This window comes from Arachis hypogaea, chromosome 11 (assembly GCF_003086295.3).
Source record: "Arachis hypogaea cultivar Tifrunner chromosome 11, arahy.Tifrunner.gnm2.J5K5, whole genome shotgun sequence".
Classification (NCBI taxonomy): domain Eukaryota; kingdom Viridiplantae; phylum Streptophyta; class Magnoliopsida; order Fabales; family Fabaceae; genus Arachis; species Arachis hypogaea.
In genome coordinates, this window is record NC_092046.1 from 118,319,403 (window position 1) to 118,384,937 (window position 65,535).

Here is a 65,535-nt window from a genome sequence, read left to right on the forward strand (position 1 = left end):
GAACTTGGAGTGATAAGGGTAAATTTTTGTGGTTAAAAATGTTCCTAAAGGATAATTACTAAAAATACTACTTATAGGTATGAACTAGCTATTTTACTAGCATAAATAACATTGGTATGATAAATTATTTCAGCTCTAAAATATCTCTAAAATATTTTGTTACAACTAAATTTACTAAAGAATACTAGTAAAAGATTTTTACCGACTGAATTTGAACGTGAAAATTATGTGGTTTAAAAAAATTTTTTTTACTATGCACTAATAAAATATTATTTTTATGAATAGTAATTCTATATATTTTTATTTTTATACGGATTCGTCTCATTAAATGAAGTCTTACACAATTTAATTTTTTCAAATTCTAATCATAGAAAATTTTAATTTTCACGAAAAATTAGATTGTTATAGTAGATACTCTTTAGTTCATACCTACACCACCATTTAAGTAGTAAGGCTATGCTTTTTAGAGTCACACATTTTCGAATTATAAAATATATATTGAAATATAAAATATATATTAATAATATATAGATGATGATTAATAATTTGATAATTATATTTTTTTATACTTACACATAATATTTTTTCCCAATATGTTATCCTAAAAGTGAGGTGTTTATTGACACTTAACAAATATATATATTAAAAAAGGGTAAGATTTGTTTGTCGAAGTAGAATAGGAGTCAAGTAGAAATATAAAATTAGTAAAAGAAATGAGTATAATTAACATGATATATAAAAAAGTATGTTTCAAAAATATTTTTCTAAATAATAATAATATACTTTAAATAATAAAAACATTTTTTTAGAGGAGTGCTAGGGGCCAGCAGATTTTGTGAATTATAGCCATCATTTAGCCATCAATAGTATATTTAATGGTGTGAGATTTCATCTAATAGTGGAGAATCACTCATTTTCCTTTTGCTGGTTAAGTACTGGCCAGATTTTAATAAATCTGCTGGCCCCGTAGACTTTCTCTTTTTTTATTTTATTTTTTATAGTTGAACTAGAAATTAGTGGTCAAATAGATAAAAGTAACGTTCTCAAAATCATACGAGATATTCAACTGGAAGATACTTATTTAAAAGTTTGTTGGTTCGTCTCTAGTTATAAAATACATAATCTAATACATATAGAGTTAAAATATGAAAGATTTAAGCTTAACTTTAATTCTAAAATTAGTTTATAAGAGGTTTAATCATTTATAATAATTGAGTTCTAACAGACAGATAGTAGAGATGCGAATATCGTAAATAATAGGTTGTATTCTAGGTTCACTACTAAAAAAAAAATATTTCATTTCATTTATCTATCACAACCCTAACTTCTCACCTTTCATCTGTCTCTTTTTACCGCAGCCGTTTGCCTCTCCCTTTCCTGTTGCATCATTACCAACGCACCTCACCGTTATTACCACCGTCTGAAAAAGTAACGCGCCACACCGCCGTTGTACCTTATTCTCCCATGCGTCGCGCCGCTGACGTGGCAAAAAATTGCCGATTAAGAAATTATAAATAGAACAGCGTTGCAAGTACAGTTCTTAACTGACAAAAATTCGCTTATCAATTTAGAAGGGTTGTCACAAAATTAGAATAAAAATACTGGGAGTAGAAATCCCAGGTCGTCTCTCAACGAGCTGACAAAGAAGTGCTATTTTATTAGTCAGGAATTTTCTGAGAAATTTTAAGGATAGGAGGACGGGAAATTAAAATAATAATTAACTAAAGCAATGAAAATTGACGAGAGAATTTATTTAATTAAATTAAAAGTCTTGACCGGGAGAAGATTAATTGGAAGTTCTATCCTTGTTGGATTCCTCCAAGTGTAATAGTAAGAGGTTATTGTTCTACTTAGTTATCCTTTACTGAATAAAGGAAAGTCAAGCAACTAACTAACCAACTCTGAATCCCAAGTCCTAATCCTCTCCTAAGGAAGGATTAGAGTCAGAGACTAGAGAGCCAACCAGCAACTTCCAATTAAAATTAACACTTGAGTATTCCAACTCAAGAGTTTCTTTTTAATTAACTCCCAAGTCAAGTAGGGAGTCTACTCCATTGACATGAATACAACGTTCACAGGCATATAAAGGGAATAAAAAGAAGACATAATAAATTAAATAATAACTGAAAATTAATTAAAGGTAAAAATAGTACTTTGTATTAATAAATCCCAAAATACAACATCCTTATCTGAAAAGGGTTAATGGAAATTAAAAGAAAAAGGGAATAAGGAAACAAACTAGAATAATGAAAACTTCAACGGAGGTAGTGACTCTTCTCAATATCCAAAGAAAAAAGCATAAACTCTAAAACTATGAATGTGAAAGAAACCTAGAGGAAGTAGTAATTTCTCTCTAAGATTAAAAACTAAAACTAAAACTATGCGAATGAGAATGTGTCTTGAGTCTCTGCTTGTCCCCTGGCTCTAGTCTGTGTTTCTGGGCCGAAAACTGGGTCCAAACTCGGCCCAAAATTGCCCCCAGCATTTTCTGCGATTTCTGCAGGTAGCGCATGTCACGCGTATGCTTCATTCATGCGTACGCGTTGCTGGTCATCTTCGCGTGTCACGCATACGCGTCAGGCATGCGCATGCGTCGTCGTGCGAATCTCCAAATGACGTGCACGCGTGAGCCATGCGTGCGCGTTGCTTCTCGCTAGTTGTCTCCTTTATTTATTGTGCTCCTTCTATTTTTCCAAGCTTCTTCTCCATCCTCTAAGCCATTCCTGCCCTATATAGCCTGAAAATACTTAACACACAGATCACGGTATCGAATGGTATAAAGGGGAATTAAAAATACACAATTTAAAGGCTTAGGAAGCAAGTTTTCAATCATAGAGTAAAATTGGGAAGGAATTGTAAAATCATGAAAACTGTATGAATAAGTGTGCAAAGACTTGATAAAACCACTCAATTAAGCACAAGATAAACCATAAAATAGTAGTTTATCAATCTCCCCACACTTAAACATTAGCATGTCCTCATGCTAAGCTCAAGGAGATAGAAGGAATGAATAGGGGAAAGTAAGACTCATGAGATGCAACCTATGAATGCAACTATATGCTAAGATATTTCTGTCTACTTGGTTAAAAGTAAATAAGTTTTCCAAGACAAACATAAGTCAGATTCCACTAATTCAAACCACACAATAAAAGACAAGTAAACTTGTAAGAAGACAGCTCATGAAAGCAGGGAACATAGAATCAAGCTTTGAACCCTCACTGGTAGTGTATATGCACTCTAATCTCTCAAGTGTCTAGGGTTAATTCACTCTACTCTTCTCTAGTCATGCTTTCTAGACTTTGTTCTTCATCTAACCAATCAACAGAAATTTAGTATACCAATGCAAACATCATGAGGTCTTTTCAAGGTTGTAATGGGGCTAAGGTAAAGGTGAGGATATATGTATGGTCAAGTGAGCTATAATATGAATCTTTGACTAACCTAAGCTCTCACTTAACACACACACACTCTATGTAACTCTAAATTCACGCCTAGCTACCTATAATTCTCACTTTTACATCACATACCCATGTACCAAATTATCTTTTATTTTATCACATATGCGTTGATCTTTTATTAGATTTAACATTGGGGTAATTTTGTCCCCTTATTTATTTATTTATTTATTTAAATATTTTTCGTTTGATTTTTTTTTTTTTGGAAAATATAAAAGTAAACATAACATATCAATGCACATGAATTTTTAATTTTTCTGGTCTCACATGAGTAGGTACCCGAATTCCCAATATTTTGTCAAAAAAATATTGTACACTTTCATCAACCCAAGTTCCCACAGTTTTCCACATTTAATTGACACACCACCTCTATCTTAAGCTAACCAAAGATTCAATTGGGATAATTAATTGTTTTTTCGCTTAAGGCTAGTTATGTGGTAAAATATTGAACAAAAGGGGATTAAAAGGCTCAAAGTGGCAAACAAAGGTAATTAAAAGGGTAGGCTAATTGGGATAATTAAGCTAAAATCAAATGATGGCCTCAATCATATGCAAGCATGTAAATATACTAAACAATGGACATATAGAATGGAACAAAATATAGAATACAATCATAGAAAAGAAACACACAAGAATAACATATTATGGTTAAATAGTGTAACCATGTAATCAAGCTCAAATCTCACAGGTTGTGTGTCCTCAGCTATAACCTATGTTTCAAATTACAATCTTCAAACAAGTTTAACACAAATTTTCAATTTAAATTAGTGAAATATTATAAAAAGGATCTTTGAAAAGAGACTCATTACTTCAACCAAGCAAAACATACATGCAAACAATTATTATCATGCAATCTATCCTATCTAACAAAGAAAAAAGTCAAATGTTGGTGTTAAGAGAGAGAGCTTACCTCCGAAAGTCAAGGACTGACCTCCCCACACTTAAGGCTTGGCATGGTCCTCCGTGCCATCAGTAAGGAGCAAGGGAGGGCTGTAAGCATTGCCTCCAGTGTCTGGTTCGCCTTGGCTCTCAGTACTACTGGATGAAGGGGAGTCTGGGGTGTCCTTCTGTTCTGGAGGTGGGTGTGTACCGACTATGAGGTCCTTCAAATAGTTGTATCGGCGCTTGTTACGGCGCTTCATTTACTCCATCCGCCGGTCTTGCCGATCGAACCTCTCAAGGATCTGAAGGAACATATGATGGATTGATGGTGCTTGTGGTGTGGATGATGGTGGAGTAGAAGTAGGAGGAGTATCCAAATATGGGTCTGCAGGCCGGCTCACAAAGGGAACTGGTGGCCTGATGTACTTTCCATTCGAGACATACTAGTCGGCCCTAGGGATCATGATCTTCGTGTCGCCTGCCCGAGAGGACACACCTGTTGCAGAGACTAAATCTGAAACCAAGGCGGGGAAAGACAGGTTACCTGCAATCTGTACATGTCCCATTGCTTGCCGGATGTGTCAGGGCAGGTTGAGGGGTTGGCCTGTCAGGATGCACCAGAGAAGGACAGCCATGTCTGCTGTGAAGGTCGACTCGTGAGTGCTTGGAAAGACATAGTGAGACATAATTTGGGCCCACACGCGAGCCTCTAGGGTGAGTGACTGGGCTGAGATGCTCTTGGATTTTGAACGATGCTGCCCGTAGATCCACTTGCTGCCAGGTTGGGCTATAACTCCAAGAATGCTATCCCAGTCGAACTGATACATCTGGTGCTTAAAAGAGGCTGCTTGATAAGCATCCCATCCCTCTGGACTAGGTGGAAGGTCCAGTGCTCTCTGTATGGCACTCTCGGAGATAGGGACTTGCTGCTGACGAACGTAGACAGTCTGTAGAGTAGGCGAGTAGAAGTTGGAGTAGAATTCAACTACCAATGATAAGTTGGCCTCTCGCGGCTACCTCCGCAAAAATCTCCATTGTCTCCTCTCTATTCGGGGCTTCACAAAATCAACAAAATATGTTGGGACAACGAGCAGATGCTTATTGTTGTAGTTCCTCTCGGCTAGGATGGGGAACATCTGTTCGCAATAACGGTTAGCAAATCGTGTGGAGTGGCGGGCGGGAAAAACTTTTTTTGATTTATCAACTTTAATAATCCTCTTCACCCGCTTTGTTGGTGGCTTGACACTGGTAGATGGAAGTGCCTTTTCCAGTGTTCTCTTGGTTCCTCGCCTTGCTGGTGTCTTGTCAGTGGCTTTCTCTTTTCCTTTCTTGGTACCCATGTCTAAAGAAGAAAGAAAAGGAAGAATATTAAATATAGATAACTAAAGAACTGGAAGGGAGAAATTCCAAGTGATAATAAATGCCAAAAGAAATATGCTAGCTCAAATACATGGTAGCTACAACATGTAGGTAAGACATCAATTAAGATCAAGTAGGCAATTCAGAATAATAAAATGCAAGAGGGTAAAAGCATGCAAGTAATAGGCATGAGAAGCATACTCAAGCATCAAGTGATAAATGTGCCAAATAAAAGAGCATTTATAATGATGACAATTATGAATGATAATCCCAAATACATGTGGGGTGCAAGTGTTGTGAAGAAGAGGCATTCAAGTAAAAGGGTAAAACAAAATAGAGTTCAAGATGCCATAGGTGCTTTTTCACAAATACTTTGTGAGCAAGTTAAAGTAGGAATGAAAATAATATAATCCAAATGTATATGAGAGCAAAATTAAAATATCAATTGTCAATCACTCCACATAATATCCACAAGCTTTAGGATAGTAAGGTAATACCCAAATAAAATTCCAATACCAACATAAGAATGCAAGAAAAAGAAAAGAAAAAAAACATAGATGATTATGCCAAAAGAAAAAGTAGAGAAGGAAGAAACATAAATAAATGCAATAAGGAGAGAGTAGATGGGAGAAAGAAGAGAAACCTGATGAAGAGGATGAAGAAGGAAAGAAGAAAGTAATATATATGAAGGAAGAATAAGGAAGAAGAAAGAAAGAAGAAAGAAAAAATAATTATGATTGAAAAGAGTTAGGATTGGGGGTGGATGATTTGAAATCAGGCGCTGATGTGGTTTAGTTGTGCGTCGCACGCGATGCGTACGCGTGGGTCGCGCGATTTCCAAGCAACGCGTAAGCGTCAGGGACGCGTACGAGTGATATGGGTTGTGCAATTGGCACGAAAGCATCAACGCGCGTGCACAACTCGCTGTTTGTTGTGCGCATGGGGCCTAAATCTCATACGACACGTGCGCGTCAGGCACGCGCACGCGTGGATGGCCGTTTTTGGGAAAACGAAACGCACGCGTCAGGGACGCGTACGCGTGATGGGAATTGTGCTCCCAGCACAGTTCCAGCCCCACACCTTCATAACTCTCTGGCCAAACACCATTTACGCCGATTTTTCATGGGCACGCCAGCGTGTCAGGGACGCTCACGTGTGATGTGCTGAAATCGCAGGCGACACGTACGCGTGAGGGACGCGTACGCATGGACTTGCTTGTGCACAAGGCACGTGTCTAGCACCACTCTTGCCCAACTCTCTGTTCACTTATCCTTATTCTCGCAAGCACATATGACGCGTACGCGTCAGCGACGCTTGTGCGTCATGTGCTCATTTTTTTATGCAATATGCAGAATGCAGATGAATATGCAGAAATTATGAATGACTACTGTGGAAAGCAAAAGAAAATAAAACTAAGAATGAAAAGGAACGATCATACCATGGTGGGTTGTCTCCCATCTAATACTTTGTTTTTACGTCCTTAAGTTGGACGGTCCACAAGCTCAGTCTGCTTCTGATGGTGGATCTTCCAAGAGGCACGTGTCTAACGCTTGTTGTTCTTCATCTTCTCACCATGGTACAGCTTTAAGCGATGTCCATTGACCTTGATGAATTTGGAACTTGAGGGATGACTCAGGTGGAAGACTCCGTATGGCTCTGCCTTCTCTACTCTAGAGGGGCCTTCCCACCTTGAACGCAGCTTGCCTGGCATGAGCCTCAGTATTGAGTTGTAAAGGAGAACTAGCTCCCCAGATCTAAACTCTCTTCTCTTGATATGCTTGTCATGCACAGCCTTCACCTTCTCTTTATATAGCCTGGAGTTGTCATATGCTTCCAGTCGAAGGGTCTCCAGTTCTGCTAGTTGCAGCTTCTTTTCAGCACCGGCCTTCTCAAATCCCATGTTGCATTCCCTTACAGCCCAGAAAGCCTTGTGTTCCACCTCCACTGGGAGGTGACAAGCCTTTCCATATACTAGGCAGAAGGGACTCATTCCTATGGGTTCTTGTATGCTGTCCGATAAGCCCAAAGCGCATCAACAAGTCTGGTGCTCCAGTCCTTCCTATGAGGCTTGACTATCTTCTCCAGAATGCACTTTATCTCTCTCTTAGACACCCCTGCTTGTCCATTGGTCTGGGGATGATAAGTTGTTGCTACCTTGTGGATGATGCCATGTTTCTTTAGTAGGCATGTTAATCTCCTGTTACAAAAGTGAGTGCCTTGATCACTCACGATTGCTCATATTGATCCAAAGCGACAGATAATATGATTTCTAAAAAAAGAGACAACAGGGTTAGCATCATCAGTATGGGCAGGAATTGCTTCCACCCATTTAGAAACATAATCTACAGCTAACAATATATATAAGAAACCACTAGAATTTGGAAATGGACCCATGAAGTCAATGCCCCAAACATCAAAAATTTCACAAAACAGCATAAGCTGTTGGGGCATCTCATCCTTCTTGGATATATTACCAAACCTCTGGCATGGAGAACAAGATTTACAGAAGGCAGTAGTATCTTTAAAAAGAGTGGGCCACCAGAATCCACAGTCTAAAATTTTTCTAGCTGTTCTTTGAGGACCAAAATGTCCACCACTCTCAGAGGAGTGGCAGGCCTCTAAAATGGACTGGAATTCTGATTGAGGCACACACCTTCTAATTATCTGGTTAGCACCATACCTCCATAAATATGGGTCATCCCATATATAATATTTGGACTCGCTTTTCAACTTTTCCCTTTGATGCTTAGTAAAATTGGGAGGGACGGTATGACTAACTAGATAATTAGCTATAGGCGCATACCAAGGAGCTACTTCAGATATTGCGTGCAAGCTATCTAATGGAAAAGCATCATTGATAGGAGTGGAGTCATCCTTAATGTGCTCAAGGCGACTCAAGTGGTCTGCCACTAAATTCTGGGAATCACTCCTATATTTGATTTCTAAATCAAATTCTTGCAGCAGCAATATCCAATGTATTAACCTTGGTTTGGACTCTTTTTTAGCTAATAAATATTTTAGAGCTGCATGGTCTGAGTACACTACCACTTTAGTACTAAGTAAATAGGCTCGAAATTTATCTAGAGCAAAAACAATAGCCAGAAGCTCTTTTTCAGTGGTAGTATAATTAGACTGAGCAGCGTCTAAGGTCTTAGAAGCATAAGCAATTACGAAAGGATCCTTACCTTCGCGCTGAGCCAACACCGCTTCTACTGCATGGTTGGAGGCATCACACATAATCTCAAAGGGCTGGCTCCAGTCTGGTCCTCTCACAATCGAAGCTTGAGTCAAGGCGATCTTCAGCTTATCAAATGCATTCATGCAGTCCTCACTCAGCTCGAACTCAACATCTTTCTGCAGCAGTCTGGATAAAGGCAATGCTACCTTACTAAAGTCCTTGATGAATCTCCGGTAGAAACCTGCATGACCAAGGAACGAATGGACTTTCCCAACGGATAAGGGGTAAGGTAAACTAGAAATGACATCTACCTTTGCTGGACCTATAGAAATACCAGTATTAGAAACAACATGTCCTAGTACAATGCCTTGTTTTACCATAAAGTGACATTTTTCAAAATTTAATACAAGTTTTGAACTAACACACCTGTCTAATACTCTAGCTAAACTATCCAAGCAAAGGCTAAATGAATCACCATAAACGCTAAAATCATCCATGAAAACTTGGTATGCGAAATTGTTACTCAAGTTGTAAAATTTATTGTTCGTTCTCTCCCTGGCAATGGCGCCAACAAACTGGTGCACAATACCATGGTCCAAACATAACTTCACAACTTCGCAGAACTAACCAGCAAGTGCACTGGGTCGTCCAAGTAATAAAACATTACGTGAGTAAGGGTCGATCCCACGGAGATTGTTGGTATGAAGCAAGCTATGGTCACCTTGTAAATCTCAGTCAGGCGGATATCAAATGGTTATGGAGTTTTCGAATAATAATAATAAATAAACAGAAAATAAAGATAAAAATACTTATGTAAATCATTGGTGAGAATTTCAGATAAGTGCATAGAGATGCTTTCGTTCCTCTGAATCTCTGCTTTCCCGCTGTCTTCATCCAATCAGTCTTACTCCTCTCCATGGCAAGCTTTCTGTAAGGGCATCACCGTTGTCAATGGCTACATCCCATCCTCTCTGTGAAAATGGTCCAAATGCTCTGTCACAGCATGGCTAATCATCTGGAGGTTCTCGATTGTGCTGGAATAGGATTCATCCTCCTTTTGCGTCTGTCACTACGCCCAGCACTCGCGAGTTTGAAGTTCGTCACAGCCATCCCTTCCCAGATCCTACTCGGAATACCACAGACAAGGTTTAGACTTTCTGGATCTCAGGAATGGCCATCCATGGGTTCTAACTTATACCACGAAGATACTAATAACTCGGACTCGGTCCCCTGTATTAGATATCTAAGAGATATTCATTCTAGCTTGTTTGCATGTAGAACAGAAGTGTTTGTCAGGCACGCGTTCATAAGTGAGAATGATGATGAGCGTCACATAATCATCACATTCATCATGTTCTTGGGAACGAATGGATATCTTAGAAGCGGAATAAGTTGAATTGAATAGAAAAATAGTAGTACTTTGCATTAAATCATGAGGAACAGCAGAGCTCCACACCTTAATCTATGGAGTGCAGAAACTCTACCGTTGAAAAATACATAAGTGAAAGGTTCAGGCATGGCCGAATGGCAAGCCCCCATGATCTAAGAACTAGACGTCCTAAGATGATCTGAAGATCATTCCATGTAAATACAATAGTAAAAAGTCTTATTTATACTAAACTAGCTACTAGGGTTTACAGAAGTAAGTAATTGATGCATAAATCCACTTCCGGGGCCCACTTGGTGTGTGCTTGGGCTGAGGTTGAATGTTACACATGCAGAGGCTTCTTCTGGAGTTGAACGCCAAGTTATAACGTGTTTTTGGCGTTCAACTCTGGTTCGTGACGTGTTTCTGGCGTTTAACTCCAGACTGCAGCATAGAACTGGCGTTCAATGCCCTTTTGCATCGTCTAAACTCGGCCAAAATATGAACTATTATATATTTCTGGAAAGCCCTGGATGTCTACTTTCCAACGCAATTGAAAGCGCGCCATTTTGAGTTCTGTAGCTCCAGAAAATCCACTTTGAGTGCAGGAAGTTCAGAATCCAACAGCATCAGCAGTCCTTCTTCAACCTCTGAATCTGATTTTTGCTCAAGTCCCTCAATTTCAGCCAGAAAATACTTGAAATCACAGAAAAACACACAAACTCATAGTAAAGTCCAGAAATGTGAATTTAACATAAAAACTAATAAAAACATCCCTAAAAGTAACTAGATCCTACTAAAAACAATGCCAAAAAGCGTATAAATTATTCGCTCATCAAAACTTCCATACAGTTCTCAATAAGATCTAAGAAGATACTCATCATGCACCTTTGGAAAGTAGCCGGTGCATTACACAACCCAAAAGGCATCCTCTTGTATGTATACGTTCTAAAGGGACATGTAAAAGTAGTCTTCTCCTAATCTTCAGGAGCTATATGAATTTGAAAATAGCCTGTATAACCATCTAAAAAGTAGTAATGTGATTTACCTTACAGGCGATCAAGCATCTGATCAATAAACGGCAAGGGGTAATGATCCTTGCGAGTAGCTTGGTTGAGGCGCCTGTAATCAATGCAAACTCTCCAAGAATTCTGCACTATAGTTGCTATGAGCTCTCCATGCTCATTCTTCACTGTTGTGACTCCAGTCTTCTGGGCACCACTTGTACTGTGCTAACCCATTCGCTATCTGAGATGGGGTAGATAATATCAGCTTCAAGCAGTCTGGTCACTTCTTTCTTGACAACTTCTAAGATGGTGGGGTTCAGTCTTCTTTGAGGTTGACGGACAGACCTTGCTCCCTCTTCTAAAAATATCCTGTGCTCACAAACTTGAGGGCTGATGCCTACTATATCCGCCAAGCTCCACCCAATTGCTTTCTTGTGTCTTCTCAGCACACTAAGCAACTGATCCTCCTATTGGGATGTGAGTTCCCTTGCAATGATAACTGGAAGCTTCTGATTATCCTCAAGGTAAGCATACTTAAGGTGGGGTAGAAGGGGCTTCAACTCTATTTTCTGCTCATGGCTAGGTACTGGATCATCTGGAGCTAGTGATGATGGCAAAACATCCTCATTGTGTTCAAAAGGTGTCCCCACACTTGGACCATGCTCCATGTGCATCTCTTCTATTTCTTCTTGGTGAACTGCAGCTACAGTCTTATCAATGATGTCGCACTGGAAGATGGAATGATCTTCTGGAGGGTGCTTCAAAGCTTCATCCAAATTGAAACTTACGGCTCTATCATCTATCTCAAAAGAGTAAGTTCCTGAGAAGGCATCCAATTTGAACTTTGAAGTCTTCAGGAATGGCCTTCCAAGCAGGATGGATGATGGTCTTCCTGAGTCATTAGGGGGCATCTCCAAAATATAGAAGTCAATAGGAAATGTGAGCCCCTTAATGCTCACCAGCACGTCCACAGCAATTCCAACCACTGTGATTATGCTTTTATCTGCTAAAAAAAATGAGCTGCCGACCTTTTTAAGGGAGGGAGCCTTAAAGCATAATATACAAACAATGGCATTATGCTAACACATGCTCCTAAATCACACATGCAGTTAGAAAATGTTACACCCTCAATGGCACATGTAACCATGCATGGACCCGGATCCCCACATTTTTCTGGTATGTCACCCATTAAAGCAAATATTGAGCTACATAAGGGAATGGTTTCTAAATCCTGTATTCTATCCTTATGCATGCATAAATCCTTTAGAAATTTCGCATATTTAGGTACCTGGCTAATGGCATCAAAAAGGGGAATGGTTACCTCAACCTTTTTGAAGATCTCTACCATTTTTGGGTCGAGCTCCATCTGCTTTCTGGACTTCCTAGCAAGGTGTGGAAAGGGAATAGGGATGGCGTCTCTTGTAGCTTGATGAGCGGATAATTTATACGCTTTTTGGCATTATTTTTAGTATGTTTTTAGTATATTTTAGTTAGTTTTTATTATGTTTTTATTATTTTTTAAATAAAAATCACATTTCTGGACTTTACTATGAGTTTGTGTATTTCTTCTGTGATTTCAGGTATTTTCTGGCTGAAATTGAGGGACCTGAGCAAAAATCTGATTCAGAGGCTGAAAAAGGACTGCAGATGCTGTTGGATTCTGACTTCCCTGCACTCGAAGTGGATTTTCTGGAGCTACAGAATCCCAATTGGCGCGCTCTCAATTGCGTTGGAAAGTAGACATCCTGGGCTTTTCAGAAATATATAATAGTCCATACTTTGCCCGAGATTTGATGGCCCAAACTGGCGTTCCAAGTCAGCATAAAAATTCTGGCGTCAAAACGCCAGAACTGGCATGAAAGCTGGAGTTAAACGCCCAAACTGGCACAAAAGCTGGCGTTTAACTCCAAGAAAAGTCTCTACACGTGAAAGTTTCAATGCTCAGCCCAAGCACACACCAAGTGGGCCCGGAAGAAGATCTCTGCATTAATTACCTATTTCTGTAACCCTAGGCTACTAATTTTCTATAAATAGGACATTTTGCTATTGTATTTTCAGACTTTTTCATCTTGGTTCTTCTGGTTCCCTCTCTGGGGCCGAAGCCAATGACCACCATTATCACTTTTGTATTTTCAACGGTGGAGTTTCTACACACCATAGATTAAGGTGCGGAGCTCTGCTGTTCTTCATGAATTAATGCAAAGTACTATTGCTTTTTCTATTCAATTCAAGCTTATTCTTATTTCAAGATATTCATTCGCACTTCAACTTGATGAATGTGATGATCCGTGACACTCATCACCATTCTCAACCTATGAACGCGTGCCTGACAACCACCTTCGTTCTACCTTAGATTGAGTGTGTATCTCTTAGCCTCCTGGTTCATGATGCATGGTTGCCTCGCCTGACAACCGAGCCTTCCATTCCATAAGATCAGAGTCTTCGTGGTATAGGCGAGATTTATTGGCGGCCATTCCTGAGATCCGAAAAGTCTAAACCTTGTCTGTGGTATTTCGAGTAGGATCTGGGAAGGGATGACTGTGACGAGCTTCAAACTCGCGAGTGCTGGGCGTAGTGACAGACGCAAAAGGATCAATGGATCCTATTCCAACATGATCGAGAACCGACAGATGATTAGCCGTGCGGTGACAGCGCATTTGGACCATTTTCACTGAGAGGATGGGAGGTAGCCATTGACAATGGTGAAACCCAACATAAAGCTTGCCATGGAAAGGAGTATGAATGATTGGATGAAGACAATAGGAAAGCAGAAGTTCAGGAGGGACAAAGCATCTTCATGCACTTATCTGAAATTCTCACCAATGAATTACATAAGTACCTCTATCTTATTTTATGTTTTATTTATCTTTTAACTCCATAACCATTTGAATCCACCTGACTGAGATTTACAAGATGACCATAGCTTGCTTCAAGCCGACAATCTCCGTGGGATCGACCCTTACTCAAGTAAGGTTTATTACTTGGACGACCCAGTGCACTTGCTTGTTAGTTGTGCGGAGTTGTAACAAAGATTTGAGATTACAATTGTGCGTACCAAGTTGTTGGCACCATTGATGATCACAATTTCGTGCACCAAGTTTTTGGCGCCATTGCCGGGGATTGTTCAAGTTTGGACTGCTGTTGGTTATTCTGAGGTGCTTGGGACTGCCTTAGGTGAGGTGCTTGGGACTGCCTTAGGTGAGGTGCTCTGTAAGGATAGTTTTGGTTCTGCTGTTGATAGGGAAGATTCTGTTGATACCGGTTTTGTTAATTGTTATTATTATTCCACCTCTGATTTCCCTGGTTGTCTCTGCCTCCTCTGTTATAGTTGTCCCTCCACCCTTGGTTGGATTTATCTTGCCAACCTTGGTTATAGTTGCCACCTTGGTTGTAATTGCTGCCTTGTTGATAGTATCCTTGATTCGGGCGGTCATAGAAATTGTGAGTAGCTGCCAAGGTGTTGTCTTCTTGTTGGAGCTGCAGACACTCATCAATGTAATGAGTATAACAAGCACATATCCTGCACACTCTTTGAGGAACCAACTGTTGATTTTGTTGTGGTGGGGGAGGCTGAAGTTATTGTTGATTCAGCTGTAGTTGCTTCAGTATGTTGGTCATCTCTCCCAGAGTCTGTGTGAGGGTAGCAGTCTCACTACTAGAGGAAACCTCCGCAACAGCCTTGTACTTCTTCAGGGTAGCAGTCTGTGGTTGTTCCTATGCCTAGCATTCTGGGTGGATTCAGCTAGATTGGCTATTAGCTGCCACGCTTCTGTTGCCGTCTTGTACTTCTTCAGAGAGCCATTACTTGCAGCATCCAATGTAGTTTTATCCTGAGGCTTCATGCCTTGTGTGAAGTAGCTGATCAATACCATCTGGTCAATCTTGTGGTGACGACATGAGTCAAGGAGATTTCTGAAGTGTTCCCAGTATTCATAGAGAGTCTCTGATTCACCTTAGATAATGCAGAAAATCTCCTTTCTCAGTCTATCTATAACTTCAGCTGGAAAGTATTTCTCCAGGAACTCCCTTCTGAGCAGATCCCAGTTGGTAACGACTGCTTCAGGTTGAGTGTAGAACCACTCCCTTGCCTTTCCCTCAAGGGAAAACGGGAAGGCATACAGCCAAATAGTAGTCTCTTCTGCACCATGACGCCTAGTAGTAGAGCAGGCTGTCTTGAAATCCCTAAAGTGCTTGATAGGCTCTTGAGCAGGTAAGCCATGAAACTTGGGCAGTAAGTTGATTAGCGCAGTCTTCAGTTCAAAATCTGCAGCCAGATTTGGGTGACACGCTTGATACAGTTGTAGTGTAAAGTCTGGAGCTCTTGCTACCTGTAGTGTAATCCTCCTGGGCTCCGCCATATTACCTGCACGTGAATCAATAGAATTAGTAAAAAAAGAGCTTGGTTCTTCCTCAGATGGGGCTTCAGATTTGCCCTCTGATGAGATTTGTGAATTGGCGAGAACCACTTCACCACCCTCAGAGGCTAACCGACGCCGAGCTCGCCTAATATGTGAAATAGTTCTTTCAATTTCAGGATCAAACGCGGCTAAGCTCGGATCAGGCAGCGAACGCGTCATTCAATAAAAGAAACATACAGCTCATGGTAATAAAATAAAATAAAATATGCAAAAATTGAAAAAATATATACACCAACTAATAATTTAGCACGCAATTGCAACTCCTTGGCAACGGCGCCAAAAATTGACGTGGCAGAAAATTGCCGATTAAGAAATTATAAATAGAACAGCATTGCAAGTACAGTTCTGAACTGACAAAAATCCACTTGTCAATTTAGAAGGGTTGTCACAAAATTAGAATAAAAATACTGCGAGTAGAAATCCCAGGTCGTCTCCCAACGAGCTGACAAAGAAGTGCTATTTTATTAGTCAGGAATTTTCTGAGAAATTTTAAGGATTAGAGGACGGGAAATTAAAATAATAATTAACTAAAGCAATGAAAATTGACGAGAGAATTTATTTAATTAAATTAAAAGCCTTGACCGGGAGAAGATTAATTGGAAGTTCTATCCTTGTTGGATTCCCCCAAGTGTAATAGTAAGAGGTTATTGTTCTACTTAGTTATCCTTTACTGAATAAAGGAAAGTCAAGCAACTAACTAACCAACTCTGAATCCCAAGTCCTAATCCTCTCCTAAGGAAGGATTAGAGTCAGAGACTAGAGAGCAAGCCAGCAACTTCCAATTAAAATTAACACTTGAGTATTCCAACTCAAGGGTTTCCTTTTAATCAACTCCCAAGTCAAGTTGGGAGTCTACTTCATTGACATAAATACAACGTTCACAGGCATATAAAGGGAATAAAAAGAAGACATAATAAATTAAATAATAACTGAAAATTAATTAAAGGTAAAAATAGTACTTTGCATTAATAAATCCCAAAATGCAACATCTTTATCTGAACAGGGTTAATGGAAATTAAAAGAAAAAGGGAATAAGGAAACAAACTAGAATAATGAAAACTTCAACGGAGGTAGTGACTCTTCTCAATATCCAAAGCAAAAAGCATAAACTCTAAAACTATGAATGTGAAAGAAACCTAGAGGAAGTAGTTATTTCTCTCTAAGATTCAAAACTAAAACTAAAACTATGCGAATAAGAATGTGTCTTGAGTCTCTGCTTGTCCCCTGGCTCTAGTCTGTGTTTATGGGCCAAAAACTGGGTCCAAACTCGGCCCAAAATCACCCCCAGCATTTTCTGCGATTTCTACAGGTAGCGCATGTCACGTGTACACGTCAGTCACGCGTACGCATCGCTGGTCATCTTCGCGTGTCACGCGTACGCGTCAGGCATGTGCACACGTCGTCGTGCGAATCTCCAAATCACGCGCACGCGTAAGCCATGCATGCGCGTCGCTTCTCGCTGATTGTCTCCTTTATTTCTTGTGCTCCTTCCATTTTTGCAAGCTTCCTCTCCATCCTCTAAGTCATTCCTGCCTTATATAGCCTGAAAACACTTAACGCACAGATCACGGCATCGAATGGTATAAAGGGGAATTAAAAATACACAATTTAAAGGCTTAGGAAGCAAGTTTTCAATCATAGAGTAGAATTGGGAAGGAATTGTAAAATCATGAAAACTATATGAATAAGTGTGCAAAGACTTAATAAAAACCACTCAATTGAGTACAAGATAAACCATAAAATAGTGGTTTATTAGCCGCCTTTGTTCTCCTTGCAACCGATGCTGTCGCTGCACCTTCTTCTTCCCTGCATCGCGCCACTTGTTTTTACACTGCCATTGCACCTTCTTCTCCCATAAAATTGGGGTGCGGTATCCTTTGGGTACAAGAACCAAGCAATTCAACCCACGACCTTTTTCGGGGGAATAGCACTAGAACCTTTCTCCTTTCTCAGTGGAAAGAAACGTCTTAATCACTTTCTCGTTATCCAAACATGGTATATACTCGCTCATGTTCCACGAGCTGCTATTATGCGCCTTCTTCTCCTTTCCGTGACGTCACGTCGTCGTCGAATTAGAGACCTTAGGCTGTGTTTGGTTATTGTCTCAAAAAAATAGAGATATAGACACAAAGACACAGAGATACATGAACACAAATACACACAAATTTTTCAACATGTTTGGTGTTAATGGTCACAATACACAAGACACATCTAACTAATTCAAAGGTCAAATTTACCCTCAAATCAAAACATTCTCAACACCACCACCACCATCATCACCAATTTCTACCACCACTATTATCACTACTAATTTTTCAATATTATTTCAAATAAATAAAATTAACAATTCTAATTCAAATATCACTTAAACGATTCAAATTAAAAGAAAATTAAAAAAAAAGGCAGAAACATATCTAAGATGAGGGAGGGTGAGGGTTTGTTGACGCACTGGAGGAGAGGCAAATGATGGGGAAAATGACGGTGATGGCGAAGGGTGATGCGGAGCTAAACAACAGTGTTGGACGACCTTCTTCGTGATCGCGGTTACTGCGTGTTCGCAGAAGCAACCTTCTTCATGTTTGCGGTGGTGCCAAAGAGGAGAGAATGAGAAAAAGAGATCCAGAGAAAGAGAGAGAAACGCCAATTTTGGAGAGTATAAACACAAATTGTTTTGGGAGCATAGCTATTTGATGGATCTGGTATGGTGGAGGATCAGGATGAAATAGATTTGGAGAGGAAGAGTTGAGATGCAGTAGGAATAGAGGTTAGAGGAGGAGAAGAGAGCGTTAACTGAGTTGGGTAATTTTGAAATTTTGATCTGTGTCTCAAGCCAAATTTCTGTGTCTCTTCATTTTGGCCGGACACAAAATACATGTTCTCTGTGGGTAGTTATGTGTAACCGTGTCTCTCTTGAATTTGTGTCTTACAAAACAAACAGTACACATGTGTTGTTGTGTGTGTGTCTCTCATATACACGGACACCATCCAAACGCAGTGTTATTCCATCGCTGCTCCAATACTGCACCTCTGTCCTTGTTTCCACGCCACTGCGTCGTGTCTTCACCACTTCCATCACGTGCCGCGTTACTTCGTTCACCCAAATGGTATGACCCAAATAAATATTCACATGTTAGTGAAAATCCTGCTGAGGTACCAGAAAGAACCATCCGCATATATAGTAAATCCTGCAGAGCATGTGCATGCAAAATCAAGCAAATCAAGTAAAATACCAATGGTATACTTAAATAAACACCCACTTTAGAATGAAAAGAACCATCCGCATACATAGTAAAATAAACATTCACTTAGTTAATAAAAAACAAGTAACGAGACAACAATTGCAGAGGTACCAAGGTCGCGATACAGTAGTCACGGCGGTGACACAGGATTGCGAGAGAACAGTTGCGACAAAAATAAAAAATTTAAAATTATAATTGAACTTAATTAATTCAAAATTTAATTTTTAAAATTAGAATTAACTTTCTTTTTTAACTTATTGTTTACATTGTTCAAAACAAATATGCTTCTCCTATACTGTTTCTTTATAATTTGATAAACATCATCGGTACTTTTTACTATATTATGGTTATTACATATATTAGTCTTACTATTTGTGACTAAAAGTTGATTTTTTTTTAAATTGAATCTGGAAAAAAAATTGTAACCTATTTGCTCAGTCAAGTTCAAATTTCAGAAAAATGTAGAAAGAATATCTGATAAAGATGATCCCAACAAAGTCATATGCATATAATAGAGAAGTGTTATGCATATAATACACATTAGCGTTTCATCAACTTGTATTATTGTCACAAATAATTTTGTTTTCGTCTTATTCTCCCACATGCATGTACATAACTTGTAATAATACCGAAAATTATTAATGTGTGATGGTAAATTATTAAAGGGGATTCATCAATTATTCTAAATAATACTATTTATTAAAGGTAATATTGATTCAACAACTTTGACAATGATTGGTTTGCAATATTTTGAAAACTATATACATGTATATATTCTCAACTTTCTGATCTCTTCTTTCATTATCATTATCATTTTCATTATTTGATCTTCTTCCAAGTTAAAAGTATTTTCCATTATTCATATAAGAAAACAAAAAGATACCTTCTCTGATCTGAACAAAAAAATAATGTTGCAATCTGTGTCTTTTAATTACTTCACCAATGTACGAGTTTGCCACCGTTTTGATGGTGACTAGTTTTTGTCAACATCTAAACCAGCTAGCTAGCAAGAACTTCACAAGCAGATTGGATGTTCCAAACTGAAGCCGAGGAAAAAAGAATCAATTTTCAGAGGGACTTGTATGAATCATATGGTTTCAGTTTCAACATGCATAACTTACATAAGAATGCGTGTGTGTTTATTGGTTTAGTACGTAGAAATATTTAGGGTTTAATTTTTGTTTGATATTGAGAAAATATTTTTAATTTTATATTAGTTTTTTGTTTTTATTTTTATAAGATCTTAAAAACAGAAAATATTTCAATAAAAATAGCTCTTTAGTAGTGTAGATATTGAGGTGACAATTTTTTTCTGATCTGTTCAAGATATTAAATTTCAAATGTATATTTCGTATAATAAATTTTGTTTAATTAATACGATATTCCTGATCAAAATTTGAGCATCACTTTTGAATGTGTCCTTATCAATAATATTTTCCTTTTACCTCGGTCATTTTCACCATAAAGGGTCTATAACTCTGGCCAATAAATATAAGTCCTTGGATGCTTTATCAAATGGGGTTTTGTTATTGTTCCTAGTTTTATTAGAATTGAATGGTAAATAAAACCCATGGTGCTAAAGATTCACACAGAGAATAATCCTCATGCAAATTTCATATGATATATATGAAATGATGTGTCTATAATTCGGTGCTTACTGCACATTACGAGTCATAATTAGTTTTATTTGTCTTAACTTTTACTTTGTAACTAACTAGAGCTTAATAACCATCATTATTCATTTAATTACTAACGGTCATCACATCAATTGTATTAATTAATTCTTTGTTTATAAAAGGCACTTTTTATATCTCAATAGAAAAATATATTCACGTGATTAATTTTATAGTTTCTATATATCTATTTATTATTTACTAATATTTTATATTTATAAATTTTTTATACTTTTTAAATACTTACTCACTTAAGTATTGAAATATTTTTTCAGGTGCCCACTATCCATATTTTTTTTTATTGAATTATATTTTCTCTTAAAAAAAAAGAGACAAACTCAATTTTTTCTAAGACAATATATTTTAAAGCTATTACATACCATAAAAAAAAAACACACACACACATATATTATAAGGAATTAAATAGATTCAAGTTCGGAACTCAAATAAAGTTAATATTAACATATATAAATAGTCTTATAAATTTTTCATTAGATTGCGTTATTAATTCCAAAGGTTCACATAAATAAATAGATCATTATCAAGAAAATACTAGAAATAACAAATCAGAAAGTGAGAGACATTATTATTGCTCAAATTTCAAAGGTAACAGCAGAATTCACGTGGGACATTACTGTGAGGTGTGAAGTCCTTTCATGAAGATGAGTTCTTCAACAGGGGGCTGAGATTCTTTTTAGCCTTTGTGAAAATTCAGCGGTGTTAAATTTCCCTTTCACCATTAAGGCCAAAGAAATATATTCTCTCATCTGCAAGCACTTTCGTACACAGAATCAAATGAGATCGAGTGGCGTATTTGATATTTTATCTCCATAGGAATAATAATGTTGCATTATCCATTTTGCTTTCCACAAAATTACAGGATTAAGTTTTGACCATTACATTATTATATTGATTACATGCTTCGATTAACAAGAGAATACAAACAAGGATTTAAAAGAAGACAATGTTACAGTGAAAAGTAATGTTATTTTTTTTTTGGTGACTGAAAAGTAATGTTATTTAATTTGTATTACCATTATTTTGGCAAACAACATTTTTCTACGTAGTATTTAGTAAAATAGTTTTTTTTTTTAACAATATCCCCTTACTCAATAGAGTAAATGCTAATCTATCATAGGTTTAAATTTTATTTAACGATTTGTCATTACCCAATTAGTTAATAAATCATTATATACATAAGATAAAATTTAAATTATAAATATTTATTTAAATGAATGAATAAACTAATCACTCGACCAATTTAAATTGATTTTGATTAAAATAGGCAAGTACTTCATCAATGTACTCTAAACCGTTCGAAAATTTAAAAAACTTTGTAAATATTAAAAATATAATAATTCATATGTTTTTTTTTATCAATTTAAACTTTTAAAAGAAAAAATAATTTTATAACATGATATCAGAACACTATAATTTAAAAGTTTAGAGTTTAATCCTTGTTGTATCCTTTTAAAAAAATTTGGCATAAGACAAAATAAAAAAATCTATAAAAAAATGTTTAATTATTCTGTTGGTCTCTATAGTTTTGCGAAATTTTTAATTAGGTTCCTATACTTTTTTTCTTTTAATTGAGTCTTTGTACCAATTTTTTTTTAATTGAGTCCCTACACTTTTTTTCTTTTTATTTGAATCTTTGCACTAATTTTTTTTTTTTAATTGAGTCCCTATACAATTAAGCTAATTACTACCAAGAGGAATTTAATTGAAAAAAAAAATTAGTACAGAAATTCAATTAAAAAGAAAAAAGTATAGGGACCTAATAAAAAATTTTGCAAAACTATAGAACCAACAGAATAATTAAACATAAAAAAAATTCATATAAACTAAATAAAAAACTTTTAAAAAGATATGTTAGAAATATAATGATTTACGTGTTTATTATTCTTTGCATTACTAATACAGTAACATGATACATTTAAACCTTATGATAAACATTCAAAATTACACTTTAATGCTTAGTGAATGATGGTAATTGGTAAACATAATAAAGCATTAGGATGAGAAAGAAAATAGACATGTAACATGAATCAAATTTAGAAAATATGTTGTTGTTGTTGTTGTTGTTGTTGTTGTTGTTGTTGTTGTTGTTGTTGTTGTTGTTGTTGTTGTTGTTGTTGTTGTTGTTGTTGTTGTTGTTGTTGTTGTTGTTGTTGTTGTTGTTGTTGGGATTAATTATGATTTTGTTTTTTAAGATTTTGGCCAAAAATCAAAATCGTTCATTACAAGAAAGTTACTAGATACCATTGAATTTAGCGACAGAATAAATTTAATGGTATAAATTTTGTCGATAATCATTTATTGGCAGATTTAATAGCAGATATAAATTTTTAATTGACAAAATTTTAGAGTTTGTTAATGAAAGATTTTTTTCCTGATAAATCTGATGGTAATATATTATTTATTATTAATAATTAAATTAACTACTTACCCACGATAAATCCGATAATAAATTTAAATTTAATAATTTTTAATGTAACAAAATTTAAAATTTTATAATTTTTTATAATTATTTATCTATAAATTTTAGTTAAAAAGTTCACAAACAAGTTCAATTACAAAAATTGAACAAAATTAAATCAGAAATTAAAAGAGCAATTATTTACTTAACATTTACAATGAACCAAGAATAAATGATTTACTTCACATTTAAAAACATAGATTTAAGCATCCAATCTAGGAATATGTTGTCAAAATCAATTATACCATGTGAACTACAAATCTACAATAAAAGAAGTATAACTCGTATATACCAAAAATAATTATATCACATCATCCAGGTCATATTACGTTCCTATCACTAAGCAATCTATTAGAAAAATTATCATAACTAGCAATCGAAGATTATACATAAAAAAAACTTGAAATATTTCTAGCAATTTGTCAAAAAACATCAACAAGACATTACATTATACAATCTAATGATACACAAAAACATGTTCAATGTCTATTGCACCAAACACTCAAAATTGTTTCATACATGACTATTACTTCATGATAGTGTGCAAATTATTGCTAATTAGGAATCAAAATTTTAATTATAAGTGCATATGACTTAAATTAGTGACTTACACCAAAGATACCTTCACATTTCATAATAAACAAGCATTATTCAATCGAACATCAAAACAGCAATTATCTATAACAGATCTTTCTGTCCTTGAAAATTACATATGCTAAATAAACAAACTAATAAAAAAGTCAATTTTCACAACAAAAGAATGGCAAAACCTATAGCAACGGTCACAATAACTTCCATTACTTTCTAAAAAGATGAAATAGGTATATTATAATCTCAAAACCTAGATAATTTTGAGTACCAACTTAATTCTCACGGAATAGTACTCAAAAACCAGCGAAATCCTAGAGAAATAATATTATACCAAACTTAAATTACTCACTTGAAACAAAACTATAAATCCAATAACCTAAAACCTAGACAATTGTGCAATTCAATATCACATGAGAGCAAAAAAGGTAAGCCAAATTTCACAAAATAACAAACAAAACAAAACAAAAATTACAAAAAATCCTAACCTTATTATGCATCAAAATGGCGCAACCAGGCTCCAACCTATCCTTACGCACCTTTCGCATGGCACCTATTCCAACACCACTAACAAGACCAATCTAAATAAAAATTAATAAATAACTAATTAAAATTTGGAGTTAAAAATGAAATCATATTTACAGGTAGACAACAAATCATAAATTTTTAATGTAAACAAGTTAACACAATCAAAACACTACTATCAACATTCTTATTAAAAATATTAAAGTTTTCACAGAAAATATAAATATAACAAAATCAGAAGATCAAAACAATTAAATAATCATGAGTGAATAGTTCAACCAAGGTCATCATATCCAAGTAAACTAATATTAATTTTACAGGGATAAAAATGGGGGGGGGATAAAAAAGTGTAGGGTTAGGGTTTAACAAATGTCAACAATGTCAAAAAAAATAAAAGAAGGAAGAGAAGACATACCTGAATGAAAGAGGAAGGATAGCATCACAGCTGACAGAGACAAGCGGCGGTGGTGGCAAACGACAGAGGCAGTAACTCGTAGGGGAGAAACAAGCTCCTCAGACACAATTTCTATGTGAACGCTCCTTGATGGCGACGATAGCTGGAGTCATAGGAAGTGGTGGACGACGGCGAAACGACAGCGAATGGGGGCGATGGGGGCTAACGGCAAGAGAGAAAGAGAAAGGGGGAGAGAAGTGAGGTTGATGATACTGTAGAAATAGATGGGAAGGGTTCGCAAATTCAAATTTAGCATCAATTTTACCGGTGATTTTACCATCGGAAAAATCTATTGATAATGCACAGCCTGTGACTAAAACGGTGTGTTTCATTTAATTACCTTACTGTCGGATTTTTTCGCTCCTAAATCCGATGGAAATGATCGCACCATTTTTCCTTTTTTTTTCTCCAATTATTATCGGCGAATTTATTGTCGGAAAACCAAATCTGACAATAACTTTTTTTACCCGACGAATTTGTAGCCAAATCCACCGGTAAATCTGACAGTAAATCCGCCGCTAACCTTTGACGCTAAATCCGACGGCATTCAGTATTTTTTTTTGTAGTGGTTTCTTTTTTTTTTTGTGTTCAAGATCATTCCTAACATTAAATTTTATTTTAAAATCATCCTTTGGACCAAAATACCTTTCTTAACAAAAATTATAATTAAAAAATTAGTCATTACAAAATTTAAAATATAATCTCCTTTCTTAGTGTTTTCCAATATTTTCAATTTTTCTCATTTTTCTTCTTCTTCACCCACTTGCTACACTACCACCACCATCACACTTCCACTCCTCTCTCTCTCTCTCTCTCTCTCTCTCTCTCTCTCTCTCTCTCTCTCTCTCTCTCTCTCTCTCTCTCTCTCTCTCTCTCTCTCTCTCTCTCTCTCTCTCTCTCTCTCTCTCTCTCTCTCTCTCTCTCTCTCAAAATAAATTAAATGTTATTGTTGTTATTGATGTTGAGGTAAAACTTGACGGGCTCTTTGCTCAACGATGTATTTTGGCAACAGCAAGTCAGCAACAGTGATAATGGCAAATAAGAAATGACAAAGGTCGTCTCTTTCTCCTCTCTCAATCGCTCTGCTCGTGTCCTCCTTTCCCTTTCTTCTTCTCTTTCGGTCGACCAAAAAGGCAACGATGACGCGCGGTATCCTCCCTTACCGACGTCATCGCCACCTTCCTCTTCTCCTGTATCTCTTCCTTTGATTCTGGCTTCGATGTTTCTCTTCTCTCACTCTCTTTCTTTCTCTCTCCCTCTCTTATCTTGGTCTCTCTCTCCATTGCTCTCTTGCTCGACGGTAAGCACAGTAGAGGGAGCAATAGCGAAGTGGCAGTGCTTGACAATTTCAGACGCTGACATCTTTCTTTTCTCTTCATCTTCTTTTTCTACATATACTTTTCTTTGTTTTTTTTTTATTTTATAATTATTTTTTGGAGTAATTTGATTCAGAAATTTAAAATAAAATTCAATATTAAAGACAATTTTAAATATAAAAAATTTAAAAATAATTTTAATATTCAACCAAAATTTTAGACACTATAATCGTATTTAACCCTTATTATTATTAGTGCTTTTGCCTTTGTGCTATTATGTTTCAACAACTTGAGAAAAATGACAAGCCCTCATATCAAACAAGGGGAAGTAGACATAAACAAGTACATGAAAAGTTTTAGTAGCTTGTGAGTGTGAGCATGAGAAGGACCCCATTATTGTGCTATGTTGAGAATCCCATCATCGCCATCGACAGCCATGTACCAACTTCAATATATTTAGAGAGAGAGGTGACCTTTCCTTTTCTCATGCGCAAATAATGAAATAAACCTTCACATATAGGAGGGGGCCACATTTGGTTTTGTTTTTTTAATGCATTGGTGTATATGTGACATGTTTAGATTCAGAAATATCTGTATACCTTTTTAAGCATAACTAAAGTGTATGTAGTTTTAAAATAGAAGAGTGCTAGGACAGTAGAATTTGTGATGTTTAGTCATTAATTAGTTATTATCAATATTTTTAATAGTATGAAATGACATCTAATGATGTAAGATTAATAATTTTTTGTTAATAGTTAAGTGCTGATCAGATTTCAACAAAAATAATGACTCCCTAAATTTTTTCTTTAAAATATTCATAGTTTATTTTTATTTATTGTAACAACTTTCTTGGCAGTTAATAAAATTTAAGAGTATCAATACTTTAGTGTCCTAATTACTCAAATTTTATTTTTTTTTAATCATATTTAAAACCATGTGATAATTGTAACTAGACATACAAAAGATATTTATTAGTCTTATAAATTAAATTCAAATTTCAATTCCATCTATTCAATTTATTAAAAATAATATATCTAATTTAATCAACTAATTTAAATCGGTTTAGTTACGTGTAACTTTAAAATTACATATTCAAATAATAAAAATAATCATTAATATAATTATCAGATTAGACTATATACACTACAGTTTTTAGATGCGGTTCTTTTTCAGATTTTGTATTAATGCAAAGTACTTATGTATTGAACTATCATTTTTCTTAATCAATTTGAATTAGTGGAGTATTCGGCTCTTAATCAACCAACTACCATGGCTTCCTTTCCTTTCATTGTCCAATAAGACATAACATACAATGAATCAGCACATACATATTTTTTCAGGGTCTTGGACCACACTACACACTCCACAGAGTCCCACCAAATCAAAGAACTTAGTGGAACCTAATACTCTATATATCTCACTTGTCCTTTTCTGTTATATACCATATAATAAAAATTGCACACTCCTATTACTACTGCTAGTGTCATTAACAAGTAGTGTCATTTGACTCATTTTGCTTATAAACACTGGTTCCTTTCTCCACATCCCTACCCACTCACTATTTTTATTCTTTTTCCCCTCAGGCCCTCACACACTTTTTGATACACTAATTAACACCCATAGCCAACTTGGAGTCTTTTGTTTCTACATGTTCTATTCTATTTCATTGATCCATTCAAATTCCATCACTTGAAGTAGCAAAAGCATTGATCAAAGTTTCAAACTTTAACTTCATCAAGCCTTCTTATTTTTCTTTCTTTCTTTCACACACATAAACACAAACACCTATAATATGATGATGATGCCTTTCAAGATGAGTGAGATGATGGCAACAATGGGTTCAACCTTAGCAAGCTTCATGTTTGTTTGGGCAATCATACGCCAGTATTGTCCATATGAAGTTAGAAGGTTCTTTGAGAAATACACAGACAGAATTATGGGCTATTTCTACCCTTATATAAGAATCTCCTTCCATGAATTCTTGGGTGATAGGCTCAAGAGAAGTGAGGCTTATGCTGCTGTTGAGGCATACCTCAGTGCCAACACATCAAAGAGTGCAAAGAGACTCAAAGCTGAGATGGGAAAAGATAGCACCAACTTGGTTCTCACCATGGACGAGTATTGCAATTCTTACTTTCTTTTTGCCCAAGAATGCGTATCAAAGGTCCTCTTTGGTTTGTATTTTTATTCCGAGTGTTTCTTGTTTTCATTTATTCTTAAAATCTTGAAAATCTTTTGTGAAAGAATGAACGAAAACAGGAAATCTTAGCAAATGAAAAAGCAAACCAAATAGACCTTCAAATTTCTTGAATTTGTGACTAGCTTTTTGTTTCCTATAAAATTTTATCATTGAATATTAGGTATGAGAGAGTCACTGATGATTATGAGGGTGCAAAAGTTTGGTGGTTATCTAGCAAGGTTGCGTCACCACCAAGGTCCATGTCATACTACCCTGAACAAGAGAAGAGGTTCTACAAGCTCAGCTTCCACATGAAGTATAGGGACTTGATCACAAGTTCGTATTTGGAACATGTTATGAGGGAAGGGAAGGAGATTCGGTTGAGGAATCGGCAGAGGAAGTTGTACACAAATAGCCCTGGATACAAGTGGCCAAGTTACAAGCAAACAATGTGGAGCCACATTGTGTTTGAGCACCCTGCAACCTTTGAGACAATGGCTATGGATTCTGAGAAGAAGAAGGAGATCATTGAGGATTTGGTTACTTTTAGCAAGAGCAAAGATTTTTATGCAAGGATTGGGAAAGCTTGGAAGAGGGGTTACCTCCTTTATGGCCCTCCTGGTACTGGAAAATCCACAATGATTGCAGCAATGGCGAATTTGTTAGGATATGATGTGTATGACTTGGAGCTTACGGCAGTTAAGGACAACACTGAGCTGAGGAAGCTCTTGATTGAGACGACGAGTAAGTCTATAATTGTTATTGAGGACATTGATTGCTCTCTTGATCTTACAGGGCAGAGGAAGAAGAAAGGCGGTGACAAGTTGTCGGATGATGAGAGTGAGAAGGTGAGCTTAGAACTTAGGAAAGAAGGGAAGGAAGATGGAGGCTGTGGCAGCAGCAAGGTGACGCTTTCGGGGCTATTGAATTTCATTGATGGGATATGGTCTGCTTGTGGTGGGGAGAGGTTGATTGTGTTCACTACTAACTATGTGGAGAAGCTTGACCCGGCGCTGATTCGAAGGGGCAGGATGGACAAGCACATAGAGTTGTCCCATTGCAGCTTTGATGGATTCAAAGTGCTTGCCAAGAATTACTTGAAGCTTGAAACTCATCCCATGTTCGACACCATTCGGAAGCTGATTGGGGAGTTCAAGATCACTCCAGCCGATGTTGCTGAGAACCTTATGCCTAAGTCTCCACTGGATGATGCAGACAAGTGTCTTTCTTGCTTGATTGAATCACTTGAGGAAGCTGCTGCTGCTATGAAAGCTGAGGAACTGAGGCAGAGCTGCGCGAAAAAGGAAGATGAGGAACTGAAGCATGCCAATGATCACATTAAGGAAGATGAGGGACTAAAGCACACAAATCACACTAAGGAAAATGGTGAGGTATGGGAGGACTTAGAACCTGCTCAAGCAAAAAACCTAAGCCTATAGCCTTTTATTGTGTCTTTTGTTAAAAGAATTCTTAAGAGCGAAACATGAGAAACATTATTTCTCATCATTGTAGGTAGTAAGTATCATATATTCATATGTCTACATCCCATGAAACCAAAATGTAGATTAAATATACTATAGGGGTCTCAGGTCTGGTTTGATTTGGTTCATCTTGTAATTTGGCTTCTGAGATCTTTGATATCCAACTAAACCCCCGAATTTTAGGATTAATTTTGAACTTTGTGTTAGAGAATAATAAAATTAATTGTTAATAATGTGCTGTAAAAGGTGCTCAAAAAATTATTGCAACTTGTATGTATCTATGTATGTATGCTGTGAACTTTATCATCAATGGCCATGTGAACTTGCAAGGTCACTGTCTTTGTTAATTTCTTTCTGGTTAAAACAACTAACTTAACTAATAAGACAATTCAGCACATTAATAAACAGTCTTGGAAAAATTGGCAGTCTTGATAAAATAATTATTATTTGTCTTCTGTCAGTTCCGTTATTATTAAAATACCACTTTTATCAAATATGAAAAGCCAAATTTTCTAATGCTAATCACTACCGAAGTCAACAGAAAAAAAAAAAAAAAGAGTAAATAAAAAACTGCAATGCTCATTAATCTGAAAGCCGCATCTTTTTAAAGTTACAGTACCTGTTAAGTTATTGTACATCAATTGGATGGGTCAAACAAACCCCGCCAACATTTCCTCCTCCATTTTCGTAGACCCTTTGAATGTAGAAACACTAAAAAAATGACTACCTAACCTACATAACTCAGCATTATGCTGCTTCTGGCAGCATCAGAGGTTTGCTTAGATAATGCCATAGGAAGATCATGATCATAACTAACACTGAGCTTACAACAAAAATTTATAATTCTATTATCATACACGTCGGCTTCCGCTGTATAAAATTACAATCCCTACTCCCTTCTACTCAAGCAGAAGGGCAAGCTTCAGTGGTCATTCATTGTCTTCATCTTTCATTATTGTATTTGGACCATCATCGAAACCCGAGCTAGGGGCGAGCTCGTTCAAATCAAGGAAATGGTGCTTTCCGATGCTCTCAACTTCCTCCTGACCAGGACTACTTGACTTTTCGGGAGGTGCATTTTGTTCATTCTCTTCTACTATGGGATAAGTAGCAGGCTGCTCTTCTACTTTCATTTCCTGGTCTTCATCATCATTCCGGTCGGAATCTTCACTTTCCATCATATATTCCCCATTCTCACTGGGATCTGAGTGATCAGCTGATGTATTAGACTTTTCAGGTTTAATAAACTCTTGTTCTGATTCAGACGCCTCGTATTGTCGGTAATTTACACGGTTTCGGGTTGACCTCTTACTGCGCCTTAGACCTGATTGAAAATCATTGACAGGCCTGCGTTTAGAATCCCTCGTAGTACGGCCTCGCAATGCCTTGAACTTACGGGGTTTGTCACTGTCCTCGCTGATACTCAAGGAATCTTCATCGTCATCATCATCTTCTTCTTCTTCCTCTTCCTCTTCCTCTTCTTCCTCTTCAACATTATCTTCATCCCACTGATATTCTTCATCTCCTTCGGAGCTACTAGAAAGCTTCCTTCTCTGCTTACGCTTCTTGAGATACTCTTCATCATATACAGCTTCTCCAACAATATCATCATCACTGTCAAAGTCAGCATCATTATCTGATACAGGATCAAGGAACTCTTTATCTGAATACCGCTTCGGTCTCTGTCTTCGACGATTTCTGATTTTAAAATGAAATGGTTAATGAATATTAGATAGGAGAGATCAAAACACAACAAATTCGAGACAAGGAGGACAATAAGTTACACACGTTCGATCAAGTGGATCCGTTATATGGTCTTCCTCATCATCATCAGAGTAAGGTGATTTTGGAGATGACCAACCAAAATCCAGATTTTGAGGGGAATGTGAAGGACCACTCCATTTACCATTACTAAAAGCTTCCGGTTTTGCTACCAACTCTCTCTTGGGCATGGATTCTGGGGATGGTTGTTTCCGTCTGATAAAAGAAGAAACAGAAACATATAACTACAAATTCTAAGTGAATAAGTATGACTAGCCTGTCTACCCACAGAAAAATATGCACATACTTGGTTTCTTTGATTGCCTCATTTATGGACTTATCATAATCATCTGCAAGGGCAGTATTACAAAAGTCAGAATAAAATCAGCACATAGAAAATACTAAAGAAGATCAGGTACAGGGGACAAATCGATTAAAGACATTAGGAGTGGTTAATGGTGGAAGATTTGGGGATACTGCAGGTCATAGATTCAAATCACCATGGCGTCATTGTAAAAATAAAAAACAATAGAAAGGAAAGAATTTGGTCAGACCAATAATGAAAACAGACAGAACACAAATGAGGTTACACCTTGCATAAATATGTAACATTAAATTTATTAATTTCCAAAATGCTTAAATTTCTACAATTGGTCACCATTAGGATCAATGCAACCATTGTAACTTTTGTTTATTGGGTCTTAAACCAAAATTATTAAAACAAGAAAAGGTGCACCAGTACAAAGTATGACACTAGTGCAATGGTATAGTGTTAGCATCATGAGGGGAGAAGATTCCATGATAAATAAGAAAAAATAATCAAATGTAGCACATTTATTCAGACCAGAGACTAACTGGATGATAAAAAACAAACAGTCACTAGAGAGGTCTAACATCCTAGTACTAGAAGCCCTTGTCCCTCTGGTGAAGTACAATAATACTAAGACATTCTCCACACCATAATCATGATGTAGATATGAGCCAATGTCAAAGCAAAATTTGCCAAACCACAGAAGGTACATTAGGTGCAAGAACATTGACAAAAACCATACTTCTCAAAAGAGGAGTGAACTGTGAAGTCCAATATACTTGAAAATGTAACACCAGCAAAAGAACATAAAACAAAAAGGCCAACCCCAGCTGTAGAATCAAAATGCTAATCTCTCTATAATGTAGATATCAAATACCAATACTGAGAAAATGAAGACTCAAGTTATAGTGATAAATTCTTGCTCTTACCGAAAGTGTAGGTAACAGGCTTCCTATAACGCAGTGAACGTCCGGTAGCAAGACCATCAGCAATCATGTAATTATCAAGAAGAAGGGCCTCTCTCTGTTGCTTTTTCAGCAACTTTTCCTTTCTCTGTGCCAACATTCAAATCAATTTTGTAAGTTGAAAAACACTCAGATTCTTCAGGACCATAAATCAAGATACTTAGGACCCGTTTGGATAGGTTCATAAGTGACTTTTTTTAACTTTTAACTTATGAAAATGTGTAATATTAATGTCTGGTACAATTTTCAAAGCAAAATTGCAACTTTCTAAAAAGCTATTTTGGTGCTTAAGGAGAAGTTAAAAAAAATGACTTCTCTCATAATAAAAAGCTTTTTATCATTTTTCTCTTAAAATAAGTACTTTTAGAACTGAAAAACCAAACACAAAATAATTTATTTATAAGTTACTTTTAATATAAGCATTTATTGTTTAAGCTATTTCTTCAAAAGTAACTTAATTAAGTTGTTTACCCAAACTGGGCCTTAGTAGTGAGGGGATATCAAATAAAAGTACTTATGTTGTCCCTATATTCTTAAATTTGTCAACCACATAAAAGAGTACCTTATGGACTTTCTCAATTTCAGGAAGCATGTCTATCTTTAGCTTTTTCCCCACAGAGATCTCTGTCCTGTTTTTACTTGAGAAAAGCTTCTCCTGTGGAAACAGATGAATGAAGTGATATGCAGCTTGATGTGAAGGACAAAGATTACACAATTCATAATAAACTAATTAGGGGATGGGCTACTTTCTTTGTTCCCTCCCCCTCCCCCTCTCCCCCTTCCCCGCCCCAACTTCAGAAAATGAATAACAACATAAGAATGGATCAATCAGCTGGTCGTATGAACTATTAGCTTTGTTAAAATCTTATGGATAACATAATATTGATTATTTTATGTATTTTATTATTTTTTTTAAGTTTTTTCTTTAAAAACAAATTATGGATTTGTTCCATAAAGTTTAAAGCACCCTTTATGGAACAAAACTGCTTTATTATTTTTCTTCTTGTTTCCTTACTTCTGTCTCACTGTTGATGTCATTATATATAACAAAAGAAAGGTTTCAATGTATGATGTTAGCTAAGAAGCAGTTCCAACAGGAATTTCTATAGCTGGGTAACTCATGTTCAACTTTTATCTGTTTAGGAGAACCTCACAACATACTATTAATCATATCTTCAATGTTATTGATTGTTGATTTATCATCTAATGATAAGTTTATAACACCAATGTTCCAATTCAAAGCAAACCACCCAACAATTATAAAATGTCAACTGCTCAGTGCTATGTAGTAACCAAACAAAGATCAACCAGATTTAGTAACTTACAGAAACATCTTGAAATTCATCAAAATTGGTAGCTACAGATTCCCACTGGTATGATGTATTAGAAAGAACCAGTGAACCTCTTGGTTTCCCTTTCTTCATTTGAATCACTTCAGTTTTTCTTGTTTCTCGATACAGCCTATGACCAACAACTGGGTCATCTTCATACCTGCACTAACCAAATTTCAAATGAATAAAACCACAAACAGATGTCCAAAAAGTTTTAAAAAAAAAACATCTGAATTGGGCTCATATAAGTGAAACCAAAAGTATATTACCAATAAGAAATTCCATGTGAATCACCTCCAATTCGCTCTTTACGAAATGTTGAGAGTTTAACACCATGTTTGAGGGAGTTGTCAATATAATTCCGGATATCTTCTTGCTGCGAAATATTACTCAAATTTGGTCAATAAAGCACTTGTAAATTAGAAAATGGGATAATCAGAGAAAGATATCCATTGCCTATGCTGAGACATCACTGTGCCATTCAAAGTTCACCCATTTAATTTAATATATGATGTTGTAATGAATATGAGTATTACCTCAACACGAATGTCACATAATGCTTTTAAGATCACAAGACGAACCCCTGGATCAAGCGATTTATATACTTCAATTTCCGTCCTGTCATATTAGCATAAAATCTGAGGCTTGGTATATACATATATTAACATTCTCCTATTTAAATGTTGCAATAATACTAACCCATGTGAAGCAACAATTGGAAGATCCCCATCAGCAACCTGCAATTGAATTCCATCCACTTATCAGCTCTTGAAACTATAAAAAAATAAAAAATAAAAAATAAAAAAATAAAAAAAATAAAAAAAAACACAATACTCAATCAAATAACAGCCTGTTAAGTTGAAGTATTTCATTACCCAATGCCACCAATCTCTCAATTTTCTGCATAATACAGTTATCCAAGTATCACGTGTGAGTGCCATGCGTATAATAGGAGGGATTGCCTGTCAAAAGATTCAATAAGTGTTGTTATTAGACCAGAAGCAGTTGTGCAAATAAACAAGACAATAAAACTCCTATGTTCTTAAGAAATAAACCAGAGATCGCTGCACTAGCACTATGGCTAAAATCATAACTTCAAATACCTCTCACAAAATCTGGAACTGTACGCTCCCTTGCAATAAACAGCCCTAACATTCTCTCTTTTTCTCTATGTAATACTCACCACTGAGTATCCTCTTTTGACAGAATAATGCAACAATAATGTTGTTATAATCAAGACAACTTTTATTGGCCCCAATATCTATCTGCCCACCCATGTAGTACAGATTCAGAATGTATGGTTGATGTTATGAGTAGCATCTTTTTATAAACATAAGTTAAAGTAGCATCTTTGTTATTGATCAGCCCACTTTGATCCATAAGTCAATCGATCAAGGATCCATAGAGTATCTTGCATCAGGTATTTCAGTAAAGAACTAAACCTCAAACATAAATTCTTGCGTTACTCACACTATTTAAATCTTCCAGCGAATTATAGTTCAAGTCAGAAACCTTTCAATACGAATTAAATATAACAAAATTCTTGCAACAAAATATAATTCTGCTATGTTGACCCATATCTGTTTCCCATGAAGCTATCTTATACAAAGTGCCTGTCAATGCATAATTTGTATCTTGCAATCCTAATTTTGACTTTGAGGATCTATTTGAATCCAGAACATTAGGAAAATGTCTAAGACAAGGATAAAATGAAGAATTACATTAAAGAACCCCGGCTCTCTACTTACCAACCTTGGCCAAACATGCTATTCAGTCGTAAAAAATATGTCTGTGTGGGAATATATTATTTTCCAAGTTCATTGATGAGTCATCAGTTTGCAATGGAAACTCAAGCAAAACAAATTTTCAGTTTCTGATTAATTCCACCATCTTTCAGCCACAGCAACCTCCTATGAGCTATGAGTATATAGTCCCCAAACTACAACTTCATAAATCTAAAGTCTCACTAATAAGTCAGCATCCTACAAAAACCAGCAGAGAACTAAAACTTGAAACTCATGAAGCAAAGCTATGAAAGTAAAAGCTTTGCAGGATTTGCAAACTTCACTCACTATGGAAACAAAGTAGAACTTTAATTGAAGTTCTAATAAGTAAACATCACAGTAACAAGTACTAAAACAAACTGAAACCACAAAGACAAAGGACATACTACATTCAATGATAAAATGCCATAAACTGAAGAAGCATAAAACAAAGGCACCAACCTTAAGCAAAGGCATATGTATATCACTCAAAGTGTCATTGGGAGTAAGAAGTGCAGTCTCGAACTCTTCAGCAGAAAATTCAAGTGAGATATTCAAAAGTGGCCTAAACAGCTGCAAATAAACACAAAAAACAAGCATTTTCAGAAATACTAGGAAATGCATAAGAATTAAGCACTCCCCCAGTAATGAAAAACGCAATCCAAGACGAAAAAGATCACAGCTTTGGAGCTAACATGCAAAAAATTGAGCACCGAAGCCAACTCCCACATGCACCGGAGGTTCCACCGCGGCATCCTCGACGGCGACAGCGGCGGTTCCACGAGCTGCGTCACGATCTTCGCGCATTGCTGCTGCTGTGGCGACAGCGGCGGCGACTCCTCATCTTCTTCTTCCTCCTCCTCCTCCTCCGCCCGCCGGCGCTCTTTCTTCCCGGACTTCGGCTTCCGCCGATGGATCGACGGTGAAGGCTCCGCGGCGAAGAGACCTGAGAGGCGAGAAGCGGCGCGGAGGACGCACGCGCGAGAGGGGCGGTTGCTCCTTGTGGTTTGCGGAGGAGGAGGATCGGGAGCGGCGGCGGCGGCGGCGTGATCGTCGCCGGCGATGTGGTTTAGGGAATTGCGTTCCGGCGACGACGAGGATCGGCGTTGGGCGGTAGCCGGAGGAGGGGGAGATCCCTGGAACATGGTGGTGACAGAGAGATCGGAGAGTTTAGGGTTTAGGGGAAGTTACGGTGGATTACATGTAGAGGATCATGGGTTAGAGAGAGAAAATCAAACAAAGATAAGAGATTTAGAACGAGAAACAATGAATGAAGAGAAAAAAGGAAGGGGAAAAAAAAGGTTTTTTCTTTTAAGTTAAGTTGGGGAAGGACCAATGGGTCCAAACCCTCAAATCCAAATACCACCCCTTATGAGGTTTCTGTGTTTTTGTGACTTTGCAAATAGAATAGCTCTGAAGTCTGAACTGAAGTGTGCGTAACAAAGTGAAGAAAGAGAAAGAGATGTGTTTTTGGTGAAGAAGGGAGCAAGAGTGAGAAACACAACACCTGAATTTGGTTTGGTTTGTTGTTGGATTTTATTTTCACTTTAGGTCAATTTGTAAAATAAGGTGTTAACTTGTTAATTTGAGCTTATATTTTTATTCTATTCTTTCCGTTACCTTGTACCTTTGTAGCTCCTACAAATACATAGGTCAAATTTCCAAGTCTACAAATCACAGGAAAAATCTGGTTTGGCAATAAAAGAGGTAGCTAGGGTTAAACTTGAATAGTCTGTGTCTTTTCTCTTCTCCTGACACATTTACCTCCAATTTGAGGTTTTGTCATTTGGGTAAAATCGAAATCTATAAATTTGATCGTTGCTGGTTATTACCAATTAGTAGTAAGAATTTCACAGTAGAGTTGAGACATTGATAGAGTATTGATTTTCCTTTTTTGACAAGATTGTTCCCCTTTTTCATTAATGCTAAAAGACTTGGCAAATCCATTGATAAAATAAAAATGAGACAACTGCTGATGTTGAGAGCTTATTAGTTGATGTATATTATAGAATATTGAAGAATGCAAGGGAATTTATGACTTCAATAATAGCAGATAACGTATTACCAAACAAGAGTACTAGGTTTTCTTCTTCCGTGCATGTCGGACCAAATCACCAAAACTACTCATCATCATCACACAACTAGATTCGCTTGTTTTCTAACTTCATGTTGAGAAAGGAAACACATTAATAGCAAAAATAAGAACTTAACAAGTGTAGGTTGAATAAGTTATACTTACTTTAGGATTTAATTACTCTTTTCTTTATACTTTATTTTTATAATTTTAGAATTTAATTTTGATGCACCAATTAGAATTGTTAGTGTAAAGCAGTATTAATGTTACGTTCTTATTTGATTTTCAAAGGGAGAAATCACTTCTGTTCATCACTACCATGAATATATAACATTACATCAAGTGAATATGCTTTCTATCATTCTTCATGCCCAAGAAACAGGATCACACTACACAAAACATATTAAAAGCAACAAGAAAAATGAAATCTGCAGAAACTGGTATATAGAGAAGTTACGGCATGCATGAGATGGAGAAGTAGAAGGAGAAGGAGCCTCTGTTGTTGCCTTTTCCTGGGAGCAAGTGTAACTGCAGCGACTCGGACGAACAACTCTGTAGACGCCTTCGCTCGCAAGGATATACACGTCTTTGTTGTTGTCTTCTCCAAATGAGTAGATGTAGCCTAGCGCTGGGAGGGAGGTTCCAGGCACAGGATCACATTTGATAGGAGAATCATGTGAACAGCTGAAGGGGATTCTGCTTTTGCTGAAGTTTCCACTGTTTACAGGATCTTCTGTTGCTTCCCACACTGCAACTGAATATAGATCAGCATACAGGTACCTGAAATTCAGATTTTAGTGAGAAACTGCGCAGATAATATTACAAAGACCGACATTATTCCAATCCAGAAAATACTCGAGCCTCAATTTAGTTCTTGAAGTTTCAATTGTCTTAATTTAGTCCCTAAACTTTTCAAATTTTAATCACGTTAATCCCTGCGATGGTTTCCTTCACAGAGTCAATTGAAAAGTTTAGAGATTAAATTGAAGCAATTGAAACTTCAGAGACTACACTGAGTATTTTCTCTATTTCAAATTTTAGGGTTACAAATTTATATTCTAAATGTGGTCTAATTTGTTAATATAAAAATTAATTTGGATGATATTATTAATTAATAAATAACTATCATCTGATCAATTATATTGGAAGTTAATAGTTAAATTATTTATTTCTTATTCGATAGAGAGAATGTATAATATTTGGGTCTCCAATTTAGACTATCATAAACATTCTGATTCCATCTCGAATGATGATTGACGAATTAGAAGTTCCCAAATTAGATCGAGAACAAGAATAAGGGTAGACAAGCGTGTACAATTTTTTTTAACTCGATATTACTAGAAAGGCAATTATATACCTAACACTCAATCATGCTAAATTATGTGTAATTGTTATCAGTTGAAGGGCATCAATGCAAATAATGAGAAGCTTGTGAATACCTTCCATACATGCAAGGATCAGTGTTAGATCGATACATATAACCCCCAATGATGCATGCTGACCCTTCATTCTTGTTAACCTCCGAATGGTTGTATCCAAGTATTGGCATAATTGGATTTATGGAGTCTTTGGAGGTATTGCCTCCAGGTGATTCATTAGGGGTGAATGGATAGGGACCCTCATAAACACGCCAGCCATAGTTTCCACCTTTTGTGATGAGATCCACTTCCTCATAAAGATCCTGCAAATATCACTGATGTAATTCACAACATTCCTCAGGTTGTTATTGTGATTATCTTTCAATTTTTATACAAGTACAGAGTCATCAAGACAATAGACTTGTGCTTTCTTGAATGCTCTTTTTCTTGGTGCACGCATCAATAATACGTAGAAATTCTGTATGGAATTTAATAAATATAAACTAGACATGTAAACTTGACTAAAGAAAGAGAAAAACCACACTTTAAAAATTAGTTGTGAGAGAAAAGAACTACTCTCCTTAAAAACAACATCATGTATTCCATAATACCCGAAGTGAGACTTTGGGCACCCTATAATACCCAAGTTCCTAACAATACACCGTCCCTGTAAAGCCGACGTCCACAATGACTTCCCTTTATCAACACTGACCCAGCGATAGCCACTTCACTACCAGTTATGACATTCACCTTAGTCCTGCTTATAAGTAGCCCTTTCCATGGCTGACAACCAAGGCTTGGATACCACTATTAAGTATCTAAGGGAAGTAGAAAACCACCCTTTAAAAGCTAGCTATTAGGGAAAAAGAATCCCTCTCCTTAAATACAATATCAAGCATTCCATATTACCGGATTTGAGACTTGGAGCACCCCATAATACCCAAGTCCCTAACATCCTTCTAAGGTGAAGAATTCATATACCTGTCCAGCATCTCCACAGAAAAAGTAGGAAGGTCTTTCTGAATCAAAACTGCATCGCCATGGAGTTTTTAATCCCAAGGCCCATATTTCAGCCTGTGAACCATTGTCTTGGCTGAATGGATTGTCCTTAGGAATGGAATAGCTACCCCAAAGACCTTGTTTGCTAATTTCGGCTGCACCTGAAAGATAACAATAGATGCTTATCAAGAGTGGGGAAAAAAACTATAATTTTTTATGCACTGAGATTGTATGACTTGAGTAGCGAGTGCTCAAGTTGAACACTTTAGCTAACAACAATCATGACAATACAAGATTGAAATGTCTGTATAAAACTTTTTACAATATCAAGACATATAATTTAACACCTGTATATGGTTAACTAGGGACGGATTACTTAGTTCTGCTACAAGTTTCCTTACAAACCAATCCATTACATTAGGATATCAATGGAGTTAACTCTCACTTGGGATGTTGTCTATATCAAGCCTCATAATCTTCCCAAGCAATGATTTCTTGTTTTGAGCAAAGTTGTATGGATCACCAGTGCCTGAACCATCTCCCATCATGAAGTACAAGTACCCATCATTAGGTCCAAAGAGAATCTGACCTCCATTCTCAGTATTAGAAGGCAACCCCATGGTAAATATCCTTCTCACCTCTGTTGGTTTAGCACTTACAGCCTGAAAATTCAATAACATCTTAATACTTTAATTTAGTCCTATTAATCATGACATTGCATTAAATGAATAATTCTTGGAAGCTCATGGAGGAAATGACCACTAAAACTCTTATCTGTTTTGACATTTTCTTATTAATTATCGGCACATTACATAACACGCTGCATAAACACCTAAGAATTTCTCAAATTAAACTCATTATAGAAACTACTTTTGTGTGTGTAGAGATCAGTACCGATGAAGGCTGAGACGCGGTACCATTAGCAGTATATTCAGCAACAACAGCTTGGTATTGGCAGGGTTGTGCACCACTACTACCTGTGCCTATCTTTGAAGGATCACAATTAACATTTGAGTTACAAGAACATATTCCATTACAACCAGACCACTTATCTTTGTCACAGGTGAATGAGGCGAAGAACCGGCCATTTTCTGCGAATTTCGGATGGAATGCCATTCCCATCATTCCAAGTTTAGCATCACTATAAACCATATCAGTTAGATCAACAAAGGGACTTGACTCATCAAGCTGCAATTTTCCTCCTGATCCATCAGCAGGAATAGTTGCTAACCAAACTTGTCCCTTCTGATTCGAGAAGAATGCACGGTTCGTGCCATCTGGATGAGCAACCATGTTGAGATAGGATCCATTGCCAATTTTTTCAAGGCACAAGCCATGTGGAGGACTAATAGGAGCTTCTGAGTCAGTGTTCTTTAATGCAACAGGTTCTCCTTCAAAGCATACAGATTCACTAGTGGAGGATCCACCAAATGCAGTACAAAAATCTGTTTTCGACTGCCATTGATCTGTGAGTTTACTTGGATTGCTTTTAGATGGTGTTCTCCCTGCTTGGCCTTGTAATGAAGGCGAAAATGGCGAGTTCTTTATTGACACAGATTGACATGATTCCCATACTTGAGAGCAGAAGTCTTCCACTGCTACTGCCTTTGACTGGGAGGAATTGGATGCAATGGTGGAATTGCAGAGCAAGGGAACTGATCGGGGCGTCGATTGAACTGTAAACAGCTCGGCCGAATACGGATCACACCTCTAAAAAAAATAAATTAAGTTACAATGAAAGGAACTGCATAGAGACAAGTTATGAGTTTACAGGACAAAGAACTTCTAACATTGAAAATTATGCAAATAATCCACAAAGAAATAGTTTGTTCCTAGACTTTTGAAAACTATGCTTCATCTATGTTGAGGAATTGAGCGAGGCTTGAGACTCAAAACTTTCAAATATGAACATGTGAGTATGTGACTAGATAAATATTTAATTATTTTATGGCATAAAGTATGGAATAAAATTGGTCACTATTACTGGTTAGTCAACAAATTACTTGCAATATGCAGATTTTTCAAGCAATCAAATTTTCAAGATTCATAAAGAGATAACATTATTATCTTAAATCTTAATGGCATAACTCAACCAAGTGTAACCCATTAACTAAGGGGAAAAGATTTTGTTACTTCTTCACTTCTCTGGTTCCTTTTTCATAGACACCTCAACTTTACCGCACAATTGTTGGTGTTGGGAAGAACAGAACCTTACCGCACAAAGTATCGATTTCAGAGCTGAGGCACAGGTAGTATCAGAGATGTTCATAAGCTGGAATTGTTTCTGAATTTGTGTATCTTCTGTGGAGTTGCAGCAAGTGCTTCCATTGTAAGGACAAAATTCAAGTGTGCTATTGAGGATGAAAGGTGCACCTACACCAAACAAAAACAATATTAAGAAAAACAAAAGCATATGCATACGAAAAAATGGCAAAAGAAGGAAGGACGAACATACTTGAGTCAACGCATAAAGGAAGTGAAGTTGATGAATCCAAAAACAGTAAGAAGCAACAAAAGATAAAGTTGATGGAAATTAGAACACCCTTCATGATACCAAACCAGTTGAAACTGAAAGCTAAAACTACAAGATCGAAGAATATCAAATCTAATTCAACTTTAACATTGTTTAACTCTAAGGAGCATTAGTAGTAGTAGGAGTGGTAGGGTTGAAAACATTATTCTACCCAAAAATAAAAATAAAAATAAAACAGCTTTCTGAAAGTGTTGAATTTTCTTCCTTCTGCTCTCTGTGTGTCTGTCTCTTTCTTTGGACTTTGAAATCTTCTTCTAAATCAGTCACTTTGTCTCTTCTTTTTTTGTTTTGTTCAAGCATCAACTTTCACAGTCACATGAAAGCTACTTGAAAAAAGACGGTCAAAAAACACTCGCCTCAATTTTCAGAGTAGTTGTTGCGTTCATTTATTTTAGGCTTGTAGGCTATGGCTTCATAATTCATATTCATCATAAATAAAATCATCAAATATATAATCATGGCAGTTGAAGATGATGATGATAAAGGCATCAAGTTGGAGATGTCTATGGGCAGCAGTTGACTTTTTTATCTGCCTCAATGAAAATAAAGCCAGCATCTAGAAAACAATTTGGGGGTGCTTGTCCATCTTGGTTGTTGCTTGGTTCATTGTGGGGTATATATATATATATTTAAGCTTAATTAGCAGTCAACTTCTTTTGGTCAATATCAATTAATTTTTAAATTATTTTTATTTTAAATTCTAAATCTTTTAAAATTAGGGGTAAAAATAATTTTATAATAAAAAATTTACTAGTATTAACTAATTAAAAGTTAATTTTTTATATTTATTTGATATTATTTTACTTGTAGACACTAAAAAAGAGATCATTTATTAACTCAATTAAGGATAAACCGATAACCCAATAGAAAAGCATGTTGTACATTTTGCTAGGTAATTTGTTGGATAGTTTTATTGTACCATTTGAATTTTACCAAACTAATTTAATTTTTTATAAATGTCGATTTAATTTTATTTCTTATAAATGTTCGAATCATGATAAATAAAAAAATAATTTTGATCGTTCAATTACATTCGTTTTATTTATCGACGATTTATACTATTAATGTAACATTACGTAATTAAATGTACATGTAAAATTATTTTAAATTAAATATGTAATTAAATAAAATTAAAAGTAATGACCCAAATCAGTTTATGAGATTTTTAAAATTTGGACATTTTAGTCTTTCAAATTTTAAAATAGACAAAATAATCTCCAACATTTATTTTTGTTAGATAATACAATTTTTCTCTATTTGTTATTAGCGGTGATTACTGATCATAAAATGTTTATTCGCACACGTGGCCGTTAAGTGTCCATGTGTGCAATCTAGACAAATCAGTCCTGAGAATGAAGTATAAAACAGTTTCATAAAGTTTAAAAAATTTCGAAATAGTCTCCAAAAAATTAAAAAAATCTTAAAATAGTCCCTAAAAAAAATTTTAAAATCTAAAATACTCCCTTTGAATTATTTATGTATAATTATTTTTTAATTGATAAATTTTAATTTCTAAAATTTTTTATCTATTTATCTCTAATTTGATTATTCATATATACAAAAAAAATTATACATTTTCAAATCCTAAATTATAAATTAATTTTAAAGTTTTTCAAAAGATTAATTTAAAATAATTAAATAAACTCATCTTTATTTTTAATCATGTAAAATATTAATTTAATTGCAAGTACCATATTCTATGATCATTCTTTAATAATGAAGAACATAATGAGTTTGTGAAAATTTTTTACTTAACATAAAAATTTTCATATAAATAATTGAGAATATTTGTGCAAATGCTTATGAAGGTAATACTTTGAAACTTGCATGCAATGCAAACTAAGTCACCTATGAATGATGATTTACAAAATCTCAATACAATGTGAAAACTTCTAATACTTGTAACACTTGAAGAAGAAATGTCTCGACCAATTTAAGTATTTTGTTTATGTTTTTTTTTTTTTAAAGTTTTGAAATCTACTAGTTATAAAGTTGCATAAAATAGACTTGCAGTTAAAAATGTGCTACTACAATTAATTGTTATATAAAAAATAAATTTTTTCACTTGTAAATATTTTTTTCTAAAATTATTTAGTGTCAATATCTTAGGAGTTTAGGTATATAAATAATGACCTTTATAATGCAACAACTTCTTAGATTTAGTTGTTATTATTATGGTTTTTACATCACCTAAATATAGGTATCATATATTAATGATTAAATAATGTTATTTTTTATGATATTTTGGAGTTAATGAATAAAATTATCTTTTAGTTTAAATTATGTTATTTTTTGTATTTTTTATTTATTATATATATTTTCAATAATATTTTATTATTTTAATTAATAAAAATATTATAAGGCATTTATTTTTGAAAAAAAATTAAAAATATTCAAAAAAATGTTTTAAAATTTTACAGGATTGTTTTGAGATTTTTCAAATTTTTTAGAGACTATTTCGTGCTTTACTTTGGAAACTGATTTGTCCAACTTACACACGTGAACACTTAACGGCCACGTGTGCGAATTAACGAAAATAAATGTTGGGACTGATTTGTGTATTTTAAACTTTGAGAAACTAAAGTAATCGATTTCAAAAATTTCAGGGATTAATTTGGGTAATTACTAATTACTCTTAAATTAAAAAAAATTGTATTATTGTGGGGCGGTGTAGTGCTGTGTTCATGACAGTGGTATTATTCACTTGGGATTACAAATCTTCTAATAAATAAAATAACAGACAGAAGACAAAGTAGTTAGGCAAGGATGATAATCAGCAAATAAAAATATATAGTGATTAGTGTGATATTATAGTTGAATCCGAAAGCGAACTTCTTCACTTGATTAGAATCACATGCTCATTGTTGTCTTCATCCCTTCAATTAAATTATGAAGTAATAAAATAGTGTCTGGTCAAGGTAAACCAATCAACCATAGCAGATGTATTGAAGAATATTCCTGGAACCAGGGAGGTGTGAGATAGGGGAACTTAGAGCCTGAAACGTTGATCGAAAACTTAGTCCGAAACATGTTGTTTGTTTTTAGGGCTACGAAAGTAAAGAAGCAAAATTAAGTGCCAAATATTATTCTCATATTATCCACAAAAGAAAAAGAGATGCACATCAAGCATAGAGAACTGCCAAATATTATTCTCATCATAGTCTTTTTCATGTTAGAATTTGAGGATTCATGAATGAAAGAATTTATCCTCCACCATGTATGTCAATCATTTTTGTAGCAGTTAAAGGAATAAAAAACAAATAAAAGTAACCTACAAGAATGAATAATTGGTAAAAGATCGAAAGTGAGTAACAATATTTGTGTCCAAAATTTGGACAATTCCAGTAGTACTTTAAAATGGCTTATTTGGATTGCAATTATGTACAAGTTCTATTCAGATTTTAAAAGAAATATTCCAGTAATACTCAAATCTCCACGAGAAATGGGAATTAGCAAAGATGGATCAAGACAGGAACAGGCAAAACACAAGTGAGAATCAAGGATACTTGTAGTTTGACACAAATCTAGCCATATGTTTTCCCGAATATTTTCTTTTTCTTTTTCTATTTTTAAAATTATGAAAGGCAATTTTTTAACAATGTATCAGCACATCGTTAAGACAATATTTTATACTATTGTTTCATCTAATTTCAACTTGAATAGCTATTAGGTGCTAGTTGCAGAAAAAAAGATCACTTGGGAGTCGCAAAAGTACAAGGATATTTGCAAGGTGTTAATTTAGACTGTATCATCAATAATAAAAAAATGAGCTGGGTCTCAAGATTTTGAACACTTTTTAGAAGGCAAATTTCCCTGTGCATAATCCTCATCCCATATGCAGCTTCGCCATCTACAATGATCTCAACCATCAAGTGCACCAAGGGCTTTCATGTCCTCCAAGAAAGCTGTGTATGAATCATCGATGCTCTGTGCTTTTGGAGCTGACGACGATGAACTCACTGACTCTGGTTTTACAATAGTTGGTGGCCCTGAGACTGTCCTAGAGGTTGATATTGTCGGTTTCGGTTTGGATTTTGCCACTGCATTCTCTCTTCTAACCCGAACAGATGCAGGAATCTACCCAAAAACAAATCAAGGTCTGAATCAGAGAAATAATATATATGAAAATGAGAGAGAACATTATGCAAGTAATGCCAATTTAAGTGTCAAGACATAAACTACTTAGGACAACTTGGCTTATTTAACAACTAGAAGGAAATTGTCTCTACTGAGATAGTTGTCACAGAGAAAACGACTTGATTGTATCCCATCATTAATCATAATTGTAAGCAAGTTATTTAAGTCTATAATTCTAAATCTATTTGAATGACCACTTCCATAACTTTTCCTTGTCCCACTCAACTCAAATTGTCAGGCTACCCTCCATTAATCAAACTCTTCTTACTAAGACTTCTACAGGTCTTATCCTCACATAACCAAACCACCTTAAGCATAATCTTATAGTTATCACCTCCTACATACTTCCTTAACACACTAATAATTGCATACCTAATGTATGTGCACTTACTCAAAATCCCTCACTTAACCCTATGTAGTGATATCCTCATTCCAGAGTATTTAAATTTTACGATAAAATATATGCAGATGTAAAACAAGCATTTCATGGATATATGGAGAATAAAGAGGTGCAAAGCATCCCATATTACACGGAGTCTAGCAAAGAGGAGCCGCATCCAAAGGGTGTAATTTTAAAATTTAAAAAATAAAATAATATCAACCTACCATAGCTGTAAGTTCTGGTGTGTGCTGAGCTAATGGCCTTTTAACAACAGTAGATGCAGCAGATTTAACATAAGATGGTTTTTGAGGAGGAGGAGGTGGTGGAGGTAGCCTAAAAGCCATTTGATCATCATCTTGGAAGCTTGGAGGAGGACCAGGAGGAAGTGGTGGTCTCATCATTGGAGGAGGCCCAGGTGGAGGACCATATGGGGGCCTAGGCATCATTGGGACCATCATTCCAGGAGGTGGTGCCTGACCAGGAAGTCCAGCCACTGGTAAAGGAGGCCTCATATCAGGTGGTGGTGGGGGTGGTGGAAAACGGGATATTCCAGGAGGCAAAACATCGGCCTGCAAAGTTGGAACTAACGTGGATCCTGGAACAGGAGGTTGTTGCCTTGGAGGAGGAGGCCCAGGAACCATTTTTGGGATCTCATGGCTTGGCAGAGAATTCGTATTATCAGTGGTAGCTAAAGCACCATCAGACTTTTGTGGCATCCGATTCGGCAGAGGGGGTGGAGGGAGCTGCATCTACATTTTAGAAAGGATGTCACTGTATTAGAAGAATTGGGTTAGGAGAATAATACCAATTCATGGGCTTTAAATTTAAAGCAATCAAATGTGGCACAAAATCATACTCATCATCAACCTTTTCTTTAACTTTTTAAGTCTTAACCAGGATGATTTCCAAGCAATAACCATTTCAAAATATGCATAAGGAGTACAGCCTATGTTCTGAAACATTTACATAAAAATATTGGGGCCAAAATGGTATAAACCTAAGATTTTACTCCAACACTATAAATCATATGCATTGATCTGACTTCACTATTTTTTAACATAAAAATATAATATATAATTGTTCTTTAGATTCATTTATTCTTCTCCTGGATTTTAAGAAATACAGGAGGCCCTGTATCTGCCAAATCATTTCAGATAAATGCTTCTTAGCTTTCCATTAATCTATAGTTCCTTTTCTATAATATTGTTTTAGATTATAGTTTCATGCCATTATAGATAAAAACATAAGCCTACCTGACCAGTCTCCTTAGAAGGCAAATCATCTGCAGATGAAGATTGGTTTCGCTCTTCACCTCCACTAGTGCCAGGTGGCGGTGGCTGAGACTGTGGTAGGGGTGGAGGTGGAGGGGGTATCGGGTGATTTGCAACTTGGTCTTTAGGTGGAGGACCAGGAGGTGGAGGTGGCAAAGGAGGTGGTGGTAATGATGTAGGTCCAGCAGTAGCAGGCTTCGGAGGCATGGGTGGTGGTGGAGGCAAAGGCAAAGATGCCGCAGGTAAAGCAGTGCCCTCGGCCAAACTTGAACTGCCAGCTTCAGGCAGTGGGGGTGGCGGCGGAGGTGGAGGTACAGTTAACATATCATCCCCTGACTCTGCTGCTGATGATGATGCAGCAGTACTCGATGAAGCACCAGATAAGGGAATTCTGGGACCTGAGAGCTCAGCACAAAGAGCCGGATCAGGCAACTAACAGCACATATTCATGATTTTAACAAAAATGAAAGGAAGCTCAACATACCTATAGACGATTTAAACATGGGAGGTTTCCCAGGTGGGGGAGCCCCTGTAGGGTTTAATGTTGGATGGTAATAAACGGAATCCTGTAAAAAAAATAATTAATTACTTAATAACTCAAAACTCTTAACTATATGCTAGTTTAGTTCTGTATGGTGAGAAAAATAAATAAATAAGCGAAACAAAACAAGACATGCAACCCAGAAACAACTCTAAATCCTACCTCAGGCTTTGGGTGTTTAACTCTCTCTTCTTCTTCTGCAGTTGTTCTTCTTCGGGGAGGCCCTAAATGACTGCCAAAAAGGCATTCTAGAATGTATAAACTAACAAAGAAAAAAGTGGGTCAAAAGGTTGCTTTTAAGCAATGGAGAAATCCCTCACCTGAACATAACAGGAGTCTCACCCTTCTCCTTCATTTTATCTTCATATTCCTAGTTAAGAAAGAAATCGGTTTTAGATCAATACATCATAAAAAGTAATAATTTACAGAAACTATTTATAGAAAAGATTAGCATACAACTGTGTGGAGTGACTTCTGAGTGTAAATTTAACTAAGGTCAGTTTCTGCTAATGGTGCAACATCATACTCAGGTAACGAATATTCCATAAAGCTTTACTTCTGCCTTTCACAACACAGTGCGGTCAATGTACTAAGTCAATCTGATGTTTAAATTTAACAATGACTCCCTACAGTCTTTGATTTAGTAGAAACAAAAAGACAGATTTTAACTACCAACATAGTTGAACATACAAGCTTTTATTTTGGACCTAGAAAATATCAATTAAAACTCACATAGAGGGGCATGAAAGTAAAGATGTGTTTTTAACCATGATGAAGAAACAGATAAAATCAACTTGGAAATTGGCCTCAGAGTGCCAGAGATCAACTATCACAGTTATATGTTCTCCATTTTTGTTTTTCGTAAAAAGGAAATAATTGTGTGCAGCATACAACTGAATTTCAATAAGGAAAGAAATATTTAACAATAAAGTGAAATGGTCCAAGAAAAAGAAAAGCACGGTATATTATTACCCTCCTCTTCTTTAGGACAAGGTTAAGTGTATCTTGTAGTTGTCTCTTCTTGTGCTTTCTTGCCTTATCCAAAGCACCATCAGCCTCTGCACCAACAATATACAATAAATTTGAATAGGTCAAAGTTCTAGACGACACCTAACTTTGTTAAAGCAGTATATGCCAAGAAATTAATCTAGTGAATAAAAGCAGAAGCTGTCAAATTGAGTAGGAAACGAGAGCAATAAAGAATTAATACGCCAACATCCCCCCCCCCCCCCCCAAACAATAAAAATGTCAAAAGATAAAGCAAAAAGAAGAGGTACATGCAAATGATCCACAGTTTTCTGAGCATAACTCACGAAACCATACAAAGCATTATCACACTGCACACCACAGGCCTAAACAAATGCACTGACTTTGAGGTACTTATGTTTTCAGACACGTAAAGTTTCACACTTGATTTACATAATTGTATGCATAATCGGGAATGGATCCTCTCAAATTTTTTTCCAATTGAAAGAGTAAAATGTGATCTCTAATCCTTCAATATTTTCTCCTTCCTGTTTTCTCTTGGTTCCACCAATAAAATGTATGGTGAGAGATCACACTATATCCCCTCAAGTGAAAAAAAAAAATTGAAAGGATCCATTCCCTGCATAAACTGCTATACAACTGTCAAAGTTTCATATTGCAATTGAAATCTCTATATACAAGTGAACATCCATAGTTCTTTGCCCGCCCTTCACTGAGACAGATAACATAATTCCTCCATTGAGAATCAAACAAGCTTCCCAAGATAACCACTAATTTGGCGGCAATTTGAAAGAATTTATGCTCACAAACTTACTGAACTCTATTTTCTTTAACTTCATGTAAATCTTGTCCTGTTAACTAGTTCTAATTATCAGAAGATGATCATGATTCTTGAAGAAATCTCAATTCTCGGCAGATATTACAAGTCACTACAAATTGGTTTTCACTATTGGACATGATAAGAGATTCATGCATTCTATAGCAAAACATATGATCAATTAATACTTTCATGATGACGACAATAACAATAATAATAAAACAATAACAACAACAACAAATAAATAAAAGAAAGTGGTGTGGGAAAGCTCAAGACTTGACATACTCATCATTTCCAAGTTCTCAATCTGTTTCTTCAGCTGTTCAGGATCTTTCTTAAGAATTCCCACTTCCCTCACCTTCTTCCTTTCCTTCTTATTCTGTAAAGAAAAAACAAAAGAACAAATAACTATAAACTAAATTAAAATAAATAATTAAGCAAGAACTTCGTAATAACAAAAATCTCAGTAGATAAAGCTGGGTTTCATTGAAGCAGCTACTAGGGTTAAAAAGAAAAACCCCTATGTCTATCATCATAATTTCCCTTTCAATTTGTACAGCGGCTACTTGCATTATAGTTTTTCAATTAATTAGGGTACATATTGAAAAAGAAAATTATGAGAAAAGAGTGAAGAATTACCCTTTTCAATTCCTTCTTGCGAAGCTCCTTTCGATAAGCATCGGTGGGATTCATGACCTTGCCACCCTTCGTGGTCTTCATTTTTTCTTATTTTTCAATTCTAAAGCTCAAAACCTCTTTCCCCCTTCTTTTCTACCTCTCTCAAGAATAAGCTCCTTGATTATCGTTAATTAACCTCGTCGTTTCGTTCCTACTGCAATTTCAATCAAACTAGTGAGGAGGAGGAGAACCGATAAACGACAAACGGGGAGTAAAACGGCGAGTTCATATGAGGTTATGGCTTACGATCCATTCACGCATTCGCACTCTTCCGGATTCTTTTTTTCTATTCTCTAACACTGCTTTGCGTTCCTCTCCGTTTGTTTCCGATGCACCGATTTCGATTACAGCCTTTTTTCAAAAGAAATATAAATAAATAAAAATAAATGAAATAAGTTTTGCAATATTTCTTGATGAACGGCCCATTGCACCTTTTTCCACCTCTTCTTGGGCTTTTATATGGGGCTCCATTTAGGATGCTGTATACGCAGATCATCTAGAGCTTCGTAGCTCAACTAGGGCCCTGATTGGTAACCTAACCCGGTAGGGTAACAGGCTTTCAGTCCGATCCATGGGATCGAGCCAAATTTAATAACAATGGAACGAATTGAGGCTTTTTTACATTTTTAACAAGGTGAAGTGGGATTGAGGTTGATTTCTACCTCTATAGATTTGAGTTGGTTGATAGAGAATTGGACAAGTGTTTTAAAAAGGACAATTTCTGCTCTCATTACAAAACTGGTTCAGAGATCTTTCCTGTTTTTTTTTTTTTTGGTGACTAGAGATCTTTCCTGTTGAATATATTTTATTTTGGTGATTATTATAAAAAACTGTATACTACACATGATAAAATTTTAGGGTAAAGTATACTTTTTGTCCCTGAAGTTTGACAAAAGTTTTAAAAAGAAATAACATTTACTCTTCAATAAATCTTGAATTCTCACCATAACATTACTCATATTAGGTGTTTCTTTCATTTTTCATTTTCAGAGTGTATTTTACTGCCCCTTAACTAATTTTTTTGCAACGTTTTTACTTATTCTCTCATATATATATATATATGATAATATATTTTAAATACATACTGTAACAAACTATCATTAATATATTCAGGCATTCAGTTAAAATATGCAGTTTGTTAGAATTAATTATTGTACCATATTATTTTTAATATTTTTCAAATAAAAATATAATGATATGAACCTCGTTATTCCTTCGCCTTGTGAGTGAATTATAATCTATAAGGATAATTAATTATTTTATATTAATTTATTTTTGTTTACTTTTTAGTTGATATGATTAATCATTATATATGTGTTTTGATTTTCTGTTTGGCTAATAGTTATTTTTTTAGTTAGAATGAATATAAAAAATTAAAAATACACCTGCTTAAACTGAAGTACAGAACTAAAAATAGGTCATTTTTTATATAATAATATCCAAAAAAAAAAATCAACTTATACGGAAGTCTTTAATTATCTCAGTTTAATTAATAATAACATAAATTATTATTCATTCGAACATTTCCTTCATCATGTGCACGAGCTCTACAATAAGAGCAAAATTTATCCTTTTTTAAGATACTTGTCTAACTCTTCGTCAACCAACTCAAATTTATAGGTGTAAAAATTAACTTTCATTTATACCGTAGACTTTACCATTTAACAAACTACAAGTAAATCACAAGTTACTATTATTTAGAAAGAAAAGGTGAATCCAATCATTTAATGCGATTCAAGTTTGTTTTAACAAAAATAATGAATGTAAATTTCATCAAGAGTAAGTATTTTAAAACACGTAAATCTACCTTCGACACTAAAATTTAAGAATAAATTGAGAGATTTTTTTGTTATCAATGCAATTTATATATTAGTAACTATAAATTTTAGTAAAGTTTCATTATCTTGGTATGATTTAGGTTCATTTCACTTTCAGTTCTGCTCATAAATTGAGTGCGCAGACGAAGATAGAGGTACATTTTCATAAATAATTTTGTCAGGTCAACTATAGTATCTGCCAATTACAAAAGATCCAATAACACAAAAAAAAAAGCATTCCACAATATTATATGAATCTAATCCTGCTTTAATTTTTTCCTATTGCTCACTGTAAAAATAAAAAACCAACTGCACATCCCACTCTTCCGTTTTTCTCGCATTCCCACTCACGTCGTTCACCCTGCCGTCTTCCTCTTCCGCTCCAATCACGTTGTCGCGCAACCCCACAATCAGTGTCAATCATCCGCTCATCGCCGCAACTACCACGACGCCAACGAAGGAAACCAATTGATCCCCCTTCACGTCATCGCGTCGCCCAACGCCGCCATCAAACCGATGTCATAATTCGTCCGCCTCAGCAAAAAGCCGCTAAGACGATGTCCATAACGCTATGAAGAGATCTCCAGATGGCACCCATTGTGCCGCGCCAAATCACGTCATCGACCGGCCTCCATCCACGCAATTCATTCGCCATGAAAGATGGACAAAGAACTCTCTCACTACCAATTGCAATAGATACCATGAGTAGGTAACTGTGGGATGTTTCTTTTATTAAACATGAGATTTTTTTGTTCGATCGAATGTTTTTTTTTAAAAAACTTGGAATGTTTCTATTGTTAATCTTAGAAAGTTTTTTTTTTGTTAAACTTGGGATGTTTCTTTTGTTAGATGCAGGTCAGCCTGGCGCAGCGTACAGAGGAGTAGCGGCGGAGGGTACAGCGGCAGCGCGACAGATAGTTGAAGACGAGGTACCAGCTACGTGATGAGAGGGGACTTCAAGTTGACGAAGCGATTACGCGATGATAATCAGTGGAGGGTTATGTTTTGCTAATCCTAATTTGGTGGCACTAATCCTAATTATTTAAAATTCTATTTTTTTAAATTCAAAATTCTATTTTTTTAATAAGTTGTTCAAGTTGGATAATAATCTAGTTGGTCTTATATACTTTTTTTGTGCATAAATACATCATGTGTTAATATTTTATTTTATCTTTATTATTTTATGAGAAAAAATATCGGAAAATTATTTTATTCTCGAGCACCACAATAAAAAAAATTTGAGAAGTGCTAAAGGAACAACATTTAGTAGCAAAAAATCTAATAGGAATTTCTACTAATTCCTCTCCATTTTCATAGATCTATAAAATAATATTATGCTAACATTAGATTATTTTGGTTAGAAGTTTTTTCAATCTTATATAAAGTAAACTCCCATCGTATTTAAGTAAGATATATCATAACTTTTGATGTAAAATAATGGCAAAATGCAAATTTTATTTCATTACAAAACTAATTTTTTAAAAAATCGCACAGTCAAACTATTTGTCAAAGTTGAGGAAACACTTGTGAGTTCTGGAAGATCCATACCAAAAAAAATTATCATTTCTACTGGTAAATGTTTAGAACGTTGAAAAAATCTCTTTCTCTACTACACACCTCTTTTCATTTTGCTTCGTCGTTATTGCAACTAACAAACCAGAAGTAGCACCAGTTGCAATGGCTTGTGGAGGAAGAGGAGATAGGAATTGATAATAATAAAAAGGAAAAAGAACAAATTAGTCCTTGACCTCTTAAATCGTGGACACATTCGTCCCTCAAGATCTAAAAATACAAAAACGCCCCCTCACTATTCAAAATGTGTGACGGATCGATCCTTCCGTGCAAAATGCTCTCCGAGACGTAACGGAGAGGGGTGATGTGTCGCTGAATTGGCGTGTGTTGGGCCTATGTATCAACACGGTACCGTTGAGAAAGTTTGGTGTGGCCGTTTTGGAAAAAGTCTTGGACAATTAGGTCCTTATGAGGTAAAACGGAAACGTTTTGAGAACATTGAGTTTCAACATAATTCCAAAGAAGCCCATATGAATCACACACAATTCCAAAGAAGCCCCAGCGCACATATGTATGATCTTTTTCCTCCAAAAAAAAAAAAACGATTGATCTTCTTCCCTTCGTCGTTTTCGTGTAACATTGCACCGGTGAAGCTTCGTTGGTGGAGTTTTGGTTGTCATCTGTACTGGTAAGTACCCTTATTATGACACTGAATGGGATTGTTACTTTCGAACGTTATCTGCTATGCATGTCGTGGGTTAGGGTTTAGGTGTAATGTAGTGTTGGGAAAGGCATGGGTTGTGTGGGATTTAGGTGAAAGGTAGTTGTGTATTTGCTAATGCTTAGTGCTAATCGTTGAGTCAAACAATGCTGCAAATGGTAGATATTTTCGTGGTTCCTGTTTTTCATCACGGGGGCTACTTTCAAAGGGCCCCGACTGGTGAATCAGTTTACCTGGATGGTAAGGTTGAGAGGTTCCCACTAATAGACCTGGATTTTGTAAATTTTGGTGACTTGATAACATTGTTCAAAGGACTGGGATATCAATCATACAAGGAGGCATACTGGTATGATCCAAAGAGCAAGGATATAGAGTCAGGGCTGCATGTTCTGAGGGGAGATGCAGGCATCAACCAGATGCACCAGGCAAAGATGAGAAACAAAGATATTGATGAGTTCTACATATTTTTTTATCATCCTATTGATGACCCGGAGGCTGTAGATTGTGCTGGTAAGGAAAACAAAGAGGTAGAGGAAGGTGGTGTTCGTGTCGAGGTGGATGAATTGGATCAGTCGTTGATGGAGCACGATAGTTACGAGAGCCAGAGGATGAGGCGTATGCACCTCCACCTCCCGGTAACGAAAGTAACAGTGAGAGTGGGGAAGATGTTGTCAGTGGGTCTATGTCTCACAGAGGGAAAAGGAAACAAGTACCTCATTCCTCTAAGAGAACCCCTCAGCCAAGTAAGCAATCCAAGAAGCAAGCTCGATACATGTCTCAGAGAACAAGGTCTGGTGCAAGAAAGAAAGAGTCTGCCCATGAGCCCGAGGCAGGTGGGTGATGAGCGGATAATTTATACGCTTTTTGGCATTGTTTTTACATAGTTTTTAGTATGATTTAGTTAGTTTTTAGTATATTTTTATTAGTTTTTAAATAAAAATCACATTTCTAGACTTTACTATGAGTTTGTGTGTTTTTCTGTGATTTTAGGTAATTTCTGGCTGAAATTGAGGGACCTGAGCAAAAATCTGATTCAGGCTGAAAAAGGACTGCAGATGTTGTTGGATTCTGACCTCTCTGCACTCAAAGTAGATTTTCTGGAGCTACAGAACTCCAAATGGAGCGCTCTCAATTGCGTTGCAAAGTAGACATCCAGGGCTTTCCAGAAATATATAATAGTCCATACTTTGCCTGAGTTTAGATAACGCAAACTGGCGTTTAACACCAGTTCTATGCTGCATTCTGGAGTTAAACGCCAGAAACAGGTTGCAAAGTGGAGTTAAACGCCAGAAACAGGTTACAAACTGGCGTTCAACTCCAAGAGAAGCCTCTACACGTGTAAAGATCAATGCTCAGCCCAAGCACACACCAAATTGGCCCCGGAAGTAGCTTTCTGCATCATTTACTTATCTCTGTAAACCCTAGTAACTAGTTTAGTATAAATAGGACTTTTTACTATTGTATTTACATCTTTAGTTTCATCTTTAGATCACGTTTGGGGGCTGGCCTCTCGGCCATGCCTGGACCTTCATCACTTATGTATTTTCAATGGTAGAGTTTTTACACACCATAGATTAAGGTGTGGAGCTCTACTGTTCCTCATGGATTAATGCAAAGTACTATTATTTTTCTATTCAATACAAACTTATTCCGCTTCTAAGATATTCATTCACACTTCAATGTAAATGTGATGATCATGACAATCATCATCATTCCCAACTTATGAACGCGTACCTGACAACCACTTCCGTTCTACCTTAGATTGAATGGGTATCTCTTGGATATCTAATACAGGGGACCGAGTCCGAGATATTAGAATCTTCGTGGTATAAGTTAGAACCCGTGGATGGCCATTCCTGAGATCTGGAAAGTCTAAACCTTGTCTGTGGTATTCCGAGTAGGATCTGGGATGGGATGGCTGTGACAAGCTTCAAACTCACGAGTGCTGGGCGTAGTGACATACGCAAAAGGATCAATAGATCCTATTCCAGTATGATCGAGAACCGACAGATGAATAGCCGTGCTGTGACAGAGCATCTTGGACCATTTTCACTGAGAGGATGGGACGTAACTATTGATAATGGTGATGCCCTACATAAAGCTTGCCATGGAAAGGAGTAGGAATGATTGGATGAAGACAGCAGGAAAGCAGAGGGTCAGGAGGAACGAAAGCATCTCCATACGCTTTTCTAAAATTCTCACCAATGAATTGCATAAGTATCTCTATCCTAGTTATATTTTATTTATCTTTTACTTATCAATTCATAAAACCATTTGAATCCGCCTGACTGAGATTTACAAGGTGACCATAGCTTGCTTCAAGCCGACAATCTCCGTGGGATCGACCCTTACTCACGTAAGGTTTATTACTTAGACGACCCAGTGCACTTGCTGGTTAGTTGTGCGGAATTGTGACTAAGTGTGATTCACGTTTGAGAGCACCAAGCCATTGGCGCCATTGTTGAATATCACGATTTCGCATACCAAGTTTTTGGCACTGTTGCCGGGGATTGTTCGAGTTTGGACAACTGACGGTTCATCTTGTTGCTCAGATTAGGCAACTTTATTTTAATTTTAACCTTTTTGTTTTTATTATTCTTATTTTCGAAAAAAATCACAAAAAAATAATAATATATTTTTATTCAAAAATGTTTAAGAATGAATTCTAGTGTTTCATGAAGCACGTTGAAGCCTGGCTGGCTGTAAAGCCATGTCTAATTCATTTGGACCGAGGCTTCCACTTATCAGCATATGAAGTTGGATGAAGTATCAGCTGTTGTATGACTGATTCGTATCTGCTGAAGCTTGGCTGGCCATTGGCCATGTCTAGTGTTTTGGACTGGAGCTTTCACTGAAAGCTTGGCTGGCTAGTAAGCCATGTCTAATTCCTGGACTGGAGCTTTAGACTAACATTGCAAGATTCCTAGAATTCCTATTAAAAATTTTGAAATCCTTATTTCCTTTTCCAATTAATTTTTAAAAATCCAAAAAAATTATAAAATCATAAAATCAAAAATATTTTTGTGTTGCTTGTTTGAGTCTTGAGTCAATTTTTAAGTTTGGTGTCAATTGCATGTTTAAAAATTTGTGCATTTTTCGAAAACTCATGCATGTGTTCTTCATGATCTTCAAGTTGTTCTTGACAAGTCTTCTTTTTTGATCTTTATATTTTCTTGTTTTGTGTCTTTTCTAGTTTTTCATATGCATTTTCAATTTGTTAGTGTCTAAAGTTTGAAAATTTCTAAGTTTGGTGTCTTGCATGTTTTTCTTTTCTTGAAAATTTTCAAAAATGAGTCTTGATGTTCATCTTGATCTTCAAAGTGTTCTTGGTGTTCATCTTGACATTCATAGTGTTCTTGCATGCATCATGTGTTTTGATTCATAATCTTCATGTTTTGAGTCTTTTTGTTATTTTTCTCTTTCATCATTAAAAATTCAAAAAAAATAAAAAAATATCTTTCCCTTTTTCTTCTCATCAAATTCGAAAATTTGAGTTGACTTTTTCAAAAATTTTTAAAATCTTGTTATTTCTTATGAGTCAAATCAAATTTTCAATTTAAAAATTCTACCTTTTTCAAATCTTTTTCAAAAATCAAATCTTTTTCATTTTTCTTTCATAATTTCGAAATTTTCAAAATTTATTTTCAAAATCTTTTTCTTATTTTTATTTCATATTTTCGAAATTAATGCTAACAATTAATATGATTGATTCAAAAATTTTTGGTTTGTTACTTGCCTAGTAAGAAAGATTCAACCTTTAAACTCTAGAATCATATCTTTTTAGTTTCTTGTTAGTCAAGTAATCAACTTTGATTTCAAAATCAAATCTTTTTAAATTTTTTTAAAATCTTTTTCAAATTAAGTTTCAATCATATATTTTTTCAAAATTAATTTCAAAATCTTCTCTAACTTCTTTCTAACTTCTTATCTTTTCAAAATTAATTTTCAAATCCTTTTTTTTTTGTAATCCTATCTTTTTGCTTCAATTATATCTTTTTCAAAACTACCTAACTAACTCTCTCTCTCTCTCTCTCTAATTTTCGAAAATCCCTTCCTCTTTTTCAAAAATTCCTTTTTAGTTAATTAATTGTTTTGAACTTAATTTAATTTCATTTTTCTTTTTTATTTTCGAATTTTAATTCAAATTTTAATTAAAAACAAAAATATTTTTCTTTTCTTTTTATTTAATTTTTGAAATTCTCTCCCCCTCTCATCTCCTTATAATTATTTTATTTATTTACTAACACTCCTCTTCATCTAAGAATTCGAACCCACTCCTCACCCTTGTGTTTGGATTCTCCTTCTTCTATTCCTATCTTCTTCTACTCCCATAAAGGAATCTCTATACTGTGATATAGAGGATTCCATATTTTCTTTGTTATTTCCTTCTTTGTCATATGAGCAGGAACAAGGATAAGAACATTATTGTTGAGGCTGATCCTGAACCTGAAAGGACTCTGAAGAGGGAGCTAAGAGAAGCTAAAGCACAACTCTCTAGAGAAAATCTGACAGAAATTTTCAAAAAAGAAGGAGACATGGCCGAAAATAATAACAATGCAAGGAAGATGCTTGGTGACTTTACTGCACCTAATTCCAATTTACATGGAAGAAGCATCTCAATCCCTGCCATTGGAGCAAACAATTTTGAGCTTAAACCTCAATTAGTTTCTCTGATGCAACAGAACTGCAAGTTTCATGGACTTCCATCAAAAGATCCTTTTCAGTTCTTAACTGAATTCTTGCAGATCTGTGATACTGTTAAGACCAATGGGGTTGATCCCGAGGTCTACAGGCTTATGCTTTTCCCATTTGCTGTAAGAGACAAAGCTAGAATATGGTTAGACTCTCAACCTAAGGATAGTCTGAACTCTTGGGATAAGCTGGTCACGGCTTTCTTAGCCAAGTTTTTTCCTCCTCAAAAGCTTAGTAAGCTTAGAGTGGATGTTCAAACCTTCAGACAGAAAGAAGGTGAATCCCTCTATGAAGCCTAGGAGAGATACAAGGAACTGACCAAAAGGTGTCCTTCTGACATGCTTTCAGAATGGACCATCCTGGATATCTTCTATGATGGTCTGTCTGAACTATCTAAGATGTCATTGGACCATTCTGCAGGTGGATCAATTCACCTAAAGAAAATGCCTGCAGAAGCTCAAGAGCTCATTGACATGGTTACAAATAACCAGTTCATGTACACTTCTGAAAGGAATCCTGTGAATAATGGGATGCTTATGAGGAAGGGGGTTCTTGAAATTGATACTCTGAATGCCATATTGGCTCAGAATAAAATATTGACTCAGCAAGTTAATATGATCTCTCAGAGTCTGAATGGATTGAAGGAATCATCCAACAGTACTAAAGAGGCATCTTCTGAAGAAGAAGCTTATGATCCTGAGAACCCTGCAATAGCAGAGGTGAATTACATGGGTGAACCCTATGGAAACACCTATAATCCCTCATGGAGAAATCATCCAAATTTCTCATGGAATGATCAACAAAAGCCTCAACAAGGCTTTAATAATGGTGGAAGAAATAGGTTCAGCAATAGCAAGCCTTTTCCATCATCCACTCAGCAACAGACAGAGAATTCTTAGCAGAATCCATCTAGCTTAGCAAATATAGTCTCTGATCTATCTAAGGCCACTTTAAGTTTTATGAATGAAACAAGGTCCTCAATTAGAAATTTGAAGGCACAAGTGAGCCAACTGAGTAAAAGAGTCACTAAAATCCCTCCTAATACTCTCCCAAGCAATACAGAAGAGAACCCAAAAAGAGAGTGCAAGGCCATTGATTTAACCATCATGGCCGAACCTACAAGGGATGGAGAGGACATGAATCCCAGTGAGGAAGACCTCCTGGGACGTCTAGTGACTAATAAGGAGTTTTCCTCTGAGGAACCAAAGGAATCTGAGGCTCATCTAGAGACCATAGAGATTCCATTGAACCTCCTTATGCCATTCATGAGCTCTGATGAGTATTCTTCTTCTGAAGAGAATGAAGATGTCACTGAAGAGCAAGTTGCCAAGTACCTTGGTGCAATCATGAAGCTGAATGCTAAGTTATTTGGTAATGAGACTTGGGAAGATGAACCTCCCTTGCTCATCAATGAACTGAGTGATCTGGATCAACTGACATTGCCTCAGAAGAAACAGGATCCTGGAAAGTTTTTAATACCTTGTACCATAGGCACCATGGCCTTTGAGAAGGATCTATGTGACCTTGGGTCAGGGATAAACCTCATGCCACTCTCTGTAATGGAGAAACTGAGAATCTTTGAGGTGCAAGCTGCCAGAATCTCATTAGAGATGGCAGACAACTCAAGAAAACAGGCTTATGGACAAGTAGAGGACGTGCTAGTAAAGGTTAAAGGCCTTTACATCCCTGCTGACTTCATAATCCTAGACACTGGGAAGGATGAGGATGAATCCATCATCCTTGGAAGACCCTTCCTAGCCACAGCAAGAGCTGTGATTGATGTGGACAGAGGAGAATTGATCCTTCAACTGAATGAGGACAACCTTGTGTTTAAAACTCAAGGATCTCCTTCTGTAACCATGGAGAGGAAGCTTGAAAAGCTTCTCTCACTGCAGAGTCAACCAAAGCCCCCAAAGTCAAACTTTAAGTTTGGTGTTGAACCCCCACATTCAAACTCTAAGTTTGGTGTTGGGAGGTTCCAACCTTGCTCTGATTATCTGTGAGGCTCCATGAGAGCTCACTGTCAAGCTATTGACATTAAAGAAGCGCTTGTTGGGAGGCAACCCAATGTTATTTAATCATATCTATTTTATTTTCTTTTTGTTATTTCGTGTTTTATTAGGTTGATGATCATGTGAAGTCACAAAAACTACTGAAAAATCAAAAACAGAATGAAAAACAGCATTGAAAATAGCACACCCTGGAGAAAAACAGTCTGGTGTTTAAACGCCAGAAACAAGCATTTGTTTGGCGTTTAATGCCAGAAACAGGCACCAAGCTGGCGTTTAATGCCAGAAACAAGCATCTACCTGGCGTTAGACGCCAGAAACAAGCTACATTTGGGCGTTTAACGCCAGAAACAGGCAGCAGTCTGGCGTTTGTCTGGCGTTAAACGCCAGGATTGTACAGCAAGGACGTTTTACATGCCTAATTGCAGCAGGGATGTTAAGTCCTTGACCCCACTTGATCTGTAGACCCCACAGGATCCCCTCAGGATCTGTGGACCCCACAGGATCCCCACATTTTCTTCTCTCCTCTTCACACCTTTTCATAACTCTCTTCCACAAATACCCTTCACCAATCACCTCCATTACTCCTCCAAAACCATCATACAACCCACCTACACCCACCCACTCAAATTCAAACCATCACTCCTTCCTTTTCACACATCATTACCACTTAAACCCCCTGGCCGAACCATTCACACACCTCCATCTCCTCCATCTCTTCTTCTTCTCATCCTTTCTTTCTTCTTTTGCTTGAGGACGAGCAAACATTTTAAGTTTGGTGTGAAAAAAGCATTGCTTTTTTGTTTTTTCCATAACCACTAATGCCTCAAGGGATGCACTTCCCTCCACAAAACTATTGAGAGTAAATCAACACTTCCCTAGTAAAATTAAGCTCCAACATGGGACAACTAAGGATGGAGCACCAAGAGCACTCCATCATCCTCCATGAGATTAGAGAAGATCAAAGAGCTATGAGGGAGGAGCAACAAAGACAAGGAAGAGACGTAGAGGAGCTCAAGAGCACCATTGGTTCTTCAAGAAGAGGAAGACGCCACCCTCACTAAGGTGGACCCGTTCCTCAATCTCCTTGTTCTTATTTTCCAGTTTTTCATTTATTATGCTTTATGTTTTATTTATGTTTGTGTCTTCACTATATGATCATTAGTGTCTAAGTGTCTATGCCTTAAAGTTATGAATGTCCCATGAATCCATCACCTCTCTTAAATGAAAACTGTTTTAATTACAAAAGAACAAGAAGTACATGGTTTCGAATTCATCCTTGAAACTGGTTTAATTATTTTAATGTGGTGACAATACTTTTTGTTTTCTGAATGAATGCTTGAACAATGCATATATCTTTTGAAGTTGATGTTTATGAATGTTAAATATGTTGGCTCTTGAAGAATAAGGAAAAAGGAGAAATGTTATTTGATAATCTGAAAAATCATAAAAATGATTCTTGAAGCAAGAAAAAGCAGTGAATACAAAAGCTTGCGAAAAAAAAAAGAAAAAGAAAAAGCAAGCAGAAAAAGCCAAAAGTTCTTTAAACCAAAAGGCAAGAGCAAAAAGCCAATAGCCCTTAAAACCAAAAGGCAAGGGTAAATAAAAAGGATCCAAGGCTTTGAGCATCGGTGGATAGGAGGGCCTAAAGGAATAAAATCCTGGCCTAAGAGGCTAAACCAAGCTGTCCCTAACCATGTGCTTGTGGCGTGAAAGTGTCAAGTAAAAACTTGAGACTGAGCGGTTAAAGTCAAGGTCCAAAGTAAAAACAGAGTGTGCTTAAGAACCCTGGACACCTCTAATTGGGGACTTTAGCAAAGCTGAGTCATAATCTGAAAAGGTTCACCCAGTTATGTGTCTGTGGCATTTATGTATCCGGTGGTAATACTAGAAAACAAAGTGCTTAGGGCCACGACCAAGACTCATAAAGTAGCTGTGTTCAAGAATCAACATACTGAACTAGGAGAATCAATAACACTATCTGAATTCTAAGTTCCTATAGATGCCAATCATTCTGAACTTCAATGGATAAAGTGAGATGCCAAAACTATTCAAGAGGCAAAAAGCTACAAGTCCCGCTCATCTGATTGGAGCTAAGTTTCATTGATATTTTGGAATTTATAAGTATATTCTCTTCTTTTTATCCTATTTGATTTTCATTTGCTTGGGGACAAGCAACAATTTAAGTTTGGTGTTGTGATGAGCGGATAATTTATACACTTTTTGGCATTGTTTTTACATAGTTTTTAGTATGATTTAGTTAGTTTTTAGTATATTTTTATTAGTTTTTAAATAAAAATCACATTTCTGGACTTTACTATGAGTTTGTGTGTTTTTCTATGATTTCAGATAATTTTTGGCTGAAATTGAGGGACCTGAGCAAAAATCTGATTCATGCTGAAAAAGGACTGCAGATGCTGTTGGATTCTGACCTCTCTACACTCAAAGTAGATTTTCTGGAGCTACAAAACTCCAAATGTCACGCTCTCAATTGCGTTGGAAAGTAGACATCCAGGGCTTTCCAGCAATATATAATAGTTCATACTTTGCCCGAGTTTAGATGATATAAACTGGCGTTCAACGCCAGTTCCATGCTGCATTCTGGAGTTAAACGCCAGAAACAGGTTGCAAAGTGGAGTTAAACGCCAGAAACAGGTTACAAACTGGCGTTCAACTCCAAGAGAAGCCTCTACATGTGTAAAGCTCAATGTTCAGCCCAAGCACACACCAAGTGGGCCCCGGAAGTAGATTTCTGCATCATTTACTTATCTCTGTAAACCCTAGTAACTAGTTTAGTATAAATAGGACTTTTTACTATTGTATTTACATCTTTAGTTTCATCTTTAGATCACGTTTGGGGGCTGGCCTCTCGGCCATGCCTGGACCTTCATCACTTATGTATTTTCAACGGTAGAGTTTCTACACACCATAGATTAAGGTGTGGAGCTCTGCTGTTCCTCATGGATTAATGCAAAGTACTACTGTTTTTCTATTCAATACAAACTTATTCCGCTTCTAAGATATTCATTCGCACTTCAATGTGAATGTGATGATCGTGACAATCATCATCATTCCCAACTTATGAACGCGTGCCTAACAACCACTTCCGTTCTACCTTATATTGAATGGGTATCTCTTGGATATCTAATACAGGGGACTGAGTCCGGGATATTAGAATCTTCGTGGTATAAGTTAGAACCCGTGGATGGCCATTCCTGAGATCCGGAAAGTCTAAACCTTGTCTGTGGTATTCCGAGTAGGATTTGGGAAGGGATGGC

The 65,535-nt window shown here is 36.1% G+C and overlaps 4 protein-coding genes and 1 non-coding gene across 5 annotated transcripts; 1 reads left to right on the forward strand and 4 right to left on the reverse strand.

The window, feature by feature from the left end:
* Positions 1–27,415: 27,415 nt before the first annotated feature.
* Positions 27,416–29,866, forward strand: LOC112722431 (AAA-ATPase ASD, mitochondrial). The gene is made up of 2 exons (XM_025773444.3): positions 27,416–28,057; positions 28,300–29,866. Exons 1-2 carry the CDS (start codon positions 27,732–27,734, stop codon positions 29,555–29,557), a joined length of 1,584 nt encoding a protein of 527 aa, XP_025629229.1. The 5' UTR covers positions 27,416–27,731; the 3' UTR covers positions 29,558–29,866.
* Positions 29,867–30,158: 292 nt separating this feature from the next.
* LOC112722433 (DDT domain-containing protein DDR4) lies at positions 30,159–37,400 on the reverse strand. The gene is made up of 12 exons (XM_025773445.3): positions 36,425–37,400; positions 36,192–36,302; positions 34,842–34,928; positions 34,666–34,703; positions 34,503–34,584; positions 34,236–34,342; positions 33,961–34,126; positions 33,198–33,290; positions 32,600–32,723; positions 31,668–31,710; positions 31,388–31,576; positions 30,159–31,297 (listed from the first exon to the last, which is right to left on the reverse strand). Exons 1-12 carry the CDS (start codon positions 36,872–36,874, stop codon positions 30,529–30,531), a joined length of 2,259 nt encoding a protein of 752 aa, XP_025629230.1. The 5' UTR covers positions 36,875–37,400; the 3' UTR covers positions 30,159–30,528.
* Positions 37,401–38,044: 644 nt separating this feature from the next.
* On the reverse strand, positions 38,045–43,298 carry LOC112722434 (HIPL1 protein). The gene is made up of 7 exons (XM_025773446.3): positions 42,616–43,298; positions 42,376–42,533; positions 41,055–41,870; positions 40,606–40,822; positions 40,143–40,321; positions 39,243–39,484; positions 38,045–38,583 (listed from the first exon to the last, which is right to left on the reverse strand). The coding sequence occupies exons 1-7, from the start codon at positions 42,707–42,709 to the stop codon at positions 38,193–38,195; spliced, it is 2,097 nt and encodes a 698-aa protein (XP_025629231.1). The 5' UTR covers positions 42,710–43,298; the 3' UTR covers positions 38,045–38,192.
* Positions 43,299–46,370: 3,072 nt separating this feature from the next.
* LOC112722435 (protein EARLY FLOWERING 5) lies at positions 46,371–51,993 on the reverse strand. The gene is made up of 10 exons (XM_025773448.3): positions 51,753–51,993; positions 51,468–51,660; positions 51,114–51,207; positions 49,997–50,082; positions 49,345–49,394; positions 49,187–49,256; positions 48,968–49,049; positions 48,466–48,881; positions 47,437–47,961; positions 46,371–46,770 (listed from the first exon to the last, which is right to left on the reverse strand). The coding sequence occupies exons 2-10, from the start codon at positions 51,546–51,548 to the stop codon at positions 46,555–46,557; spliced, it is 1,620 nt and encodes a 539-aa protein (XP_025629233.1). The 5' UTR covers positions 51,549–51,660; positions 51,753–51,993; the 3' UTR covers positions 46,371–46,554.
* An 8,491-nt stretch (positions 51,994–60,484) lies between these two features.
* LOC112724392 (small nucleolar RNA R71) lies at positions 60,485–60,592 on the reverse strand. Its single transcript, XR_003163557.1, has one exon. It is a non-coding gene; the product is annotated as a small nucleolar RNA R71 (small nucleolar RNA).
* Positions 60,593–65,535: the final 4,943 nt, after the last annotated feature.

Excerpts from the sequence above, each read along its gene's own strand:
- LOC112722433 (XM_025773445.3), bottom strand. The coding sequence starts at position 36,874 with ATGTTCCAGGGATCTCCCCCTCCTCCGGCTACCGCCCAACGCCGATCC. Across the intron at positions 33,291-33,960 it reads ATGAATTTCAAGATGTTTCT|GAGAAGCTTTTCTCAAGTAA; the intron begins GTAAGTTACTAA and ends CTGTTTCCACAG. Across the intron at positions 32,724-33,197 it reads AAATTGAGAAAGTCCATAAG|AGAAAGGAAAAGTTGCTGAA; the intron begins GTACTCTTTTAT and ends ATGTTGGCACAG.
- LOC112722431 (XM_025773444.3), top strand. The coding sequence starts at position 27,732 with ATGATGATGATGCCTTTCAAGATGAGTGAGATGATGGCAACAATGGGT. Across the intron at positions 28,058-28,299 it reads TTGGTTCTCACCATGGACGA|GTATGAGAGAGTCACTGATG; the intron begins GTATTGCAATTC and ends ATTGAATATTAG.
- LOC112722434 (XM_025773446.3), bottom strand. The coding sequence starts at position 42,709 with ATGAAGGGTGTTCTAATTTCCATCAACTTTATCTTTTGTTGCTTCTTA. Across the intron at positions 41,871-42,375 it reads TGAAATCGATACTTTGTGCG|AGGTGTGATCCGTATTCGGC; the intron begins GTAAGGTTCTGT and ends TATTTTTTTTAG. Across the intron at positions 39,485-40,142 it reads TCTGTGGAGATGCTGGACAG|GATCTTTATGAGGAAGTGGA; the intron begins GTATATGAATTC and ends TGATATTTGCAG.
- LOC112722435 (XM_025773448.3), bottom strand. The coding sequence starts at position 51,548 with ATGAAGACCACGAAGGGTGGCAAGGTCATGAATCCCACCGATGCTTAT. Across the intron at positions 50,083-51,113 it reads TGAGAACTTGGAAATGATGA|AGGCTGATGGTGCTTTGGAT; the intron begins GTATGTCAAGTC and ends TTGTTGGTGCAG. Across the intron at positions 49,050-49,186 it reads TTAAACACCCAAAGCCTGAG|GATTCCGTTTATTACCATCC; the intron begins GTAGGATTTAGA and ends TTTTTTTTACAG.